At 35.1% G+C, this 72,089-nt stretch overlaps 1 protein-coding gene and 3 long non-coding RNA genes across 9 annotated transcripts in view; 2 read left to right on the top strand and 2 right to left on the bottom strand.

The window, feature by feature from the left end:
• Window positions 1-33,226: 33,226 nt before the first annotated feature.
• Window positions 33,227-49,184, top strand: LOC147389064 (uncharacterized). Its single transcript, XR_015170796.1, has 3 exons — window positions 33,227-33,409; window positions 35,074-35,159; window positions 48,896-49,184. It is a non-coding gene; the product is annotated as an uncharacterized LOC147389064 (long non-coding RNA).
• Window positions 49,185-51,111: 1,927 nt separating this feature from the next.
• LOC147389063 (uncharacterized) lies at window positions 51,112-55,992 on the bottom strand. Of its 6 annotated transcripts, XR_015170820.1 has the most exons (9): window positions 55,933-55,992; window positions 55,505-55,818; window positions 55,044-55,233; window positions 53,890-54,012; window positions 52,742-52,776; window positions 52,269-52,587; window positions 51,902-52,040; window positions 51,555-51,761; window positions 51,112-51,395 (listed from the first exon to the last, which is right to left on the bottom strand). It is a non-coding gene; the product is annotated as an uncharacterized LOC147389063 (long non-coding RNA). The 6 variants fall into 6 exon arrangements; XR_015170821.1 differs by lacking the exon at window positions 55,044-55,233 and having other exon boundaries at window positions 52,269-52,597; XR_015170817.1 differs by lacking the exon at window positions 55,044-55,233 and having other exon boundaries at window positions 52,265-52,587.
• A 688-nt stretch (window positions 55,993-56,680) lies between these two features.
• Window positions 56,681-58,694, bottom strand: LOC147389062 (uncharacterized). Its single transcript, XR_015170822.1, has 4 exons — window positions 58,411-58,694; window positions 58,021-58,045; window positions 56,874-56,964; window positions 56,681-56,772 (listed from the first exon to the last, which is right to left on the bottom strand). It is a non-coding gene; the product is annotated as an uncharacterized LOC147389062 (long non-coding RNA).
• Window positions 58,695-71,797: 13,103 nt separating this feature from the next.
• Window positions 71,798-72,089, top strand: part of LOC147389061 (putative inactive purple acid phosphatase 1) — a gene marked incomplete at its 3' end in the record, with an annotated part of 6,446 nt that continues 6,154 nt past the window's right edge. The window contains 1 exon segment of the mRNA XM_086419723.1: window positions 71,798-71,828. Within this exon segment, the coding sequence (XP_086275849.1) occupies window positions 71,798-71,828 (31 nt within the window).

The raw sequence follows: 72,089 nt of genomic DNA, 5'->3' as shown, positions 1-72,089 counted from the left end.
CAATGATTTGTTCACTCAGTATTAACGGGGAGCGTCCTTGTACGAGTTTCCTTGCTTTTCTTCCGTCATTGGATCCGCTTCTGATTTCCAAGATGAAGTACCTTATGCCTAAATCCGAGTGTTTACTAATTTTTTGATGGATTTCTGGGTGTTTTTGAAGGGTTCTTGGGTGTTTTTTGAGTAAAAGCTGATGTTTGGATGATAAGTAGGGAGTTAGGGCTTCAAAATTAGGGTTTGGAGAAGGCTAAAGAGACTTTTTGACCTACTTTTTCTAGGATTTATTTTGATCTGCGAGATTAATTTGTGGAGGCTCCTATTTATAGATTTTTTTGGAAAAATTAGGGTGTGACTAGGTCTACTTTTAGAGAAGGTGAATTAGGGTTTTGACTTAAGTCTTATTTGATTGACTAGGTTCCTTTAAATTAGGGTTTTGACTTAAGTCTTATGAGATTGACTTGATATTTTTAAATTAGGTTTTTTAATCTTGCGTACATATGAAAGAATATATTTTTAAGTTTTGTGGAGAACCCCTTAATTATATCTTTAATTATTTGGACCCCCAGATGGAAGGATCTTTTAATAAATATCAAGGGGGCTCTACTTAAATAAATGAGCAACTATCAACAATTTTGCCTGAGGGCTTAATTGATTAATTTTTTTAGTTTAGATTTTTAAATTAATTTTATTAAGATTTCAATTTACGTTAATTAATGTTTTATTTATTAATTTTGAAATTTAAAATTAAAAAATTATCATTTTGCCCCTGAAAAGAATTTTTGTGTTTCAAGTCGTTTTTCGATGTTCTGCGATGTTTTCGAATCAATTTTTCGAAAGGAATTCAATGGGATTATGGGTTTGTGTTATTTACGAATTTTTTGGCATGAAATGATTATGAATCCTATGAGGGGCATTTTCATAATTTTGTCAAATTTGGTGAAAGTTGATGAAATGATTTATTTGATTTCAATCTGTTATTTTATATGCTCGAAAGGGTTTACCTAAGTGTAATGTGAGCTCTGAGGATGTTTTGATGTTAGGGGTATTTTGATAATTTGGTCATTTTTAGTGATTTTTTTTGTAAAGCTTCTTCTTGTCTAAAAAATGATGATTTCCATGTTATGAGTCATATTTTCCTAGCGTAGCGTGGTTTCTAAAGTTTTGTTTGCTTGAGATACCTCATCTAAATTTCTGAAACATATCTAGTAACAAATAAAAAATATTGGAATATTCATCTATCATCGGGACCGTTGTAATCGAGTTGACGAGTTGATTAATCAAGCGAATGCAAAAATGGGGTGTCTACAGATGCCCAATTTTGACAGAGGGTTGAAGCAAACTAGATAGCAAATCTATTTTGGTAGATAGTGCGATATCCAAATGCAAAAGCTAGTGACAGTTCATTTTGTAGCCTGATTTAACAATTCGTCGAGGCATTCAGATCCTTGAAAGTAAAACTCTCCCGGAACTAAAAAATTGTCAGGTCCTCAAGCGCGAGCTCTCACTGACGGCGTCAAATCCTTGAATTTTAGAAAATTCTCTCTGACTAAAAATGTGCAAGTGTGAGTACTTGAAATCTGAGATAAATCAAATAGGGTTTAAGTGAAAACTGAGTAAAATCTGAGCATAATCTGAGCATAAACTGAGCATAATCTGAGCAAAAGTTGAATGTCTTACTCTACCTATCTTGGGTGAAAGAGTAATGAATAATTTTATTTTTTTTGGAATCCTACTCTACATACTCGGGGTGAAAGAGTAATGAACTATTTTTCTGGGAGTCCTACTCTACCTACTCAGGGTGAAAGAGTAATGGACTAATTTTCTAGGAGTTCTACTCTACATACTCGGAGTTAAAAATTAATGAAATATTTTTCTAGGTGTCCTACTCTACCTACTCAGGGTGAAAGAGTAATAGACTAATTTTCTGGGAGCGAAATCTGAGAAAAATTTTAATAGGGTCTGAGCATAATCCGAGAAAGCCCTCGACGGTATCTAGCTGAGCATAATCCAAGAAAACTCTCGGCGGTATCTGGTTGAGCATAATCCGAGAAAACCCTCGGTAGTATCTAGCTGAGTAAAATCTGAGAAAACCCTCGGCGGCATCTGACTGAGCAAAAATCTAAGTAAAATCCGAGAAAACCCATGGCGGCATCTGAGAAAAATCTGAGAAAACCCTTGGCGACATTTGAACAAAATCCGAGAAAACCCTTTGGCGATATCTGAGCAAAATCCAAGAAAAGCCTCGACGGTATCTGAGTCAAATCCGAGAAACCCTCAGCGGTATCTGAGAAAGAATAAATAAATCTGCGAAGGAATCAATGAATCTGGGAAAGAAAGAATGCCCTATCTCTTATTCTATGTGAAAGGGTAATGAGTTAATCTCTGGGCAAAACCAAATATGAGATAAAAAATGCTTATGTTTGAACCTCAAGATTTTTCAAAACATTTATGAATTTTTCAACTTTTTTGCACCTCGGGGTTTTCAAAAAATTGCTATTAAGAGGGTAATTTTAAATTCGGGGTTCCCATTATCATTGATCAAGCTTGATAACAAAATGCCCCTAGTTTGATAAGAAACACTGTACTGAAGATAATTGAATACAATTTGAAAAAAATGCCCCTAGTGTAAGGCGAAAAACTGTACAATATAAAACGAAGTGCCCCTTGTTCTGGAGGTTTGAAATATTTGATTACCACAAACGCAATAAAGATTCAATTTTTTAACTTTGACTTTCTAGATTGAAGATTTTGAGTCAGGCTCAAGAGAACAAAATATTTCCTTTTGAGATTCATTGTAGAATCCACCATTTTCCCTCTTAGTTTACTTAGGGAAGCAGAAAATTTTCAGATCAATCGTAGACGATATTCATGACTTCTGAGTCCTTGCTTGGTTTAAACTGGGTACTGAAACTTGGTCATTCGAACTTCTGATATTTCGGCTCGAATTGCCTTTTAGCTTTTCAACTCAATGTAGTTTTTTTTTGTTGCTCTAACTTTTGCCTAGATTTCCTTTTTAGGTTTTCAATCTAACGAGCGTGCTTTAACTTTTGCCTAGATTGCCTTTTCAGGTTTTCAATCTAGCGAGTTCACAATTTTTTTTTCTAATTGTTGTCAAAGCTGTCTTTTCGGATTTTCAACCTTGCGAGCTTGCCTTAATTTTTGCCTAAGTCGTCCTTTCAAGATTTCAACTAAGCAGACTTTTTTTGTTTGTTCTAATTATTGCCAAGGCCGTCCTATCAAATTTTCAACCTTGTGAGCTTGCCTTAATTTTTACCTAAGTTTTCCTTTCGAGTTTTCAACCTAGTAGGCTTTTTTCTTTTTATTTCCCTTTTGAACTTCTGGAGTTATTGTCTGATCATGCTTTGCTACCTTCCTTAACTTTTTCACACTGTACTTAAGAGGAATTTTATGGGTAAGTTTAGGACTAGGTATAAAAAGAAAGAAATTTTAAGGCTCAAAAACCCAAATGCCCCTTGTATGGCATTCTTTTAAATTATTTTTGTTTTTTGAATTTTCTTCCCCATTCTGACAATATTTCTTTTTTTTGTAAGGGAATCTATTTTTTTATTTTGATGTGGTCAGGCCTGAAGTAACTTCTCAGGCTGCCTACGTACCACAAAATTTTGGGATCAGACCAATACGTAGTTCGAATTTTCCCTCCCTTAAGTAGGGTGATCGAGTTAAAAAAGAAAAAGGCATATATATATATATATATTTTTTTTTTTGAAAAATGCTACAAAGGGCTTAGAAAGGAGATGTTGAACTGGGTAATGGGAAAATTGATTCAATCAAAGGTGGCCTCCTTAAATGTAATACCGCTTGATTTGGTCAGGGTTGGTTGGTTCTAGCAGTTCGATTCCATCATGGTCTTGAAGTCTGATAGTTTTTCTAGGTAGTATTTCTTTGATGATGAATGAACCTCCCCAATTAGGTTTGAACTTCCCTCCAGGGTCAAAAATAGGTACTCAATTCTCTTTGAAATCCAATGATTTTCCAAAGTAGTGTTTCCTTGCTGAGGGATGAATCTCTCCAATTAAGTTCAGACTTCCTCCTATAATCGAGGAGGAATGCTTAATTTTCTTTGAAGTCTAATGGTTAAATCATTGACTTGTAAGTGGCGAACTTTGACCTTCTTATCAAACGTGTGAGCAATTCTTTTTTGATAAGTTTGCACATGGTACAAAACTCTAAGTTTTTTTTCTTCAATCAAGTTTAGCTCTTCCTACCCAATGACGAGCCTAGTTTGTTTCTAGCAATTGACTTTCTATTAAGACCTTGAGATACGAGATTTTCCTTTCAACTGGTAAGACTATTTCTATACCCCCGTAGTGTGAATGGTAGCTTCTTTGACCAATCCCGGTGCGATTGACACATTTTCTTAATGATTGTTTTGAGACTCTTATTAGCTGCTTCAACCGTTCCATTTGTCTAAGGACGGTAAGAATATGATTTGTCATGCTGGATCTTGAACTTTGAACGCAGAGTGATATCCTAATGTGATCCATCATCAGAAACTAATTTCAAAGGTACCTTATTTTGACTTATAATATTTTCTTGGAAGAACTTTGCAACTCGAAAGGCAATGGGGACAGCATTGATACGTTTTGTAACATCTCTATCGATATTTTCATTTCATCAGATGAGTATCTATTCCGTATTGAACAACACCCAGGCTTACACCTAACGTATCCTCATAGGAACAAGTGAACAAGTCTTTTAAAATTTCTAAGTAAATTCATTATCCCCTCGTGTTCCTTTAGGGATAGGATGGTTTCTATTTGAATTTCTTGGGAATTTTTTTTTTGTTCTGAGGTCAATGACATTTACTTTCTCGATTAAAGGTTGAGCCTAACCATTATCTTCTTGTTCAGGAGAGAAATATATCATTGAAGTCAGATTATTAGTTAATCCATTAATATGCTCGAGATATTCAGAAATTTTCTTTATCTAATCAAATTCAGATGAGGCGACAAACACCTCTATAGACTCGTCAAACTAACTTGACTCAATAGGAAAAGAATAAAATCGATATAAAGAAGACATGACCTTGTTGAAGAAAAAAAAACTCGAGCTAACCCAAATGACTCATGAAAACTCAAGACAAGTATCCATAACGGGCTTGATTACGGACTGCGGACTCGAGATATTGCTTAAAATCGGTAGGACAGAGGCACTATGATCTTTAGGGAACAATTGGGCGATGTTGAGAAATTTTGAGGTCATTTCTGACTGTTGACTTGATATTGACGTTTGTTCTAACTGACCGGATTTACAGCCCTAACTAGACATTGGACGATTGAGCTTAGGTACAATGATAACCCTTAAACCTCATTGAAGATGAATTTAATCAATTTCAGTATTAACCCCTTGGTAACATTTTAAATAAACTCTAAGATTTTATTGAATTCTGTGCACCAATCCATTAAACAATTCATTCATGTAATGATTTTAAAAGGAAAAATGATTTTATTGAATTATTAAAAATCATTGACAAATAATATTTTCATTGAATAACAACTTTCAACAAATCTGATTTGAACTATTTTGTTTTTTTTGAAAAAATATATTTTAATAATTTTCCAAAGTCTGCAAAATATATTTTTATAAGTCATTTTTCTATGAAAGAATAAATCTTTTGTAAATCATTTTTCCTTCATTTTCTTTTCTTTTGAAAAATATTTTTTCTGGAAAATATTTTTGTTCTTTCAAAATGGTTTGAAACCCGATTTAGCAAAGAGTTTATATTCCATTTTAATTTGAATGGTTCGACCCATCATGATTGTTAGATCGAGATAAGTTGGGTCATTATGAACCATTACCACATTTAGAATGGATTCTTTATTGGGTTGGTGCACCCTGAAGTTTGATAACCTAGAATTAAATTAAACAAAAATTTGACCCTTGAGGACAAAATCGAAATTTCCTGATCTCAACAATTTGTAATGTCCATTTCTGGAAAGCAACCCGGGAACACCCACGATAAGTTCAAGTCATGACCTATAGGGAGGTTTCTAGACTCTAGGTTTACTACTTGCAATGCAATTTATCTAGTCACCATTGCCCAAGTGCACCTATATACCTCTCGAGCGTGCTCAATCAGACGGTACGTGGTGATTTTATTTGATATACCGTATAGATGATAATCTAAGACTCAACCCACTTCTCTAAAGTCAAAAGAAGCCAGTTTAACCCCCAGTTGAAAGGTAGCGCACGATGCTTGAGCAAAGGCACTCTTAAATCACATCTCTTCTAGAATAGACGTAGTCTAACCCCCTAGTACCGTAATACATCGAGGCAGGATCTCGCTTAGGCACTGATTTTAACCAAGAAGTGCAGTTGGTGAACTTATATTAACTTTGATATACGGTATAGGTACGAGTCTAAGGTTAGCGATCGAGACATGTGACTTTGCAGCTTACAATAAGACAAAGACTCAAGTCGCTCCAGCCTGGGTGCATCGATATACCTTTCAGTGTCACCTGATTGAACGGTATTGACGTCTCAGTTTTATATACTATAAAGGTATGTGATTGGAATTGTGATTTTCATGCATGACGTCGCATCTCACGAGGAGACCGGGCCATACACTAGTGCCACGTTGGCTATAAGGGACATACAAGCGTGCAATGCAACAATAAAAACATGCTAATGGCGTGTGCAAAATAGGGTGAGGTGTACATGGAGCAATTTTCAGATAAATGGGCCCATGGGCCAGACTAGATCACAAGAGTATGAATTCCAATTATTGATCAAGAAATATATACAATATTCATAACATCAAAATCGAATCAAGGCATGTACATCAAGAATATGTATATCAAGATCATAGCATGTTAGATGGGCAAAATTTATAGCACAAGAATAATCAATATGATCAAACATTAAAATAAGCAAGGAGGAAAATTTTATTTTTAATCCAAACAAAAGAAATTTTTTTTTATTATGGTCCAATCAAGGGTCCCTTTTGGCAAATCAGAAATAAATTGAGATTTTAATGAATATTGAATCGAGGATAGGATGATATTTGTAGGGATAGGGAGTTATGAATTTATTTTTATTTTTTTAAACAAATTGATATATTTTTTATTATTTTTTTATAGGAAAGGGAAATTCTCAATTTTTTTCAAAGACTCAGATTTCTTAATATTTTCTTCATTTTGATCATTGTTGACAAGATTAAGATTGAAGATTAAAATCCAAATCGAAATTCTTGAAATCACTATTGACGAGAATCAATAAACAGAGAGAGAGAGAGATGTTTATCTCTTTTTGTTGTTTTTTGTCATCTTCTTTCTCATTGGAGAAGAAGATAGAAATAAGAAAAAAAATATTTTCACTATTGGCACCCCACTCAAAATAAAATTTTTATTTATTTATTTATTTATTTATTTCTTGGAATCCTCTCTTCATCACAAACAATATTAAAAAAAAAGGTAATTTTTTTATTTCTTAGCGCATCACTCACAAATAATTTATTTGAGAAGAAGATGAAAATAAAAAAATATTTTCTGCTAACAGCACACCACGAATAAAAATACTTTTTTTTTTGCGATTTTTTTCTTAGAATTCTACCCTCATCTCAAACAACATTAAAAAAAGAAATTTTTTTTATTTCTTAGCACATCACTCACAAATAATTTATTTGAGAAGAAGATGAAAAATAAAAAATTATTTTCTACTAACGGCATACCACGCATAAAAATACTTTTTTCATTTACGATATTTTTATTGGAATTCTATCGTCATCCCAAACAACATTAAAAAAAGTTATTTTTTGATTTCTTAGCACACCACTCACAAATAATTTATTTTCACAACTTATCATCCAAGTATATTAACGTGCTAAAAAAATTAATCCAAGAATTTTAAAAAAAAATCCATAACTCTCATCCTAACCACTATCATTTCATCATCAATTCTTATGTCAATTTGAATATTTCATTGTTTAGGGTCATCCCAAATGACCCTAGATTAAATCATGGAAAGTGATAGTCCAAAATAACATGCTCAAAATTAATCCAACTAATGCGAAGAGAGGATAATACAACCCAAAAAATAAAAAAAACTAGATAAAAAAATGGGTCAACAATCATTATTTCATATCACCACCCTCTTGAAATCCTACATTATTTAGGGTCATTCCGAGTGACCTTAGATTGAATCAGAAAAAAAATATGCCAAAACAAAATATTCACCATTCAAACAAGTAATCAATAATTGAGCAAAAAATAATGATAAAAAATAAAAATAAACAAAGAAACGAACAAATAAAATAAAAAAAAACTAGGTTGTTATGGCAATGCTTCCCATACTTGGGGCTTTTCAAGTCTGCTCCTATATAATCCCTAGTGGAGTCGTCACTGTAAGCGCCCTCGATCTGCGGGGTGTGCAGATCTACTTTTGATTTTTGGGGTTTGAGAGTCACCACCTAGTTATTAAAGTCTAGGAACCGAGCAGTGACTCTGAATGGATAAAAATAACTAATCTACGAATAAAAAGAAACTATGGTCTACAGATCACGTTACGGGATTGGAAGGTGTTAAGCACTAATCCCGCTCGACAAACGCCGGTCTCTACTATTTCTCAAAAGAGGATTACATTACTAAAAGACTTACAAGAAATAAATTAAATAAATAAAAAGGTAAAAAAATATACCTAGATGATCGCAACGATTTGTTCCCTCAATATTAGCGGGGAGGGTCCTTGTATGAGTTTCATTGCTTTTCCTCCGTTACTGGATCCGCTTCTGATCTCCAAGATGAAGTATCTTCTACCTAAATCTGAGTGTTTCCTAAATTTTTGATAGATTTCTAGGTATTTTTGAAGGATATTTAGGTATATTTTGAGTATAAGCTGGGGTTTTGATGATAAGTAGGGAGTTAGGGCATCAAAATTAGGGTTTGGAGAAGGCTAGGAAAACTTTTTGACCTACTTTTTCTAGAGTTTATTTTTACCAACGAGATTAGGTTGTGGAGGCTCCTATTTATAGATTTTTTTGAAAAATTAAGATTTGACTAGGTCTACTTTTAGATAAGGTGAATTAGGGTTTTGACTTAAGTCTTATTTAATTGACTAGGTTTCTTTAAATTAGGATTTTAATTAGGTTTCGACTTAAGTCTTATGAGATTGACTTGGTCTTTTTAAATTAGATTTTTTAATCTTGCGTACAAATGAAAGAATATATTTTTAATTTTTATGGAGAATCCCTTAATTATATCTTTAATAATTTGGACCACTAGATGGAAGGGTCTTTTAATAAATATTAAGGGGGTTCCACTTAAATAAGTGGGCAAACATCAACAATTTTGCCTGAGGGCTTGATTGATTAATTTTCTTAGTTTATATTTTTAAATTTATTTTTTTAAGGTTTCACTTTACGTTAATTAATGTTTTATTTATTAATTTTAAAATTTAAAATTTTTAAAATTGAAAAATTATCGTTTTGCCTTTAAAGATAACTTTTGCGTTTCAAGTCGTTTTTCGATGTTCCAGGATATTTTGGAATTGGTTTTTCGTAAGGAATTCAATGGGATTATGGGTTTGTGTCATTTAGGAATTTTTTGACATGAAATGATTGTGAATCCTATGAGGGGTATTTTCGTAATTTTATCAAATTTGGTGAAAGTTGGCAAAATAATTTATTTGGTTTCAATCTGTTGTTTTATGTGCTCAAAAGGGTTTACCTAAGCGTAATGTGGGCTCTAAGGATGTTTTGATGTTAAGCGGATTTTGATAATTTGATCATTTTTTAGTGATTTTTATCGTAAAACTTCTTTTTGTCTAAAAAATGATGATTTCTATGTTGTGAGTCATATTTTCCTAGCGTAACGTGATTTCTAGAGTTTTGTTTGCTTGAGATACCTCATCTGAATTTATGAAACATATCTAGTAACAAATAAAAAATATTAGAATATTCATCCATCATCGGGAATAGTTGCAATCGAGTGGACGAGTTGATTAATTAGGCGAGTGCAAAAATGGGGTGTCTACACATCCTTTTTTCCTAGAAAGGCTTTCAGTTAGTTACAACGAACTTTGATTTTATATGTCAGGTGTTTCTATTATTTCCCAATTTTTATAGTTAATTTTTCTTATCTCCCAATATTAACTCTATTTATTAACACGATGGAGAGTATCTTTAATCTTCTTTATGTTTGCTTATATTTGTCTTAACTGTTCAACATTGATGTATTCTCATGTTTTCCCTTTTCATGGTTATCTTGCACTATGTGATTATATGTCCAAATCCTTTTTTTTCCATTTAAAAGAAACAAATAGTTACAAATTTAACGATTTACATTTTAAAATATCCAACAAAATAATATTGAGCTTGTCGTTGATATGGTGAGGCAATTCAAGAAAAAAATGCATGAGAAAGATCCAGAGAAGATTCAAAAAATGAAAGATGAGTAAGTTTCAATTCCCCTTAGTTACAGTTTCTTTGTTTTTATGTACACTTTCATACTCATGGGGATCGTGCACTACATGAAACTACAAAATGACAAAGGTGTTATGGGTCATGTTAAATGAGCCAAAAAAACTCCCAACTCTCTTTCTAGTTATGCCCTTTCTACCTTCCCTTTGTTTTGTTCCTATTACATGCAAATTGGTGACGATGATATTGGATTTTACTCTGAATGTAGTTTTATTTATATAGTGTTGCACGAGGACTTATAAATCACATACTTTTTGAAGGTGAGAAGTTGTCTGGGCGAAAATTTAGCTCCGAATCTTGATGGTTGGAATGACTGTCTTTTAGTCTTGTTTATTTACTTGGTGAATTTTAGCTTCTAGTGCCCTAATAAGCTCGAGTAACTTATGAAGCTGTCTTTTTTTTGTGGGTGTCTGAATATGAAGGTATGCATCTTTTTTTACTCCATGAACTTGAGCAAGTCTTGATGAAGCTGCAATGTAATCCACAATTAGAAAATAGTTGTCGAACTGATTGCTAACAGTTAAACATACTTGCATATCAAGAAAAAAATAAATGTTCACTCCACGTTCTTTTTATGAGTAAATCTTTTTTGATAACATATATTTTAAATTTAATATTTTTTTTCTTTGCCACATCAAGAAGCACATAGGTTAAGCAATAATTTACAAGAGTTACTATGAGCCTATTTGGTAACACTATTGTAACTGTTAGCTCTCAGAATTGTTAGAAAATGCATGGGGTAAAAATTGTGTTCGATACAATGATTGAAAACTATTATGTTGTTTAGTGTTTGATAAAAACAACGATAAATTCCCAAATAATTATAAAAGTTTTCAATATTTTTGAAATGTTGTTAATGTTGACAAAGTCATCATGTAATGTTGACAATTTGATAACATTTTGTCAACATTACATAGTAGTCGTGTCAACATTAGCGTTGTACTTGTGTCAACATTAGCAAAATTTTGGAAATATCGAAAACTTTGGTAATTATTTGGGAATTTACCCTAAAAATAACTCAAGTGAGATTTTTATAAATTGACCAGAATACCCTTATATGTAACTAAAAAATCATATGTTTATTTTTACCTGATGAGATAAATAAATAATATTAAATTATAATTAAATAAGTAAATTAAAAGGTAAAATATTAAAAAATTATCTAAATATAAACACATTATATTTAAACACACAATCAACAGTTCAGCAACATCTCCTTACAAATAATGATCATGAATTTTTTTACATATTTAACATCACCTATTTAATCCCAAAAAATAAATATCATCCATATCTATACATCCCACATATTGAATCCTTTGTAAAAAAAATACTCAAAGATAGTAAAGTAAACAACTTAAAATAACTATAATCAGTACAATATTATTAAAAATTGCAGCATATAAAAGAAAATGATCACGTTTCTTCTTCTTCATCATTTTATTCTTAGTCACCCTTAATTTCATTAGTCCAAATAAAACAACCTGCATGTTTCTGGAAAAAAAAGTTAACATTTAAAATAAGGATTAGTAATAAAAATATTATAACTTGCATTATCTCCCATGTTGGGCATGTATAAAATATCATTCAATTATTTTCTTTTGTGGTGGTTATGTATATCCTCATCACTCGATCATATGAACATAAGGCTTATAGCGTGCCATACTATTTTGTATCCCACTAATATACATTTGTTCAAGATTAACAAAGAATAATAATTATTAAAAAGAACATAATATATGTCTACATTCGGATATCAATAAAGTTAAACATAATTAGTCAAATCCATACAAATTTGTTACACCAATGTTAAATTCACAATAAAACATTATTTTAAAACTATGTCATTGTTTTCGTTTTGATTATTCATGATTGCATCTCTCTTTCTTTCTACACATTCGCAATTGTCTATGTATTGTTAGAGGGATATTACCATCATAATTACTATTTATCCGCATGAGTTCTTTGAGATCTATATCTATATAGTTCTCATCATTATATATTGTGAACTCTAGATCTTCCAATGCTTCTTTCTTGATGAAGTTGTGTATGTCATACATGCAACACTATTATCAAGTTGCATCTCAAACTTATAAGAAGTTATATTATTCAAGATTGACCACCTTTCCACTTATTCGTGCACTACTCCTATACTTTTGTAGATGGTAATAGACACCTCGATAAGGTGCAAAATACCCATCTATCAATGGTTAGTCAACATCCACCAAATAAAATTTTCTTAGTGAAATAAATTACCCTTCTAATTAACTATGAATAAAGAGTATTGATAATATGATGTCATTTTTGGCACACACCCTTGATGTGCCTTGACGTGTTTGCTCACAGCCCAATAATCGTTTGACATATGGCACGAATGACATCAACAATAGAGAGAACTTCTCTCTCTTGCACGTTGCCCACAAATTTATCCTTTAAGATTTCAAATCTTAAAAAAGGTCATTGAACCCACAGTGATTGTCATATTAACAATCCAACAACACAGCCTTTTAGATTTCATGAAACTATTCATGTTAAAAAAATATTTTTTTTTGAGCTTGATCCATGGTGTTGGAAATGGATGGCCACCTAGCTCCCAAATTTAAAAATAAAATTCAATGATGAAAAATAAGTATTTTTTTAAAGTTCATATAATTTTTTCATTTATAGCTCCACTGCACCGTATCGTGTTTTTAAATGTCACAAGGTGATCAGATAAGAACATTTTCTTTTTTTCACTATAAGCAAGAGAGATAAATGAGCGTCAGGAACATGCGCCAAAAATGACGTCATATTATCGAAATTCATAAATAAACTAAATTGTAAATAATTTTATAGGGGTTTTACCTAGAGGTGGATGTGGGAATTTAGACGAAAGGTCATTGATGACAGAGAGAAACAAACATGAATCATTTGCAGGTCTTTCCAAGCCAACACAAACATATACATAAATAGCATATCAAATGAGCAAGCCATGCAATTTTGAATTTTTTCTTCCTTACATCCTCTATAAGGCATTCGTAGATATGGATATTTTGTTGAAAACCCAATTTCTACTTGGATTTGGAGTCACTACCATTATTTTTTAGAATAGGGTATGAATGGGATCCCAAATTATTATTTTTTAAAAAGATTAGTTTTGTTGTGACTCTCATATGGATTTGGTAATAGCCTACCTGAGATTTAGGTAAATGATCAATTTAAGAAATAGGAAATGTGTTAGGTACCATATTTCCTCCACCTTAGGTGGTAATCTGTACATTGGTCATTTTTCATTTTTTTTTTGAAAAAATCTAATAAAGAAAATTGATAAAAATAAAACTTGTACACTCAATTTTTGAGGGATTTTAGGATCAATCCCCTACTATAGCTTCTATTGTCGCAGTTGAGTTTTATGTCGATGTCTATCCCGAGGATGGAATATACAAACAACAACCAAAAGGTAGAGGGAAACTCTCCTTTTAATGGTCATTCCAATTGTTAGAAATCCAGGTGGGTTAGTCGAGTGATCAGCAATCTCACCAGTAACAGATTGACCTCTATCCCTCGTGTTTCATGAAGTCTTTTTCGAGCCTAGATCATGGGGTCACCTTATTAAGAGAGGGACCCCATGGTGACTAGACCACAAGAACTTACATATTAAGGGAGGTGAATCTCCAAAAGTGAATGGAAAATAAAGGTTGAAGGGAAGATAAAAAATGGGGTTGGAGAAAGAAGAGAGATGGACTAATTTTTCTACACCCAACTTCAAGTTTTGAATCTCTTTATTGAATCTCTTTTTTATATCTTTTTCTTTGTATTCTTGAAGTGTTTCTTGGTATTAACTTCAATATAGAATTTCAAAGTTGAGATGTTTGTAGTATGAGGATTGAAGTTGATGGATTTTAGGTTGAGAGTTGAGTGGGTTAAGGTGGTGAGTTGAGAGGTTTTAGTGGGTTTGAGGGTTATGTAAGTTGAGAGGCCTTAGTGATTTTGAGAGTTAAGAGAGATGAGAGAGTTGGAAGGTGAAAGAGTTGAAGAATGAAATAGTTGAAACTTGAAATAGGAGGTTCAAGCATTGGTGGATTTGTGAGAAAATGGTCAATTTTTATAGATTTTTGAAGGACTTTTTAAGGATAAAATGGGGTAAAAATAGAAAATGAGGGTAAATGACTTTGGGTTTATGAATGAGGTATAGGAAAATTGTAGTTAGGTGATGGTAAACTTGGTAAAAAGGTGTTAAAATGGATTACTTGACCCATATGGGTTAGATCTCTCAATCCATATGGGTTGGATATTTCAATCCATATAGGTTGAGTGTTCTGTGAGATTAAAGGATTTCGGTATTGGCTGGAAAAATGATTAGGTAAATGGGGGTGGTATTTTGATTTTGGGAGGGTGAAGGATATGATGATACATGATAAAAAGGTATGGGGGTGTATGAGTTAGATGAGTTGATTAGGCAGAAAGGGCATGGGAATTTCTTGTGATGAAGGTTTGGAGAAAATAATGGGGGTAGGTTATGACATGGGGTGTGGGTTGAGGATGATTATTAGGTTGGGTAGATGGATTTAGGGAGGTGAGTTGTGGTGGTAACAAATGTCCATCTTGATGATCATTGATTCTTTTTGTGGTGATTGGTTGAAATCATGGATGTGGTTTTGATTTTGGACTTGAGTAGAGGTATAGAATGGGGTTTTGTGTATATTGGGCTAAGGTCTAGGTTGGAAATGGTTTAGGTTAGGGTTAGGTTTAGGATGGAGTTGGTTTAAAGTTGATTGGATGAGGTAACCCTGGGATCGGAATGAGTTACAGTTAAGGGTGTTCTTGGTGGGTTTGCAATGATCTTGATGGTGGGTTAGAGTGAGGGGCTTAGGGTTTGGACAGATTTTTTTATGAAAAGATTTTTGAAATGACTTTATAAGTTCATTGGAACCTTGGAGCCATTATTTGAATTGAAAAACTAATATCTTGGGGTTTTGAGCCCTTACGCCCTTTTTGAATTTAAAACACAATTTTGGGTCGTTTTGCACTGGGTCGGTTCAAACTGGGGTGTCTACAGCGTTTGATCATCTTTGTGATGATAACATGTATGTAAAATCCTGAATTTTTGATTCGTATCTCGAGAAAAAATAAATAATATAATTTTGAGAAAATCTTGAAAGTGGGACTTAGGGGTAAAACTTTAGGATGTTTTTTATTATTCTTAATGGAATCTGACCTCACCATTGGATTAAAAAATGATCGAGAACATATTTTAGCCTGTAAGCACGCTCAAATGCGAGTCCGAACATAAAAGTTGCAAAATCCTCGATTACCGAGTCGGATTAGGCTAAAATAGTAACCTTTTACTAGAGTAGGAATTATTAATATTCGATTACATCATTGGATTTGTAACAAAAAATTATTGAATATGGACTATTTATTTATCATTTTTGGAGCACAGAAAGTCGAATTATCATCAAAAACGAAAATAACGTCAATTTTAGGGGTCACCTCAGGTCAAAAATGTAAATTTTTGTTAGAGATAGAATTTGAAGAAATTAACTATACCATTAGATCCGGAACAAAAAATTAGAAGAAATAGAGTACTTATTCATCACTTTTGAAGTCCAGACGATCAAGTTATCGTCGATCGAAATAATAGGCAAAATATCGATTTCGTCCCAAGATATATAAATAAATTTTTTTAATTTTTTTTTCACTTTCACCTTCATTTTAAATGAACCAAAATCAGCCAATCTTTTTAAAAAAAATTCGTTTACCTCAGATTCATTGCGAATGACTCACTTTCAACGACCGAAACAAAAGGAAAAAAGGTCCGCAGCCTCGACATCTACAATACCCACCCAAGATCTCTTCATTTCATCTTCTCTTTCACCCCGTATTGTCAAAAATCAACCGTATATATATACGGGGGTTTCGAAACTTCGACCTCAGAGTTCGCCTGTTTTGGGGTCAAACGATGGCATCGAGATCTTCAAAATCACCAGGTTGGATTCAAAAATCAATCGCTTCAAAATCCGATCTATCTCGATTTTTATGCCGATCGCCTCAATTTTTCCGCACGCGCTTCAATCATCTCGCACAGAGATAGTAAGGAACTCTCAATTTCTATTAGTAATCGTAGATTGTGAAAATTGCATCATTCGGACCGCGTTTTGATTTAAGTTGTGTACTTTTTCAATGTTATTGATAAAAATGAATTTCATAGTTGCGAAAATGATTTAATATTCAATGAACTCATATTGATTTGATGAATATCATAAAGTGGATATTTTATTTGAAAGATTGAAAACTGTAAAAAAAATTGAAAAAAAGGGAAAAAGGGTATGAAACGGTAAAATGTCAGAGTCACACCCGAGGGGAGATGTCTGTATTTTGCATTGTTGTGTTGTGTTTAGGTTGGTGAACGGATATCCAGGGATAATGTTATTGGTTGCATGTTTATTTACTTTCTGTTAGCATGAGTCACTGTTTACTTTTTCGTTCTATTATTTATTTTAGGCTGGTGGCCATACTTGTATGGTAGGAAACTAGATATCCATTATCAAATGTTGTTAATTTCTCTTTTGTTTTCAAATGATAATAATATCTATAAAATATATATATATAGATGTAGCTATTTTGTGACCTGTTAAAGAGTCTGTAAATGCCTAAAGGGATAGTACGTCATATCATCTGGAGTGGTGTACTATCCTGGGATGTACGGTAGGGACCACCAAGCTCATACGTGGTATGGGACTCGTATGAAAGTGGTCACAACTAGAATCTGGGTTTATTCCTTTTTATCTTTACCAGTGAATTTGTATTATAAAGGTGGTCGTATACGAATGGTTTGTATATTTGGGAATCACATGTACTCCTGATAGGTATAAACGAAGATGATTAGTCAGTGATCACTAATAATCTATAATAATCGAACGTTCTGACACATCGAAAAGAGACTCATTGCTTACGGTCACTTCAGACGGCCAGTCTGAGCCGGATAAATGGACAACTAAACGTGGTAAATGCAGCGATCGACCACAAAATCAGGAACTAAAAGCCAGGGAGTAGACCACATCTTGCAATTTATAGGGGGTGACCCTAATTTCCACTATTTTGTAAGGGTCATACTAAATTACCCTTAAATTTATGTACAATAAATTAAGTCCATGCCATAAAAGGCTATTTTTATATACAGGACCAATTTAGGTGTAGGACCCATTTCTAGCTTTTAGGGACCTTTTTATATTTTATAAAGAATAAAAGGGTTATTTGTACTTTTGAAGGAAATTAGGGACAATGTAAAATTTTTATTCCTATAGCATTAGCAAATAATGTGTGACATCCGGAGATAAATAAGATACCTACAAAAAACGAAAAAAAATAGGAATACACAATAACATGTCAAAAAATAAGGAGTAAAGAGAATTCCAATATTGTTGGCTACATTCCTACCAAAAAGTTTAATTCACTTTTGTTAGATACTTACCGACTTCTACATTGCTCTTTCAATATTTAAATGCCAAAAATAATTCGTAACATTTCATGTTGTCATACTAAACCAATTTTCACATAAATCCTATGTTAAATTTGTTTCTGTATACGCCTACCAAATAAATGTCGAGGATTCAGTAAATACATAACAAACAAACTAGAAATTTTGGTGCAAACGATATTGATAAAATTAATTTTTTTTTACATTAATTATTTACAAAATAATACAATAATTAAAAAAATGGTGAAAAATAAATAAAATCATGATAAAAAAAATCACCTCCATTCATCAAACACTTAATTTAAACCAAATTATAGCAAAGAATGTTTTTCCAATATTTATTTACAAAATAATAAAACAATTAAAAAGAACCAATGAAAAAAAAACTCACCTTCATCTATCAAACACTTAATTTATACCAAATTATAGCAAATATTGATTTTCTGAGAATAAGGTATTGGTTGGAAGAATGGTTATGTAAATGGGGGAGGTATTTTGATTGTGGGAGGATGGAGGTGTATGAGTTAGATGAGTTGATTAGGGAGAAAGGGCGTGGGAATTACTTGGGATGAAGGTTTGGAGAAAATGATGGGGGTAGGTTATGACATGGGGTGTGAGTTGAGGATGATGATTAGGTTGGGTAAATTGATTTAGGGAGGTGAGTTGTGGTGGTAACAAGTGTTTATCTTGATGATCATTGATTTTTTTTATGGTGATTGGTTGAAATCAAGGATATGGTTTTGATTTTGGGCTTGAGTAGAGGTGTAGAATGGGGTTTTATGTATATTGGGCTTAGGTTTAGGTTGGAATTAACTTAGGCTAGGGTTAGGTTTAGGTTAGGGTTAGGTATAGGTTGGAGTTGGTTTAAAGTTTATTGGATGGGGTATCCCTGGGATCGAAGTGAGTTAAGGTTCAGGGTGTTCTTGGTGGGTTTGCAATGATCTTGATGGTGGGTGAGAGTGAGGGCTTAGGGTTTGGACATATTTTTTTATGAAAAGATTTTTTAAATGACTTTATAAGTTCATTGGAACCTTGGAGCCTTTATTTGAATTAAAAAACAAATATCTTGGGGTTTTGAGCCCTTAGACCCTTTTTGAATTTAAAACACAATTTTGGGTCGTTATGCACTGGGCCGTTCAAATTTGGGTGTCTACAGCATTTGATCATCTTTGTGATGATAGCATGTATGTGTATGCCGTCAATCATACTAATACAATCCTGTGCTATTTTAATTGGTTAGGCATTATAAAAATATTCTTACCTATTATAAGATTATAAAAAACTAATAATAACTTAAAATATGGGTATGTCATCACGTTAGTAATCCAAATTGTCTTAATATTCCACTGCTCTATTATCATTTTGTCACTGTGTTACCTATTTATACTAATATCATCTTTGAATAGTGTTATTTAGTGATTTTGATTCTAGCATAGAATCACGAGGATTCGTGTTAAAATTTGGAGACGCTACAATGAAAGTCTAAGGGGGAGGGGTAAGATCATATCTTTCATTTCAAGAGGGAATAACCCTAATTTCGTTTATTTCGCAAAGGGTGTTACTAAAATACAAGGGGAACTATAATGAATTACATTTTCATAAAAAAAAACAAGTAAAGTGGTCTTTTTGGTATTAAAAAATGATGACATCATCAAAATAAACATCGGTAACTATCAACAAAAGTCCAGGGAGTAGACCACATCTTGCAATTTATAGGGGGTGACTCTGATTTGGATTATTTTGTAAGGGTCTTACTAAATTACCTTTAAATTTATCTACAATAAATTTAGTCCATGCCATAAAAAGCTATTTTAATATACATGACCAATTTAGGTGTAAAGCCCATTTCTAACTTTTAAGGACCCTTTTTATATTTTTTAAAGAATAAAAGGGTTATTTGTACTTTTGAAGGAAATTAAGGACAATATAAATTTTTTATTCCTACAACATTAGCAAATAATGTGTGACATCCAGAGATAAATAAGATACCGACAAAAAAACTAAAAAAATAGGAATACACAATCACTAGTCAAAAAATAAGGAGCAAAGAGAATTCCAATATTGTTGGCTACATTCCTACCAAAAAGTTTAATTCACTTTTGTTAGGTACTTACCGACTTCTACATTGCTATTTCAATATTTAAATGCCAAAAATAATTCGTAATATTTCATGTTGTCATACTAAACCAATTTTCACATAAATCCCATGTTAAATTTGTTTCGGTATACGCCTACCGAATAAATGTTGAGAATTCAATAAAGACATACCAAACAAACTAGAAACTTTGGAAAAAAAATTTGGTCCAAACGATATTGATAAAATTGAAGTTTTTTATTTTTATTTTTTTACATTATTTATTTACAAAATAATAAAATAATTAAAATAAAAAAACAGTGAGAAAAATAAAAGCATGATAAAAAAAATCACCTCCATTCATCAAACACTTAATTTATACCAAATTATAGCAAATATCGATTTATACCAAATTATACCAAAGAATGTTTTTCCAAATTTTTTTTTACTAAATAATAAAACAATTAAAAAAGAACTGATGAAAAGAAAACTCACCTCCATCTATCAAACACTTAATTTATACCAAATTATAGCAAATATTGATTTTCTGAGAATAGTAGCCCCCCCCCCCCACACACACACATGGATATTTGAAGCTTTGTTGGATTTTTACGTAGGGTTTATCAACCTTCAAATTGGTAAGAGGGAAAGGTGGGTGTACAGAGTAAATTACTAAAGGGTAGTATCGTAATTACATATTTAACGCATCTCCATCTAGCATACACTTAATTTATAACCCTCCCAACCACTCATATACACAAATGAATCCCCCACAAATAGATTTGAACTTTTAAAGGATTTTTGGGTTGGATTTATCATGCTTCAAATTCGTAAGAGAGGAAGGTGAGTAAGGAGGTGGGTGAACTGAGTAAATTACTAAAGGGTAGTATCATAATTACATATTTAACTCACTTCCATTTATCATACACTTAATTTATACTCCCCCCCCCCTGAATCCCCCACAAACAGATTTGAACTTTTATAGGTTTGGGTGGTATTTATCATGCTTCAAATTCGTAAGAGAGGAAGGTGAGTAAGGAGGTGGGTGAACTGAGTAAATTACTAAAGGGTAGTATTATAGTTACATATTTAACTCACTTCCATTTATCATACACTTAATTTGTACTCCCTCCCCCCCCCCCACAAATGGATTTGAACTTTTGTAGGATTTTTGGTAGTGTTCCTACACGCACACAAATGGATGTCGACAAAAAATTTCTACGGATCTACCTCGAGATTCGTGAAATAAGATCGCAAATGATTTTATTGATTTTGATAAAAAGTAGGTACAGATCTCAATGTTTCCTCTGATTAACAGTCAAATACAAAATAGTGATGATGACGTATAAAGCTTTTCTTCTCTCTGAGCTTTGCGCTTTATCAGTTGAGAAGGATGCTTTGAAGATGTCTTTGCTTTGTGATTGATCTTCTGTAGAGACTTCTGTAGATCTTCTTCTTTTCGAGCTTCGTGCTTTATCGGTTGAGAATATTTTCTTGACTTTCGGAGAAGGGCTTTGTGCTTGATCTTCTCTTTAGTCAGAGTCCGGATCTCTGAAGAACCTTGCTTTGTCTCTAGAGGAGGGCATGAGAGCTTCTTCTTCTCTAGAGGGAGAGCTTCTATCTTGAGAAAAAATGATCCAGATCCCCTTTCAATGAGAGAGGCTCTTGTATTCATAGACTTAAAGGTAATTTAGCTTTCCAATTATACCCAACTTAAAGAGGTTTAATTGATTTATTTAAAAGGCTAAATTTGTCCAAATCCAATTTTAAGGATTCTATGGATCATTATTGGGTAAACCCTTTTTATTTGGCTGTAGGGCCCAATATTTAATATGGATCACTTGGATTTGTTGGATCATGGGTTTTATTTGCGAAACCCAAATCCAAACCATATGAGGCCCGTCCTGATTAACGGACACCCAATTTAGATTTGTGGGCCCAATTTTAATTTGGTAGGATTTTTAGTTAACTTAGAAGACTGTAGGGGCCCGTTTAAATTTTGATGCGTACAAATGCCCCCTCAAGGATATGTTATTGAAAACATAGTTGAAGATGATACATTCTTGATTATGTTGATAGTTAAAATTTGGAAAACATCCCAACCATGGGTCATTGAAATTTTGCTTTAGAACTACCGTATGTGTCTAGGATCTTGTGCGTCCTTGAATTTGGAGTTCTGTTGGGACAATTGTTTCAGAGTACTTTGATGAGATAAAGTGGGAGTGGTGTATTATTGATCCTCAAATATCTAGATTTAAAACTTAGTGTATCCGAGATATATAGACTAAAACCCCCCAAAATATCTAAAACTTGTGTGTTGGAATTGTATTGGATCAAGCCCTTCAATATATCAAAACTCACATTTTTGTTGTAGCTGAGATGCATAATCAAGACTTGACGCAACTAAGATGTATGGGATCGAACCCCATCTAACATTTTCTTTAACCAAGCAAAACTAGTTCCATTACAGTAGCTTTGAAGAAGAAATACCAAATTGCAAAACATCTCAACACTGAAGGTCTTCGAAATCTAGTCACCAAAATCAATCCACCCTTCCTTTTTATTTGTTTACTTCAAAGTATCATTCTCTTTAAGCTTAAAATCCCCCTTCTTTATTTCAGAATGATTTGGGAGGCTAGAAGATAATGGATGTTTGGGATCTTAAAGATCAAGTTTTGACCGGCGAACTCGAGGGTTGTGTTCACAAATCAAACGTTTGTGTTTAAGTCAACTTGCTAGAATTTTGGAATGATCTCAAGAGCCACTGTGAGTTGTATTTGAGCCACCTCCAATTTAGTTGGGCAGAGTTAAAGGGGTAGCAATGGATCCGATTTGTTGATTGTTGGCTAAAAGGAGTGGGTCATGCATTCAGATACCAAAAGGTGAGCTCAACAACTTTAGTAAGATTTGAATCTTACTAAGTTAGTAAGCTTAGCTTACTATCTTCTTCTCTTATCTTTTTTTACTGATTTTATTTTTTTTATTTTTTTGATGATTTTTGTAAACCCTTCGAGGTTTATCAATAAAAAAAACTGGGGTGCCTACATAAGGTTGGAGTTTAGGAAGTAAAAAGTTGGGGTGCCGATATAAGTTTTAACAAAACTAACAAATCCTCTTCTTTGATGCTGTAGACACCCCATTTTTGCATCCGCCTGATTAATCAAGTCGTCAACCCGATCGCAAAGGTTCCCAATGATGGATGTCTATTCCAATGCTTCATTTTGTTACCAGATATGTTTCAAAAATCCGGATGAGGTATCTCGAACTGACAAAACTTAAAAACCACGCTACGCTAGCTAAATACGACCCCAGAAACATAGAAATCATCATCTTGCAAACCAAAAAGAAGCTTCACGATAAAAATCACTAAAAATGACCAAATTACCAAAATACCCCTAACATCAAAACAACCCTAGAGCCTACATTACGCTTAGGAAAACCCAATGAAACACATAAAACAACAAATCGAAACCAAATAAATTATTTCACCAATTTTCACAAAATTTGACAAAATTACAAAAATACCCCTCATAAAATTCACGATCATTTCACACAAAAAATTTCATAAATGATAAAAATCAACTTTTTCATTGAATTCCTTACGAGAAACTGATTCCAAAACATCCTGGAACATTGAAAAACGACTTAAAACGTAAAAAAATCCTCTCCGAGGGCAAAACGGTAATTTCACAATTTAATAATTAAAAATTTCGAAATAAATAAATAAATCATTAAATAATGTAAAGTGAAACATTAATAAAATTAATTATTAAAATTTAAACTAAAAAATTTATCAATCAGGTTTTCAAGCAAAATTGTTGAGGGTTCGCAAGATATTTCTTTAAGGACCCCTCCATTTGGGGGTCCAAAGAATTAAAGATATAATAGAGAGGGGTTCTCCAAAAATTTAAAGTCAATCAAGAAAGACTAAAGTCAAGATATTAAAGTCAATCAAATAAGACTAGAGTCAAAATTAAAGTCAATTAAGTAAGACTAGAGTCAAGTATTAAAGTCAATCTCATAAGACTAAGGTCAAAACCCTAAATCAAAACCCTAATCTAAACTAATCAAGTCAATCTCATAAGACTAAAGTCAAAACCCTAAAACCCTAAAGACTAAGTCAAAACCCTAATTGAAACCCTAAAAGAAACCCTAATCAAACCCTAATGCTTCTAAAAACTTTATAAATAGGAGCCTCCACACCCTATTTTCGTATTAAAGAAAAAACCCTAGAAAAAGTAGGTGAAGAAGCCTCCACAACCTCCCCAAAACCCTAATTTTTGAGCCCCAACTCCTTCCCTAACACCCCTACTCCGATTTTAGCCTAAAAAACACCTAGAAACCTTTCAAAAACACCCCAAAAATCCACAACAAATTCAAAGCATCCAGATCCAAGAAGGAGATACCTTGCCTCGGAGATCAGAAATCAGATCCGGAGATAGAACAAAGTAAGGAGTACGGTACAAGGAGCCATTCTAACCAGATCCGAGGGAATAACACTTTTGCAGATCAAAGGTAAATTTTTTATTTTTTTTTTAATCTAGGTTTATCATTAGCAATGTAGATCTATTTGGGATAAGTAGAGACCGGCATTCGCCGGGCGGGGTTGGTGCCTAACACCTTCCAACCCCGTAACATGATCCCCGGATTCAGATTTCTATAGTAGATTAGTTCTTTTTATCCATTGTAGGGTCAATTTGGTTCCTAGACCGTAATAACTAGGTGGCGACTCCCAAACCTCAAGTGTCAAAAGCGGATCTGCGCACCCCGCGAATCGAGGGCGCTTTCAGTGGCGACTCCGCTGGGGACTATTGAGGATCAAACTTGAAAAACCCCAAGTATGGGAGTATTGCCAAGATGACCTAGTTTTTTTTATTATTTAGTTGGATTTATTTTATTTATTTTTTCTGTTTATTTATTTTTTATCTTGATTGTAGATGATTTTGGGTATTGCATTTTTTTTTCTCCAATTAAGGATCACTTTTTGATGACTCCTAAATAATGAAAGATTCAAATTGACCTATGAAAATGATGGAATGATGAAGGTTGGACAGAAATATTAAAATATTTTTAGAGAATATTCTAGAGAGAATTAAGTCTGGGAGCCTATTAATAAAATATAGATTTCGTCGAGTAGATTAATTTAGAATCTGAGTTCACTCAATTTCGTTATCGGAAGCCTTAGATATCATCGATGCAAGTTCAATCTGTAAATCTGGAATTATTTCTGAATGAAAGTTGGGACAGCAATGTTAAAACCTTTTTACAGAACATTCTAGTGAGAATTAAGTCTGGGAACCTATTAATAAAACGTAGATCTCATCGAGTAGATTAATTTAGAACTTGAGTTCACTCAATTTCGTTATCAGAAGCCTTAGATATCATCGATGCAAGTTTAATCTGTAAATCTGGAATTGTTTCTGAATGAAGGTTGGGACAGCAACGTTAAAACGTCTTTACAGAACATTCTGGTGAGAACTAAGTCTGGACACCTATTAATAAAATGTAGATCTCATCAAGTAGATTAATTTAGAACTTCAGTTCACTCAATTTCATTATCGGGAGCCTTAAATATCATCGATGCAAGTTCAGATTGTATTTTCCTAATTCACAGAAAATCTGAATTTATCTAATGTTGGCACAATTAATGTTCTTGAGAGTGAGCTCATCTCAACCATTGTCATTCTATCATCAATGTAACACCTATTGGAATCTCGATTTATTTTGGATCACCCAAAAGTGATCATTGATTGGACCTTAAAAATTATAAAAATTATGCCTATTGCAATGTTTGTTTGATCAATTATTATATGCCATGCTCATTAATTGATTTGCCATGATCTTAAAGATATATTTGTGATGGGTTTGATTTCATCTTAATTTCGATGTGATGGGTTTTGGATTATTTTCTTGATCAATATTCATTTGATATCCATATGTGATGACATAATCTAGCCCATGGGCCCACGTGTTTGAAAAAGGTCCCGGGCACACCCCACCCTATTTTGCACACACCACAAGCACGTTTACTGTTTTACCCACTTACACGTCCCATATAGCCAACGTGGCACTAGTGCGTGGCCCGGTCTCTTCGGAGATGCGACGTCATTCATGAAAATCACAACTCCAGTCACGTACCTTAGGGTATATCAAACTGGGGGCATCAATACCGTCTGATCAGGTGATTCTGAGAGGTATATTGATGCACCCAGGCTGGAGCGACCTGAGCCTTTGACCTATTGTGAGCCACACAGTCACATGTCCCGATTGCCAACGTAGTACTAATACGTGGTCGGTCCCCTCGTGGGATGCCAAACCATTTATGAAAGCTACAACCCTTGACTCGTACCCGTAGGTATAAAAGATAATCTAAGTGTATCAATTACACTTCTTGGTCAAAACCGGTGCCTAAGCAGATCTTGCCCCGCTGTACCCTACTGTACGAGGGGGATAGACTACGTCTATTCTAGACGAGAGGTATTTAAGTGGGCCCTTGCTCAGCATTGTGCGCCACCTCTCAACTGGAGATTAAACTGGTTATTTTTGGCTTTAGAGAAATGAATTGAGGTTTTAGATTATCACCTATAAGGTATATCAAACCAAGTCACCATGTATCGAAAGGTATATAGGTGTGCTTGGGCAAGGGTGGCTAGATAAAAATGCATTGCACGTAGTAAGCTTAGAGTCTAGAAACCTTCCCAGTAGGTCACAACTCGAACTTATCGTGGGTGTTCCTGGGTTATTTATTGAATGGAGTCCGTTGATTGATGAATGTATGTGAGTGATGTGAATGGTGAGATCAGAGTGTATGATTGTCCTCAAGGATCAAAAATATTGTTTTTGAAAATCAAAATGGGTGCACCAACCCCAGTCCATCCCGATCCAACAGTCCTAATGGACCGGGCCATTTAAATCGAAATAGAAATCAAATTTTTAAAGAAGAAAAATAGTTTACAAAGGCAAAATATTTCCCAAAAAAAAAAAATATTTTCCAAAAGAAGTGTTTTCCAGAAAAAGTGTTATTCTCTAGAAAAAATATTTTCTAAGAAAAAACGTTTTCCAAAAAATATTTTTCATAAGAACAAGATTTGCCAAGAGAAAATGATTTCCAAATAAAAAATTATTTTTCAGAGAAAAATATTTTTTAGAAGAAAATATTTTCCAAAAGGAAAGAAAATGATTTACAAAAGATCTATGTTTGCATGAAATTTTTTTGAAATATGTTTTTTACCAAAAATCTATTTTTTGCATGGACCTTATAAAATTATCAAAATATGTTTTTCTAAAAAGAAAATGATTGCAAAAAATAATCAGTATTGTGAAAATTGTTATTCAATAAAAACATTATTTTCAAGAGTGCAATAAAATTATTTTTCTTCTGAATAATCATTGAATGGATGAATTGTTTAACGGATTGGTGTACAAAATTCTATAAAATCTCAGGGTTCATTTAAAATGTTATCAAGGGAGTGACACTGAAATTGGTTAAATTCACCTTCAAAGAGGTTTTAAGGGTTATCATTGTATCTAAGCTCAATCGTCTATCGTCTGGCTAGGGTTGTAAATCCGGTCAGTTAGAGTAAACGTCAATATCAAGTCAACAGTTAGAAATGACCTCAAAATTTCTCAACATCGTTCAGTTATTCTTTGAAGATTATAGTGCTTCAATCCTACCGGTTGTAAGTAATATCTCAGTCCTCAGTCCTAATCAAACTCGTGTTGGTACTTGTCTTGAGTTTTCATGAGTCATTTGGGTTAGCTCGAGTCTTTTTTTCCAGCAAGGTCATGTCTTCCTTAGATTGAGTCTACTCTTTCCTATTAAGTCAGGTTAGTTCATCGAGTCTATAGGTGTCTGTTGCCCCATCTGAAATTGATCGGATAAAGAAAATTTTTGAATACCTCCGGCGCATTAACGAATTAACTAATAATTTAATAGATTTCATTTCTGAACAAGAAGATAAGAGTCGGGCTCAACCTTTAATCGAGAAAGGAAGGTCTTTGACCTCGAAACAAAAAATAATTCCTAAAGAGATTCAAATAGAAACCATCTTATCCCTAAAGGAACACGAGGGGATAATGAATTTACTCAGAAATTTCAAAAGACTTGTTCGTGTGATCATATGAGGGTATGTTAGGTACAAGCTTAGGTGTTGTTCAACACGGAATAGATACTCGTCTATATCGATGGAATCAAATAAGATGTTATAAAATGTATCAGCACTATCCTTACTACATCTCGAGTTTCAAATCACATATTATCAGTCGATATAGGGGTACCTTTTGAACTGATCTCTGATAATGGGTCGTACTTCAAAGCATAAATCATTACTCTATGTTTAAAGTTGAAGATCCGGAAGCACAAATCATCCCCCTACCATCCTCAGATCAATGGAACGGTTGAAGCAGTTATTAAGAGTCTCAAGACTATCATCAGGAAAATATGTCAATCACATCGAGATTGGTTAGAAAAATTATCATTCGCGCTATGGACATATCGAACTTCAATTCGATCCTTTACTGGAGCTACTCCCTACTCCTTAGTGTATGGCATGGAAGTAGTCTTGCCAATTGAAATGGAAATTTCGTCTCTCAGGGTCTTGTTGGAAAATCATTTGTTAGAAACAGATTGGGTTCGACAGCAGTATGAAGAATTAAACTTGATCGAAGAAAACGAGTTAAAGCCCTGTACCATGTGCAAGCTTATCTAAGAAGAGTCACCCGTGCATTTGACAAAAAGGTCAAAGCTCATCATTTACAAGTCAAGGATTTAACTATCAGACTTCAAAGAAAATTGAACACTCCTCCTCGACTATAGGAGAAAGTCTTAACCCAATTGGAGAAATTCATTCATTAAGGAAATACTGTCAGAAAAAGCTGTCAGACTTCAATATCATGATGGAATCGAGTTACCAGAACCAACTACCCTTGACCAAATCAAACGGTACTACATTTAAGGAGGTCATTTTTGGCCGAATCAATTTTCCTATTACCTAGTTCTTTATTCTCCTTTCTCAACCCCTTTTGCAGGCTGTTCAAAAAGAGAAAAATTGTGCATTTTATTTCTTAGCCCGATCACCTAACCTAGGGGAGGGAATATCCGAACTACGTTTTGGTCTGATCCCAAAAATTTGGGGTACGTAGGCAACCTGAGAAGTTACTTCAGGCCCGACCACATCAAAATAAAAAAATATATATAGATTCCCCAACAAAGGAAAAATCTAAAAAGAAAAAAATTCAAAAGAAAAAGAAATATCATCCAAAATGGGGAAGAAAGTTCAAGAAAAAAAATTTAAATGAAATGCCACACAAGGGGCATTTGGGTTTTTGAGCCTCAAAATTCCTTTCTTTTTATGTCTAGTCCCAAGCCTACCTATAAAAGTCCTCCTAAGTACCGTGTGAAAAAGTCAAGGAGGGTAGCGAAGCATGATCAGACAGTAATTCTAGAACTTCAGAAGAGAAGAAAAAGATAAAAAAAAATGATGAAGCCTGCTAAGTTGAAAACCCAAAAAGGGCGACTTAGGCAAAAATTAAGGCAAGCTCGCAAAGTTGAAAATCTAAAAGGACAACTTTGGCAACAATCAGAGCCAAGAAAAAAGAAAAAGCTCGCTAGATCGAAAACCTGAAAAGACGATCTAGGCAAAAGTTAGAGCAAGCTCGATAGATTGAAAACCTGGAAAGGCGATCTAGGCAAAAGTTAGAGCAATAAAAAAAAATAGAAGAAAATCCCAAGCTAAGAGCAGTTCGAACTGAAACATCAGAAATCCGAATAATCAAGTTCAATACTCAGCTTAAACCAGGCATAGATTCAGAAGTCACAAGTATCTTGTCTACGATCGATCTGAAAATTCTTACTTCTCCAAGTGAACCAATGGAGAGAATGGTGAATTCTATGATGAGTCTCAAAAGGAAATATTTTGTTCTCTTGAGCCTGACTCAAAATCTTTAATAAAATTAATCAAAATTAAAAGTTGGATCTTTATTGCGCTTGTGGTAATCAAATATTTCAAACCTTCATACAAGGGGCATTTTTTCTTTTTCCTCTAGATATATAATTTCCCCCCTTATACAAGGGGCATTTTTTAATGATGTGTTCAATTATTTTTGAGCAATGTTAATCCTAAAAAAATAATGAGAACTTCAAATTTAAGGTTACCCTCTTGATAGCAGTTTTTCGAAAAAACTCTTGAGATTCAAACTCAGGTTTTAAATTCATAAAACTTTTGGATAAATCCTTGAGGTTCAAACAAAAGCACTTCGGATCTTACATTTGACTGTGCCCAGAGATCAACTAATATGGTATTTTTTTTCATTCCTAGATCCAATCATTCTTGGATTCGATCATTTCTCTTCAAGATTCAGTATCTTCCAGATTTATTCAATTCACTCTGATCAGTCTTTTCCAAATTCATTCATTCTTTCCCAAAAGTCCTTCATTCCTTCGCCAATTTTGCTCAAATGCCGCCAAGGGTTATCATGGATTTTGCTCAGATACCGCCAAAGGTCCTTTTGGATTTTGCTCAGATGCCGCCAAGGGTTATCTTGGATTTTGCTCAGTTTCCGCCAAGGGTTATCTTAGATTTTGCTCAGATGCCGCCAAGGGTTATCTTGGATTTTGCTCAGTTGCCGCCAAGGGTTATCTTGGATTTCGCTCAATTGCCGCCAAGGGTTTTCTTGGAATTATGCTCAGATACCGCCGAGGGTTTTCTCGGAACTATGCTCAAATGCCGCCAAGGGTTTTCTTGGAACTATGCTCAGATGCCGCCAAGGGTTTTCTTGGAATTATGCTCAGATACCGCCGAGGGTTTTCTTGGAACTATGCTCAGATGCCGCCAAGGGTTTTCTTGGAATTATGCTCAGATACCGCCGAGGGTTTTCTCAGAACTATGCTCAGATGCCGCCAAGGGTTTTCTTGGAACTATGCTCAGATACCGCCGAGGATTTTCTTGGAACTATGCTTAGATGCCGCCAAGGGTTTTCTTGGAATTATGCTTAGATGCCGCCAAGGGTTTTCTTGGAATTATGTTCAGATGCCGCCGAGGGTTTTCTCGGAACTATGCTCAGATGCCGCCAAGGGTTTTCTTGGAATTATGCTTAGATGCCGCCAAGGGTTTTCTTGGAACTATGCTCAGATGCCGTCAAGGGTTTTCTTGGAATTATGCTCAGATGCCGCCGAGGGTTTTCTCGGAACTATGCTTAGTTACCGCCGAGGGTTTTCTTGGAATTATGCTCAGTTTATGCTCAATTTATATTACTTCATGCTCAGATTTGACTCATTTCCAACTCAAACTCTTTGAAATCTATCTCAGATTTTGAGCCCACACGCTTGCACAGTTGTTACATCAATCAAGGAGAATTTTCTAAAATTCAAGGATCTGACACTGCCAGTGAGGGCTCGCGTTCAAGGACCTGACATTTTTCTAGTTCGGGGAGAGTTTTACGCTCAAGGATCCGAACACCCCGATGAATTGCTAAATCAGGCTGCAAAATGAACTGTCACTAGCTTTGGCATTCGGATATCGTACTATCTACCAAAATAGATTTGCTATCTAGTTTGCTTCAACCCTCTGCCAAAGAGGGCATCTGTAGACACCCCATTTTTGCATCCGCCTGATTAATCAAGTCGTCAACCCGATCGCAAAGGTTCCCAATGATGGATGTCTATTCCAATGCTTCATTTTGTTACCAGATATGTTTCAAAAATCCGGATGAGGTATCTCGAACTGACAAAACTTAAAAACCACGCTACGCTAGCTAAATACGACCCCAGAAACATAGAAATCATCATCTTGCAAACCAAAAAGAAGCTTCACGATAAAAATCACTAAAAATGACCAAATTACCAAAATACCCCTAACATCAAAACAACCCTAGAGCCTACATTACGCTTAGGAAAACCCATTGAAACACATAAAACAACAAATCGAAACCAAATAAATTATTTCACCAATTTTCACAAAATTCGATAAAATTACAAAAATACCCCTCATAAAATTCACGATCATTTCACACAAAAAATTTCATAAATGATAAAAATCAACTTTTTCATTGAATTTCTTACGAGAAACTGATTCCAAAACATCCTGGAACATTGAAAAACGACTTAAAACGTAAAAAATCCTCTCCGAGGGCAAAACGGTAATTTCACAATATTAATAATTAAAAATTTCGAAATAAATAAATAAATCATTAAATAATGTAAAGTGAAACATTAATAAAATTAATTATTAAAATTTAAACTAAAAAATTTATCAATCAGGTTTTCAAGCAAAATTGTTGAGGGTTCGCAAGATATTTCTTTAAGGACCCCTCCATTTGGGGGTTCCAAAGAATTAAAGATATAATAGAGAGGGGTTCTCCAAAAATTTAAAGTCAATCAAGCAAGACTAAAGTCAAGATATTAAAGTCAATCAAATAAGACTAGAGTCAAAATTAAAGTCAATTAAGTAAGACTAGAGTCAAGTATTAAAGTCAATCTCATAAGACTAAGGTCAAAACCCTAAATCAAAACCCTAATCTAAACTAATCAAGTCAATCTCATAAGACTAAAGTCAAAACCCTAAAACCCTAAAGACTAAGTCAAAACCCTAATTGAAACCCTAGAAGAAACCCTAATCAAATCCTAATGCTTCTAAAAACTTTATAAATAGGAGCCTCCACACCCTATTTTCGTATCAAAGAAAAAACCCTAGAAAAAGTAGGTGAAGAAGCCTCCACAACCTCCCCAAAACCCTAATTTTTGAGCCCCAACTCCTTCCCTAACACCCCTACTCCGATTTTAGCCTAAAAAACACCTAGAAACCTTTCAAAAACACCCCAAAAATCCACAACAAATTCAAAGCATCCAGATCCAAGAAGGAGATACCTTGCCTCGGAGATCAGAAATCAGATCCGGAGATAGAACAAAGTAAGGAGTACGGTACAAGGAGCCATTCTAACCAGATCTGAGGGAATAACACTTTTGCAGATCAAAGGTAAATTTTTTATTTTTTTTTTAATCTAGGTTTATCATTAGCAATGTAGATCTATTTGGGATAAGTAGAGACCGGCATTCGCCGGGCGGGGTTGGTGCCTAACACCTTCCAACCCCGTAACATGATCCCCGGATTCAGATTTCTATAGTAGATTAGTTCTTTTTATCCATTGTAGGGTCAATTTGGTTCCTAGACCGTAATAACTAGGTGGCGACTCCCAAACCTCAAGGGTCAAAAGCGGATCCGCGCACCCCGCGGATCGAGGGCACTTTCAGATGCAGAACGTTCTTGAGAGCTTGATAGGAGCTTCTCTCTCTCAGATCTCAGACATGATTTCAGCCATGGAAGGGAGAGTTTCGTAGGTTTTGAAACACAAAATCAGTTTTGATCCATTCTTCCTTGCATGCTATTTTTCGTTGGAGCAATCTTCACCACGGCGCATCCACTCACGTTCTAATTGCAGCCACTTATAGGTATTCTTCTCTCTCTCTCTCTCTTGCTTTTCGATGAAACCTTGAAGCATTTCTATGAGCTCTCTCATCATCTCCACGGCTTTCGGCGACTCTCGGCCGTTCATTATTCAAGCTTTTTTTTTTCTTGATTCAAGATTTTGTTTAAATCCGAAATTGAAGAAACGTTTGATGGAATGTTTTTTTATTATTTTTTCGATCATTCTTGTTTGAGTTTGACTGATTCAGCTTTTGGGGCTGATCTTGAGAAGCTCCCAAGATCTTGGGACTGATTCAAATTTTGGGGCTGATCTTGATTGACTCACCTCAATGTTAATCGGGTCCAGTTGAGCGGACTCACAATGGGCCGTAAATCATTATTATTATTATTTTTTTGAAACTTCATCTGATCAGGAGATTTATTCCATTAGAAATCTTTAAGATCGATTCCTAATTTAGATAAATCTTCTTGGATTTGAAATTCTTCATCGATCTGGAATCGGAATCTTCGATTAGACTTTTCTTTCGATTAAAACTCTAACTTTTGTAAAATTTGGTTCGTAGCTCTTTTCCATTTTTTTATTTTTATTTTTATTTTTACTCTAAACAAAGTTTTAGTTTCATACAAACTCGACAACGAGTTTGATAGAGATTTGGACTTCAATTTCCTTATTGATACAACGCACCAACGAAAGTTTTTTTTTATTTCGAAAGATTTAATTCAACATATCACATCTCATTGAGTAGAGTTCTTTTTTCTTATAAATAGAATACAAGTTGCTGTAGAAGGTTTGTCTTCTCTTATTTCTATTTTTTTTTTAGCACACAGATCTATCCTTTCTTAGAGAATCATGTAGTGGAGGCTGCCCATAGACCCTTTCACCAACATATTTTGGATGCGATCTTTTGCAGTAGCACTCCTTAAAGATGTGGTTGATATTGTCATTAATATGAAAGTAGCACAATTCACTATTCTTCTAAGTTGTGTACAAGGCAATTTCTTTATTCTGTAATTTCCCATCTTTGGATAGATTTATAATGACATTCACAATGTTGTTCACATACATTGTTTCTTCAATTACAATCTCTACCGCAGTTAATACCCTTCGATAATTAGGATAATACCGGACAAGTTTTACTTGTTCCAAAAATCAATAGTTAGAAGATCCAACTTCAGAATGGAATTCTACACTTAGTTTGTTAATCCAAACTACTAGCTCACATGGTTCAGAGATCTAACTTCATTCACCAACCGATGAATAGACAATCTTCCCAAAACATCATAGAATGGCTTGAAAATCTATCCTCACCAACGCCATATGAAGTTGGTGTTTCAGATGAGCTGTTGGTATTACAACCAGCACTACCTCTATCCCGGCTAAGTACATTGACCTTTCCTTTTCTCCCAAGAAAAAAAAATTTCAATGAAAATAAAATTTGACCTCCATGACACAGTGATTTCCACCAAAGTATAATTAAATCCATTTCCTCTTTTTTTTAGAACAACTTGTTGGAGGATATGAATAGAGTTCTTTGAGCATATAAAATAATCTTCTTGAATTGATTGTAATTTGAACTCCTTTTTTTATTACTTTGTTATACTTTATCTCTTCTCCTTATTGGGCCTTCCCCCTTTTTTCTCAAAACTTGTGAATGAATTTCATTGGAGCTTCTTTTTTTTCTTATAGATCCAGGATTATCAATAATATTGATATAAAGATCTGATTCTTTTGGGTCGATTGCAGCTCGACTACAGCTTCGAAACCACAAGAAGGTATGGATCTTAGTCATTCTTCCCATATATTTTCTTTGAACTTTGTCATCCTCGCATTTCTTTTCTTATGAATTGTAACCAAAATTACAAATTGAGAACTTATAACCCTTATCAGTCAACTTTTAGAACATTTATATGTTAGTCTGCTTAGCGGTGGCCAATGTTGAACTGTTAAAAGTATTGCGTGATAAACGATGTACACGTAGAAGAACCATGCAACGAACCATTTGTCCAGCCAGTTGGCCATTAAAGCAACTATTTATCAATAATGCTTAAGAGTGGACAACGTCAATTGGCTGACAAACGTCAACTGGCTAGCAGAATCACAGGATGCAAGATTTATACACGTAGAAGATCTATGCGACGAACTATTTGTCCAGCTAGTTGGCTAACCTCTAAAGTAACTGTTTATCAGTAATGCTTAGAAGTGGATGACATCAACTGGCTGACAAACGTCAACTAACTAAAAGAATCACAGGATGCAAGATTTATACATGTAGAAAATCCATGCGACGAACTATTTGTCCAACTAGTTGGCTAACCTCTAAAGCAACTGTTTATCAATAATACTTAGGAGTGGATGACGTCAACTGGCTAAAAGAATCGTGGTACACAAGCTTTATGCACGTAGAAGATCCATGCGACGAACTATTTGTCCAACTGATTGGCTAACCTCTAAAGCAACTGTTTATCAGTAGTACTTAGGAGTGGATGATGTCAATTGACTGACAAACGTCAACTGACTAAAAGAATCGCGATACGCAAGTTTTATGTACGTAGAAGATCCATGCGACGAACTATTTGTCCAGCTAGTTGGCTAACCTCTAAAGCAACTGTTTATCAGTAATGCTTAGGAGTGGATGACGACTATTAGCTAACAAACGTCAACTGGCTAAAAGAATCGCGGTACGCAAGCTTTATGCACGCAGAAGATCCATACGATGAACTATTTGTCTAGCTACTTGGCTAACCTCTAAAATAACTGTTTATCAGTAATGCTTAGGAGTGGATGACGTCAACTAGTTAAAAGAATCACGGTACGCAAGCTTTATGTACGTAGAAGATCCATGCGACGAACTATTTGTCTAGTTGGTTGGCTAACCTCTAAAACAATTGTTTATCAGTAATGCTTAGGAGTGGATGACGTCAACTAGCTGACAAACGTCAACTGGCTAAAAGAATCGCGGTACGCAAGCTTTATGCACGTAGAAGATCCATACGATGAACCATTTGTCCAACTGGTTGGCTAACCTCTAAAGCAAACTGTTTATCAGTAGTGCTTAGGAATGGATGATGTCAACTGACTGACAAACGTCAACTAACTAAAAGAATCGTGGTACGCAAGCTTTATGTATGTAGAAGATCCATGTGACGAACTATTTGTCCAGCTAGTTGGCTAACCTCTAAAGGAATTGTTTATCAGTAATGCTCAGGAGTAGATGACATCAATTGGCTGACAAATGTTAACTGGCTAGTAGTATCACACCGTCAACTGGCTAAAAAAAACTATACGACGAACTATTTGTCCAGCTAATTGACTAATCTCTAAAGTAATTGTTTATCAGTAGTGCTTAAGAGTGCACAACGTCAATTGGTTGACAAACGTCAACTGGATACAAGAACCATACGACGAATTATTTGTACAGTCAGGTGGCCAAACTCTAGCGCTAGAGTATTATTGAGTATGATGATTTTTTTAATTCATACTCTTCTATATCTCTAATCAATGTGACCCTAGTACTCAATGAGACATGTTACTTTTTTTTTAATAAGTGTATTTGGTCTACTTTTTTTTTCACAGAGATGGCTAGAGACATTCTTTCCAAAGGTTTAAAGAATAAGAACCGTTCCGAACGGAACTTACCGCGTGAATGTTGGGTAGATGATCCTATAGATCCTTCTCAAAAAGGAAAATGGCTTTGCTTTCCCCATGTTATGATAGTCGATCGTTCAAGAAGAGGGAATATTTCATCTGTGGAGTTGAAGTTTGTTGTGCACACACCGATGACCGATCCTTTTAAGGTGCGAGATACAGAAAGGGACACATCACTTGATATGACAGCTTTAAGTGAATATCCTCCAACAGTTGACTTACTCCCTGGAGATGAGATTGATACGAAGCATCAGCCAACTTTATGTCATCCTCCGCATCATAACCAAACTCGCAATTGTCCACAGGCTATTTTGGCCCAGAAAATCATGCAACATTTTACACGATGGGGTTCAGATATTGAACCTCGAGGCGACATTCTATATCTCAGTGGTTTTTGGGATTGGAGTTTGGATGTGAACCATAAACTACAGAGAAAAAAAGTCGATAGCTTCCCTTGGTGAAGCTATATTTGCTGCTAGTAAGGAGTACAGTCATCCCAACGGCATGTATCGGGTTTTATGAGAGTTTTGGTGTCCCGAGACTAACAATTTTATGACGGGTCGTGGGGAAGTTGGCATTTCTTTATGGAAAATACAGAAGATTTCTGGACTTTCTATCACGAGTGAGTATTATGAAGAAGTGGTGCCTAGTTTTGATCAACTCATGGGTTGCAATGGTATTCTAGGTCTTCCTCTTTCTTGCCAGTATCTGTTCAAGGTGTATGCTTTACTAATTTTTGAAAAAAGGGAGCGACTGTGTTAGCCATAGTGAATGGGTTCATTTCTGGTACACCAAAGCTGAACGGATTTCTAATCCTCGTTTGACGGTAGAGTATAAGGAAAGGGCAAAATCGTTTTACTTTGATCGTAATGGCCGTCAACATCCTAGAACAAAATTACGAAGACCTTTTTCTTCTCGAGTTACTTTGACAAAGGGGGGTCGAAAAGAGGAAGAAAATCCATTTATCAGGCTCGGTTTTCCTGGAAATCAGAATGTTGAGGATGAAGTTATGATAGCTGCATACCTCTCATTGTGGTTGTGTCATTTTGTTCTCCCTTGTGAGAATGGTGATGTTATTCATCCAGGTACTTTTAAGGTAGCTGCATTGATGGCTCGAGGTACTCCACTTCTGTATTGTTTGTACAAAGGTCTAACTCAGACCTATTGGGGTATGAAAACAAAGAAAGTTGTAGGTGCTTCCACGAGTTATTGTCCCCTTCATTACTTGTTTGGGTGGGTTGGACTTCATTTTCCTCGGGGAGTATTTGGTAGCATTGATGCTGACTTTGGACTTTCGTATTTGGTTCTTACAGCTGGTGTTTCCAATTCATATTTTTAAAGGGAAGATAGTGCTAAAGATGCGAGGGATCTGATTATCACCATGGATTCTAGTGATTTTAAATGGCATCCTGAGGAGATTTGGCCACCAAAAGGTCATAGAAGGATACGGACTGATGATGGTGATGATCCTTCTGAAGTTCAAGCTTTCATGATAAGCTGTCGTCCTTGATTTGTTATGTTTCGATATTGTAATGTTTGTGAGGTGAAAATGTATAGCTCTCACAGGTTTGCTCGTCAACAAGGCTTTCGTCAATGTATCCTTGAAACTCCGATTCCTTTCACAAAATCCGTGGATGGAATAGAGTTATATAATTTATAGTTGTCTTTGACTCAGACCAAAAGTCGAGTCAACTTTTTTATTCCTCCTAAAGTGTTAGACATGAACCGGCAATTTGATAAGAGTTATAGGGATTGGTGGGTTCAAGACATAGTACCTCACTTGGATGCCCTTGATTTTCGCCTTCTTGAGGATAGCGTCTCTGTTCCGAACTTCAATTTTGATGAAAGAAAAGGAGTTGAAGATCGTGAGGCGCATCGTACTTTGCTTGCCACGCAAAAACTTTCTTGAAAAAGAAGAATATAACACACACGCATTGATAATATGCAAAATGTCATTACGGAGCCTAGATTGAAATTGCGTTTGAAAAAAATACTGTCGGTTCCAACGACTACTCAGACCGAGCAGGCCAACATTGTTGGGGTAGATGCAGAACAAGTTGTTCATAGATCAAGTCCCGTGGATTCTTTGAAGCCTGTTGCTCAGATTGAGCTTAAAGATACCAGTGTGACTCCAGATGGACAGGAAGCTGAAGCTGAGAATGATGTATTTCCTAGGAAAGGTAATTTTACACATTTTTTTTCTTTCTTAGAAATTTCACATTTTTTTATGTATATATATACATAATCCTTTGTGATTTAATTGTTCTTGTAAAATCATCAATCAATATACACTCCATTGCCTATTTGTTCGCCTCAGAAGATTTTGTAGCCCTCCCTGCCTTCTCAGGTATGGGAGATGTTTGGAATGTCAGTCATCTTAGTAGAGGGCTTTCGAAATTGGTTGATACTGAAGACCCTTCAAAGAGTGATGGGGACGAGATTTCTTCATGTCTTCGTCAAAATTCTCGTGGTACTCCATCTACTTCAACTACACATACGGCTTCTATCGCATTGGCGTTACCTACTTCTAATAAGTTGGTTGATTCATTTGTGATTGCTCTGAAGTCGCGGAATGCTTACTGTTTCTACCCAAACTCAACAAGCTTCTTTGCATGATAGTGACATCGACTTATGCGTTCAACAAGCATTACATAGAGCTCGTGATGAATTCCTTCAATCTAGAGTTGAGTTGATGCTCAATATTGGCTTTTCCAACCTAAGAGAATGGCAATCACTTCATATGCCTGCCATTATCTCTTCTCTCAAGGATGCTTTCAAAACTGATCCTATGCTTTTTGCTAACTTCTTTGAATTGCTTATAACTGGAGTAGAAGCGTATCTTTCAAGATGAGAGAAGGCTTTATCATCTTTGTCAGCAGATGATAGGGATCTTCAGCTATCTGTCTTAGATCAGGAAGCTCAACAAAAACGTCAATCAGTGGATAGTTTACGTACACAACTGACTGAAGCTAAGGAGAGAATGGTTGTGCTGACTAAGCGAGAAGCCGAGCTAGAAATGGAGTTGACTCAAATCAGATAAATGCTACCACAAGTCACTGCTACTGAAAAGTTTCTTAGTACTCAAATTCAGGAAGAGAGTGAGGCTCTATTTACTGTTGAAGCGGAGTGTACTAGTCTATCTAACGCTCCAATTATTGATGATGATGAAGTAACTGCTAGCGAAGCCAAGAGAGATTTTTTGAAGAAAAAGTTTTGGAACCTTACTTCTTTCTATTAAGCTTATTTTTTTTTCATTTATTTTTTTATTTTTTTTACTGTATATGACTTATGCAATTATAACATTGTTTATTTCGTTCGAAATTAATAAAATTCCCTTCTTTCCTTATATGAGTATCATATTATTATTTTTTTTTGTTGATGTGGTTGAACCTGAAGTAACTTTACAGGCTGCCTATGTACCCAAAAATGGGATCAAACCATAACGTAGTTCATATGGATAATGTTCTAAGTTTAGCCTAGACCGCCCTCTTGGGTTTTCAATCTAGCGAGCTCAATTCTTTTTTTTTCCGGACCGTTCACAGTTTTAACTCATGCGGGTCAGGAGTATCATGTAGTTTAAGCCCGTACGATAATGAGCATTGCTAAATAGTTTAGGCTCGTGCCGATGAGCATTGTCAAACAGTTTAGGCTCGTGCTGGGGAACAACATTCTTTTAAGCATAGTATCTTTTGAGGAATTTGCCGTTGATTGGACCAAGACGTAATCCTTCTAGTATTATAAGAAGGTATGCACCATTAGTGTATACTTCTTTCACTACATGAGGTCCATCCCATTTTGGATCAAACTTCTTTCCAGAACGGTGTGAGAGGATGATTGGTCATTGTACAGCGAGAACTAAATCTCCAACTTGAAAAGAATGTGGTCAAATTTTCTTATTGAATGCACGTGACAGACAGGCTTGGTAACATTCTAGCCGTTGTTGTGTTTTCAATCTCTTTTCGTCCAATGCTTCAAGTTCAGCTAGACGTAATTTGGCATTCTCTTCGTAAGTAAGTCGGATTGTGTGCAATAACATGTAGTGCCGAAGTTTCTTTGTGGCAAAGATGAGCATTAAACATGTCTTCTCGATTGGTGAATAGTTTACTTCTGCTCCAACAAGAGTTCGACTCAAGTAGTAGAGTGTACCTTCTTTTTCTTCGTCATTTTCTTGAGCCAATAATGCTCCTAGTTACATTTCTTGTGCACTAATATAGAGAATCAATGGCTTTTTAGGAATTTGTACAGAAAGAACAAGAGGCTTGAGAAAATACTCAATGCTTTTCAGAGTATTCTTACAAGTTTTATCCCATTCAAATGATGTATCTTTCTTCATCAATCGACTGAAGGGATGACAACGCCCAGTTAAGTTTGAAATGAACTTACGAATGTAAGCAAGTTGACCTCGTAGACTTTTGAGTTCATGAATGTTCTTTGGTGCCGGCATATTTTGAATGGCTTCAATCTTGTTTCGATCGATTTCAATACCGCGATGCCGAACCACGAATCCCAAAAATTTACCCAAGGTAACTCCAAAAATGCATTTTAATGGATTCATCTTGAGCTGGTACCGTCGTAATTTGTCGAAGGTATCACGTAGATGTTGTAAGTAATCTTCTTTTTTCTTGGATTTTACTACTAAGTCATCAACGTAACATTCCACCTTGTCATGTAGCATGTCATCAAAGATTTTCTGCATAGCTCGCTGGTAAGTGGCACCAACATTCTTAAGTCTAAAAGACATAACTTTGTAACAATAAATACCTTTTAGGGTACGAAAGGCTATAAGCTCCTCGTCTTTTGGCGATATTCGAATTTGATTGTAACCAGAAGATCCATCCATGAAAGACAAGGCTTCATGTCTTATAGTCGCATCAACCATAAGTTCTATGATTGGGAGAGGAAAATCATTTTTTGGAGATGCATTATTCAAGTCGCGAAAATCGACACATACTCGAATCTGTCCATTCTTCTTTTTTACCGGAATTATGTTGGAAATCCATGTTGGATACTTTACTTCTCGAATGAAGCTAGCTTCTATCAACTTGTTGACCTCTATCTCAATCTGTGGTATCAACTCTGGCCAAAAACGACATTGTGCCTGTTTTATTTAGCGAACTCTGTGTTTAATTGCGAGTTGATGAACAACGATCTTCGGGTCAAGTCCTGACATTTCTTTGTAAGTCCAAGCAAATACATCTTTCTATTCTTGTAGCAACTTGAGGTACTCGGATTCTTCATGTTATTTTAGAAGAGTGCTGACGAACGTGGGTCGCGACTTTTCAATTGTCCAAAGATTTATTTCTTTCAAGTCGTCAACAGTGGCTTGTCCGCTTTCTTCAAAGATCGATAGAGCATTTTCGAGTTCTTCATCTGACGACGTAGAATCTTCTTCAGGGAATTCCTCAATGGTAATATGATTTATTGAAATGACATATTCAGAATTGTCTGTTCCAAGAGTTGAAGCTCGACTGTTGCTCATTTAGTTTGTGAGGATGATGGTGCATCGCTTCACAACCAATGCATTCGATATCGAGACCTCTAAAGCTGCTTGTCGTTTCATACGAGACAGAATAGTGCTATGCAAGCCACTACTATCTTTATGCTCCACATATTTATTTCTTTGCTTAGGTCGACATCGCGATTCTCTTCATACTTTTACTCCAACATTTTGACCAAGTCTAGATAGAGCAGACGCACGAGGTTTATGAATTTGTACATCATGATGATCATCTAAAGTACCCAATCGATCAAATACCGACGTGGTCGAGATGTGGCCACCAATTCGATCAAAGACCGATGTTCGTGGTACTGGTGTTTCTTTTACAGACTCATCAATGACTTCTACTATAGTATGTTGTGAAGACGTCATCTTCATCTTAGAAATTTTGATTGGAGCCTCTGGTGTATATCTTAGTCCTACTCGTGTCAATAAAACTCTTTCTCCAACTCGAATGAGTTTAACTTGTATTGCAGTTAAACCATGAATTTGATCAGTTTGTGATAGTTCACCCAATCGCATAGGTTCACATTTTCCATAATCGACAATCTTGAATAACTTTGAAGTTTTAGGATCGAACCAACTTTTGGACTCTACTTTTGCGAGGTTGTTTTCATGATCCTTCGCAATTGACGTAGTTGGGACAATATTTTTCACGGGTGTCCTTGCTATGTAAGATTTTTGGAGAGGTGTAACCGAAAAGGTTAACTTTTCTTTCAGTATCTCCAATTCGACTTTAGAGATAGAAGGCTTGATTTCTGAAGAAATCTATTTGAAAGGTGATTGTCCTGGCTTCCGTCGCGATTACGACACATAACAAAGCATTGGAGTTGGCAACACAACTGTGGATGCCGTGTCCTCCATTGATTGACTCACCCTGGTCCGTTGAGTTTCTGGTTCTTGTTTCTTTACTTGTTCTTTCTGAAGTTGAGGACTAGGAGAAATCTTCTCTACATCATTCAAAGTATGCTTTCTTTTGTCAGATTTTTGCTTACTAGATGGAGGTACCAAAATTGGAAGTACTTCTTGAATGATGTCACCTCCAAAATAGAATTTTGCATCAGCAAAATGTGTTTCTGCCTTGTCAAATGGTTGATTTTCGACTATTACACATTTCTGCACACCATCTTGGTAATACTTAAAATATTGATGTAATGTGGATGGTACTACTCCAGTTTCATGCAGCCACGGTCGATCGAGAAGCAAGTGATATGAAGTTTTACAATCAATCACGTGGAAGAGCGCTGTTGACTCCAAATCTACAATAGAGAGCTTGACTTTTATCATGCTGATCGCTCTTTGACCTCCTAAGTTGAAACCCTGAATCATCAACTTATTGCGAGCAAGTTGATCCGATAAGATGCCAACTTGTTTCATAGTACGAATTGACATGATGTTGACTGCAGAACCACAATCTAGGAGGATTCTTTGAATTTTAGTTTCCTTCACATAACCTGTAGCATAAAGAGGCCTATTTTGAGGTCGAGACCCCAATTGGAGATCCTCGTCAGTGAAGGTGACTGTGGCCATGCACAGACCGTCCTCTTGTGGATCTATGTTGGGTTGAACTTCCTTCTTTGATTCAGTTGAGTTTTGCTTTGAAGCATACTGAACCTTTTGGAGTTTATTGGAGAAATCCAAGTCAACCTGCAAATCTTTCATTTTAGAGGTGATATTATCTTTCTCAAATTTCTAATCTCCATCATTGGAAGTAGTAGGATGTTTTTCTGACCTACTATCGATATCATCTTCTAACACCTCCGCTTCCACTTGGTGACATGAAATCGTGCAGGCTTCTTTCAAGAGCTTCCTTGGTAAGAATTCTAAAAGAGTAACCGGCACACGGGGAGGTTGTTGAAGGATGTCTTCAGGGTCTGTGGGCGAAACTCGGAAAGCCTTCTTTTTTGTTGCTCTCTTTGGTTTCTTTGACCTTGTACTTGATTTTGACTTTCTTCTCTTTCTCTTTGGCTTTGAAATAGAAGGAGTTGGCATATATGTAGGGCATCTTTTTCGACGAGTAACAACTGTCCACCCTTCGTCATCAATTGAAGCAGACTCTGAGATTGTGATCCTTGTTGAAGTGAAGATGAAAATGTGAGGAATTTTCTTTGATTTGGACTTGCCCCCAGTGTGGGATAGGCCTTTTCAACATCGGAATGTACAGATATGAGTTGTGATGGTTTAGGTAAAACTTGGATGATTTGAGGAGATGGAATCTGTGTAGCATACTGACTTGCCAAGAGTATTGGAGCAAAAGATCCAAAAGTGACAGAGGTCATGTTGGACGTAGCAACATTTTTGACACAGTCAAACTCAATTTTTCCTTAACGTGCCAAATCTATAATCTTCTCTTGAAGATGAAGCATTTTTCAATTGGGTGACTAATCACCCTATGATAGCGACAATATTTCGGATCATTGTCGCGACCTGCTTCCTTGGGTTGTTTAGGCACTGGGAATTCAATGAGCTTTAATTTCAGCAACTCTTCGAACATGCCCAAGACATTAGCATCAGGAAAAAGGTACTTTTTTGCCTCAAGCTCTTTGAGAGTTTTCCAATCTTTTCCTTTTTCTTGTGTTGAATCAGCTCGTAGCTAATCTTCTCTTCTTTTACCTGTGATTTTGACAGGTTTGTTGGTGGTGGTAGATAAGACTTCTTTAGTTTTGAAGGACTTGCCATCCTTATTTTCTTACTTTCAAGACTCGCTTGGTCATGAAGTCTGATGCACAGCTATGCTCTGCTCCATGTCATGGGCTCGAGTGGCTAGCTCTTCGAAAGTGTGTGGCTTGATTCCTTTCAAGATGTAAAGGAGTTGTCAGTACATCCCTTGAACACACATCTCGATAGCAGAAGATTGAGAAAGTCGATCCATACAGTTGAGGGAAAGATTTCTCCATCGCTCGATGTACTCGATAATCGGTTCATCCTTCCTTTGTTTGACGGCGGCGAGTTCCACCATACTCACTGTTCTTCTAGTGCTGTAGACGCGGCTGAGGAACACTTTTTCAAGTTGATCCCAACTATCTATTGAGTTGGGTTCCAAGTCAGTGTACCAATCGAATGCATTGTCAGAGGGAACGAACAAATTGTTTCATCATGAAATCACCGAATGTACCGGCGTTGTTGCAAGTTTCGATGAAGTGGGCAATATACTACTTTGGATTACCTTTTCCTTCAAACTATTGGAATTTTGGTGGTTGATATCCTGTTGGAAAACTCATTTGTTCGATGCGTTGAGTGTAGGGTTTGGAGTAGACCAATGAGGACTATGGCATGCCCCCATACTGAGCACTAATGGTGTTAATAATCATTGCTTGCAGTTGTTGAACAAAAAGCGAAGCAACAGACCCCTATGGTGGATCTCGAGTAGCATTTCGTGAACCAGAATAATATGCTCGTTGTTCTTCTTTGTGGGGAACCGCGTATGCTTCAGGGGTGAATCCTGGAGGATGTGAGTGTTTAGCACTCGATTCATTCTTTTTGTCTTTATGCTCCAAACGGCTGACGAGGGTTGCAATTTGGATATCTTTATCTTCTATTGCTTTTGTTAATTTGTTGATGGTGTCTGCCATCTGAGCAACTTGTTCCTCCATCGTTAACGCTCTAGCTGTCATCACTACTCTGATAGAGGTGTGAGTTTGCAACGGAGAAGTGATCGATAGAGATCTAGATGATCCCTCACTTAACTTCGAATCAAATCCAGAATCTGATGAGTCATCTTCTACCAGGTTCGCCTACGATTCCTTCGTGGTAAGTGCCGTTTTTGTGGCACGTTTCTTGGAGTGATGCTGAAGAGGCTCCACTAGTTTCGATATGAAAGTACCCTCGATCCACGGGGTGCACGGATCCGCTTGTGACCTTTGAGGTTTGGGAGTCGCCATCTAGTTATTACGGTCTAGGAATCGAATACTGACTCTAAACAGATAAAAACAAATAATCTACTAAAGAAAAAAACTGAGTCCGGGGATCACATTACGGGGTTGGAAGGTGTTAGGTACCAACCCCGCCCGGCCAATGCCGGTCTCTACTTATCCCAAATAAAACTACATTGCGAACAATAAAACCTAGATAAAATAAAAAATAAAATAAATTTTACCTTCAAACGCAACAATTTTATTCCCTCAGATCTGATAAAATCGCTCCTTGTACCGTACTCCTTGCTTCGTTCTATCTCCGGATCTAATTTCTGATCTCCGAGGCAAGGTATCTCTTTCTTAGATCTGGATTCTTCGAATATTTTTATGGATTTTGAAGTGTTTTTAAAGGGTTTCTAGGTGTTTTTCAAGTTAAAATCGAAGTATTGGTGTTAGGTAAGGAGTTGGGCTTCAAAATTAGGGTTTATGGGAGGCTAGGGAAGCTTTTTGACCTACTTCTCTTAGGGTTTTTTATTTGATACGAAAATAGGGTGTGAGGACCCCTATTTATAGATTTTTTTAAGGGTTTATTTAGATAGAATTAGTGTTTAATTATAATTATTTTAATTAGAGTTATATTTTAAGTAGAATTGTTTTAGGTAGAGTTGTATTTTAATTAGAATTGTTTTTGGTAGAGTTATATTTTAATTAGAATTGTTTTTGGTAGAGTTATATTTTAATTAGAATTATTTTAGGTAGAGTAATATTTTAGTTAGAATTCTATTAAATAGAGTTATTATTTAATTAGAACTCTATTAGGGTTTTGACTTTTGGTCTTATTTGATTGACTTTAAGATTTTAGTCTTACTTGATTGACTTTAATATCTTGACTTTGGTCTTATTTGATTGACTTTAAGATTTTAGTCTTACTTGATTGACTTTAATACCTTGAATTTAGTCTTACTTGATTGACTTTAATTTTTTGAAGAAACCCCCTCTATTATATCTTTAATTCTTTGGACCCTCAAATGGAGGGGTCCTTGAATAAATATCTTGGCAACCATCAACAATTTTGCATGAAAGCCTAATTGATTGATTTTTTTAGTTCAAATTTTTAAATTAATTTTATTAATGTTTCACTTTAATTATTTAATATTTTATTTATTAATTTCAAAATTTTTAATTATAAAAATTATAAAATTATCATTTTACCCTCGAAGAGGACTTTTCACGTTTTAAGTCATTTTTCAATGTTCCAAGAATTTTTGGAATCGGTTTTCATAAGGAAATCAATATAAATGTTGATTTTTATCATTTATGAAGTTTTTTATGCGAAATGGTCGTGAACTTTATGAGGGGTATTTTCGTAATTTTGTCGAATTCTGTGAAAATTAGCGAAATGATTTATTTGATTTTGATTTGTTGTTTTATGTGTTCAAAAAGATTTTCCTAAGCATAATGTAGGCTCTAAGGTTATTTTGATGTTAGGGGTATTTTGATAATTTGATCATTTTTTAGTGATTTTTATCGTAAAGTTTATTTTTGTCTGCAAAATGATGATTCCTATGTTTTTGGGATTATATTTTCCTAGCGTAGCATAGTTTCTATAATTTTGTCAGTTCGAGATACTTCATCCGGATTTCTGAAACATATCTAGTAACAAAATAAAGCATTGGAATAAACATCCATCATTGGGAACCGTTACGATCGGGTTGACGAGTTGATTAATCAGGCAGATACAAAAATGGGGTGTCTACAGATGCCCCTCTTTGACAGAGGGTTGAATCAAACTAGATAGCAAATCTATTTTGGTAGATAGTGCGATATCCGAATGCTAAAGCTAGTGATAGTTTATTTTGCAGCCTGATTTAGCAATTCATCAGGGTATTCAGATCCTTGAGGGTTAAATTCTCCTCGAACTAAAAAATGTCAGGTCCTTGAGCGGGAACTCTCACTGACGGTGTTAGATCCTTGAATTTTAAAGAATTCTCCTTGACTAATGTAACAACTGTGCAAGTGTGTGCACTTAAAATCTAAGATAAATTTCAAAGAGTTTGAGTAAAATCTGAGCACAAAGTGAATATAAATTGAGCATAATTTGAGCATAAACTGAACATAATCTGAGCATAGGCTGAGTATAAACTGAGCATAATTCTGAGAAAACCCTCGACGGTAACTGAGCATTCATTTAAGTAGATTTGCAATTTCTTCTTCTTTTTCCTTGTATGGTAATTATAACAACCAAGTTCGGATTTGACAGTTATGCAATGGGGTTAAGTTCAGTTTAATTTGGACAAATCAAGAAAAAAAATTCACAAAAATTTTGGGGATTGTACAAAGCCTCATAAGATCTTTGGCACATGTTCCAACTTGTGCCAAAGATCATGGAAAATCTTGCCTATAACATGTAATAACATATGTATTGCACTTAGATTCATTTGTGAACTATTTCACATTATTTTGAGAGTCAATAGGATACTCACACTGTTTGTAATTGAGGGGAACTGAACAGGTGATGCGGTACTTCTCCTAGAAGTTGAGTGTCTTCCATGTCCCTGCATGACAAGATTTGTAATTTCAGGAAAACAAATTGAAACATTCTTTTTTGTAAGAGATCTTGTGAGATGTAGAGGGAGAGAGATACAATGTGGTCAAGGACTCTAAGGTTGAAAACAATGGGGGAACATCTGATGTATCAAAACTATTATTGCTCATGTCCCTGCAAGGCACAAATTATGTTCAGTTGGTGATGAAGAACAACATTACTTAGATGATATTAGATAAAAACTTATGAAAGCTGTAGCCCCTCATGTTTAAAAGAATACATATTTGATAGGTTCATGTTTAACAGAATATTAAACCAATTATAAGTATAATACTTCAAAACAAAATATTAAACTAATATAAAATACTTCAAATGGGCTTACATGAGTCCGATAATTCAGTTTTATCTGTAAATACCATTTTGATGACACCTTGACCATGTCTCTGATTACCCAAATAACATGTAAGTTATTATGACACCATGAACAGTCCCCCATTAAGCTATTAGCTCAATCCCATCAAAAGCCATAGAAGAGATATTAAGTCAATTTTGTAGACAAGGAGCACTTCATCTAAGAAGTAATCGATACCAACTTAAGCGTGCAAATCTTTCGAAAACCTAGTGGGGAGTCGGTACTTGTGGAAAAGCTTGTATTAACATGGAAAAGCAAGCAAAGATAAGTAAATACACTTACCCACAAATTCCCATATTATTTATCATCCCACCTTTGAAATAATTGAAGAACTATCTTGTAAAAGGAACTTTTATACGGCATTTATTCACCCTAAATTTAGAGGATTCCCATATCTTTCAGCACAAGGAATGGATATGAACTTTTAAAGATCAACATAAACATAGAGTCCAAGTAATTGCTACGAAAATGCAAGGAATTCTAAAAATGAAGGGAAAAGCACACAAACATTTGTAGGATATAGCAATAGTTACAAGTACTGCAAATCTGTAAGTGAACCAAGTTGTGCAGTCAGTTGACCAGACAAACCCGCATTTCCAAGATCACTAAAACAAGACATGTGAAGATAATCACATTCACCATCATGTATGCTATACCAATCATAAGCATTTAATCTTGCAAAAGTTATGGACAATTTTTTACGTACATCCTTATAACTTTGTTGTCAAGGCTGCATGTAATATGAAACCATGTGCAGGGATTCGCAAATGTAGTATCCCAACTTTGTAAGACGTTTGTAGTATCGATTAAGTTGGCTTTTAAGCTACCCAATGCATCACCTATTGAAAAATTCAAGCATCATAATGCCACTCACAAATCTTCAGGGATAAAAATGTAAATAATCTCAAAATCAAGATACTATTAACAGAGCTTGTAAGGCTGCGGCTTTTGTATTGTTCTGTGCTTTTGCTTTTCTTAAGGCATATCCATACAACCTCCTTTATTTCCTTTAATCTGATTAGCAAATTTTATATCTATCAAAAAAGAAAAAGAAAAAAGAACTTTAAAAGGGATGCCACACTCATGTTAGACACCACACTATTTTAACTATGCATGCTTGGTCCATTATGTGTCCTATTTCATCTAATAATTAGCACTTTTAAGACATAATTCATGCATGCCAACATCTCCTCAAGTGGAAAAATTCAAGTTTCTTGTAAATCATCATTCAAGAAAGCAGTGATATTAGATGGAAAAAGGATGGTAGCATAAAAGAGGATACATCAAATGGTATTATTAATCACAATTGGTGAAGAGATCTATATTTTGTGAAGTTCTTCACCATATCCTTGGATTCAGCCATTCAAATGTTTCATAAAAAATGAACACTACAACAAATATGGCCATTAGGAACGGTTTATAACCGTTCCTAATATAGTCTGAAACGGTTTCCAGACCGTCTTCAATCGAGCCGTCGTTAATGAGTTTAAACGGTTGGAAGCCGTTCTATATTTCAGGATTTGGAACGGTTAAAAACCGTTCCAGATATCGAAATTTGGAACAACTTTAAAACCCTTCCAAATCTACGTTTTCATGTGAACCCAAAAAGATTTGAGACGTCGGATTTTATAGAACTGATGTCCTACGTCTGAGATTTTAGACATCGATTATAAACCGATATCTAAAATTGTCATAAATTGATATCTAAAATTTAATTTTTTTTATTTTTTCCTACTTGCCTATTACCCACAGTCAAAATAGACCCAAATAGAGAACATCGAGATTCTCTATCACATTAATTTATACACAAAAAGAGTTGCAATGAGTCAAAACTTACAAATTCAAAATTACAATGCATCGATAAACCATTTACAATCGTTACACAAACACAAGTGCTTACAAGGAAGCAATGCCATCATTCCCGTCCCTCCCTATCTTCTTTAATATCCCCACAATGCCCGTAATTACCAATAAAAGAATTCTTTCGTGTCACCACATTGCATACTCTTACGATGAACTTCCGCACCTTCAAAAGAGTGTTTGAAGCAAGTTTTCCTGATCAACCAAGGAACTAAGGATTATAAGAAGAGTGGTTAGTGGGTTGGCAACTAACCGGTGAGAAAGGGTACCATTTAGTGAAACAAATTTAAAATTCAGAAATATTGATTATGCATAGGTTGGCATTGCTGAAAAAATATCAGAGTAGATTAGTACCTTGCCGACATCACTTTCCCAAAATCGGATGAGCCACTCCCACTCCATCTGCTTGACATCCAATGGATAGTTTCTCTTAGCCACATTCAGGTTATCTTCAAAGGGAATATAATGCTTCCTCTTCAACTTAGACTTGTAGTCCTTCCATTTTACGTTGAAGCATTCAAGTATCCAATCCTTCAAGGTGATGTCCACTTCAAATACATCCTACATCACATTTATAAAGAATAGGAATGAAGATTCTAATATAAAGAATAAACCTTAATAATTATAATACTTCAAGCAAGTTATTTTTATGCTACCCAGACAATCTCATACATCAAGCTAAAGAACCGTGGTTAACGTACCATGGTGACCAAGAATTGGCCTAACTCACAGGCCACGTCACCAATAAGCTTACATCAACTCTTATCTTTGGGGTCTGTCGATCTATGTTCCACAAAGACTCGAGGTGTGTATGTCCTCGTTTACATTTTTAATGGAACCCTGTAAAATAATGCATAAGAGATGAACTAAAGTCTCTGTTATGTAACATGCATGAACATAAATAATAAAATGCTTTTAGATGTTTAATGTTATTCCAAATGCTACCAGTATTTCCTTAATATATTGCCATTATCAAAAATATATATATATATATATATATTGCCATTATGATGGCGCATATTTCCCACCAACAAAAACAAAAATGAGAACATAAAGAAAATGACCTACTGGATGAGTAACCTGATGCCTGATGATGATGTGGTTGTTGCTGTAATTTAGAAATGCTGCTACTTTGTGAGCCCAACTTCTGTTGATGGAAATCTGGAATACTATTTCGCAAATTAAGTTGTTGTCTTATATCTTGGACACTATTTTGTCCCAATAGCGACTGTTGCTGCTTAACTATTGGTGTTTGCTGTTGGTGCAAAGATTATTGAGACTGTTGATGTCTGGCAAATGGTGTCAATTGTTGAACGGAAGGCTGTTGGGTCTGTTGAGAAGTACGAGATCTAACATGTCTCGTAATATTCCACATTCTTCACCAAACCTATATGATGCTTGAAAGGGGAAAATAATTTTATCATATGAAAGATACAATAACAACAATAATAACCATAAAACAAATGTAATTATTCATATTAACACGGAAGTTAATATAAATCACAAAGAAAAAAAAAAAGTGATGTCAAGATGATACGAACCAATACTGATTTCATTAAGCCCAGGGAACCAAATCCTGTATCCACCAACAGACATTGAGGAAATATAAGTTGAAGATATGAAAAAGTAAAGAAAAGACAAAACTCTATATTGTGAAGTGGAAATACTGTAGACCAAATAAATTCTGCACTTTGTGTTTGAGAAGATTTATAGTTATGTGCAAAGTGGAGAGAAGAAGAGGCTCTTTCAAGCCGTGTTTGAGAAGCCCAAAATGCCAATACTTTTCATACACATGCATAATAATATGATATTTTAACCTATAAAAAAATGATACAATAATTTTTTAAATAAGATAAGGAAGAAACATATGAAAAGTAAACACCCTAACTTAGTAAAAGTATATTTCTAATAAAAAGTCATTGCTCTGTATAACAACTCAATAAATTACCATATGGAAGATGGATAGTGCCAACCCTCTTTCAAGGACAAAGAAGTGCCACAAACAGGTTGAGTGAAACCACATCACCATATTTTGAGGTCGAAACCATCCACAATTTGACCAAAACAGAATCAAACTCAAAAGCCATTACGAACACCTCTATCAATCGAAACAAACAAAATAGGATGATTCAATTTTCCTGTAATGCGAACTCTACATTTTCGATAGTCCATCCTAGATACTTCTATACAAAATCTACAACATTCCAGATAAAAATCAAAGTTTTTTCTCTTAGTGGTACATGTTTGAGTGGGAATCATAGTATTGTTTTTCTATTCCTACTAATCAATCAAAACTTCTATGAAGTTTCAAGAATGTTAGCCCCAACTGGTTGCAATCATAAAGTATAGAAACTGTCCAATCACAATGCATGATACCAACTGAATAGCTAACCAACCAACCAATTGACGAATCAGTAATCAGAGACATGGGCAACATACATCGGTGAGGAAAAATATATATATAAAGCTCAATTGGTAACAAGAAACAAAGCTCAAACATCATCTAAAATATGATCTACCCATATTTTTTTGCAAGTGACACTTCCAAAACAACACTTGATGTCTATGAGTCAGCAACATGATTCAACCCTTAAATATGATGGGCTCTACTTTAGCTCTACTTCAACATGTTTAAAAAATAGACTTTTTAGATGGCTTTGCAAGATTATAGTAGTATAAGGTCTTATACCTGATTTCAATTTTATAGTAGACTGTCAATGGTGATTTGTCACTAGATCAACCATCTTCCAAATAAGATCCTCCAAGAGAAAGCACATGCCTCAAAGTAGACCTTAATCTCCTTGCTTATCACCTACAGAAGAAGGTGATGATGTTAAGAAATTTCGACTTGTACATGAGATTAGCAAAGAAAACATGAAAACATATATATATACGAAGAGAAGAGCCATGATATAAAAATTTTCTTGAGTAAGCAATTCATTCAGAATAATGTGTAGGATGAGCAGATTGCACATTGTCACATTGCTCAGAGTATCTAAGCTACTTCTTTAATAAATGGAAGCACTACCACATGGTGCAGTCCGACAACCTGTAGCAAATATAGTGAGATCAAATTCCTTGCTTCCATTCAAGTTCTGCTTTTAGGCGCACTCTCAACGTGTGCCTCTAGGCCTACTGTGCCATGCCTATACCCACTTGCCCAATTGAGGGCTGAGTAAGAGAAAGAGAAAATAAAAATAAAAAAAAAATGAATTGAGATAGTGAAAGACACTAAGAACCCCACGTGAATCATTATAAATTGTATTGCCACAACGTGGCTCATGTGTCCATCAATCAAAGAGTTCAAGACTTTTGACACGGCTTGGGTACACACAATGGACACTGAATTTACTCCAATGTCAGATGATCCACATTTAGATTGAAGGACCATCTCATAACAGTGAAATATATTTCACGTCTTAATGAACAAAAAGTATTAGAATATGAAGGAAAAAAATTACAAAAAAAATAAAGAGGATTGAAGCTCTCCACGGATTCCCTAGAAAACATATCTCTAGAAAAAAAAAAAGGTTCACTACTATCTAGATGATTAGTACAGATCCCTAGGAAATCTGTTTTGATGGAAGGCCTCTCTACTGTGGGATGATCTGAAAAGTCCAACTAAAATGATGGGACATTTCATAGAATCTTACATAAAACTGATTATATGAACTAACCCTACAAAGGGAATGTCAAGAAAATTTTCTAAAGTAGAATCAGAGACTTAAAAAGGCTAAAAAGTTTTTTTTTTTTTTAAATAATAATAATAATGAAGAAAAAAAAATAACAAAACAAAGATAGAAGAAGAGATAAAGAGAGAATTAAAGGGTATGACATTTCTACCTTGAAAAACTTAGATTCTTCAATGTATCCTAATGTATTTAGCTTGCAAAGATCATTTGGCAGAGAGAAGAGTATTTAGCTTGCAATGATTCACGTGGGGTTCCAAGAGTTATAAATCCCCAAATCCAAGAGGACTGCATGCCCTCTAGGCCTACTATGCCATGCCACCCAAATCTATTGAGCTGGAATTCTGTGTTGGAAAACCAATTGATAGGGTTGGTTTTCTGAGTTGCTAAGCAAGCAAGAGATTAGCAAAAACCCTAAGTAAAGAAACAAAAAATATTCTTAAAAGATCAAACAAGACATTAAACCCTACATCGATCGGAATTCCACCTCAGAAATGCAACGATCTCAACCGAAAACTAGCAAATCAAATCAGATCTAACTAAGAATCGATAATAGTTCCAAAATCATAAAAAATGATAGATCGAAAAGAAAATTAAAAGAAAGCAAGATCTCACCTGAGAGACGAGGAGATTTTGACGATCCAAACCTTAGGTTTCGTAGATCTTAGACGAAGAACCGATCGACATTGAGAGACGAATGGATTTTCGCAGATCACCTCCCCTTTCCTCTCGATCTAGCTCCCTCGATCAACTATTTCTGTCTTCCATCTTTCGTTCTCGTTAAAACGAGAGAATGGGGACGATTTCAGGATTTCTTCAGTCTGGTTCGGGTTAAAACCAACGGGTGGTGATTTCAAAATGGCTCCTCAAACAGAAAAACGGTTTAAAACCATTTCTTATTAGAAACGGCCAAAATCCGTTTCATCCTCCTGTTCCAAAATAGCCATTTTTTTGTAGTGGAAATATGAATGGATCAGGAATACATCATATTTTGATTAATTGTTCATATTCAAATCTTTAAGTTTAACGTAATCGAACTATACCTGAAGGTGATTGGTGATTCCAAGACATGATCGAAGTAGAAACCCGTAGTAGTAGCACCTGTTGAAGAAAAAAAGTCTTATTGTCTCAGTCTACCCCATACCATACACAACATACATGGTCACAAAAATTACAACCAAATGCACATAAGCAGCTTTGGTGAGATCAAAGAATAAAATAATGTGTTCTTTGCGATAACTTCGATTAATCAAATGTGTAGAAAATCAAAGAGAGTGGAAACAATGAATAAGGAAACTTTGAAAAAAGGGGTTAGAGCCACAAAATTCTCTCTTTGCAAAAAGGCATGGATATGCCAACTTTGAAATATTTTTAGATCTGATTTTGGAAAGATCCAATGAATAAAGAATAAAGAAGTACCTTTTCATTGATGCACTGAGCAATAGATGTTAAAACAGATTTATTCAGTAAGTGCATTTAGGTAATTCTACTTTTTGATGGGTATCTTAAGAAAGTGGGTACAATTAGCCATCTTGATTCCTAAAACGGACTAACAACAACATTTACTTGGAAACCAAATGTTACAAACTAGAATAGCTTTCCTTACTATTCCAAATGTTAATAAACCAACATTTATTTGAAACATATAAATAAGAAACAATATGCAATGAATTAGATTTTCCTCTAATAATAATATATACATACTCAAAGGGAGAACTTGCTTTTGTTAAAAATGTCTCTCCATTTGTTTGAATGAATAGTGCATAAACTTGTTTGTTGTATTATTATTAGCTTCTTTGTATCAATCAGTTAAAGCACTCCCTTTTTACACAGCATCTGCGAGTCTTTTTTGTATCAATTCTAGACAAGACATCTTATTGATGCTGCAAAATGCACCCACACAAAGTAAACATTTAACACTGCTTCAAACTACAATAATCACTTATATTCAACAACCAAGTTAACAACTTTTTACCCAACTTACCAAACCAGAAGATCCCTGCTAGATGCCACTTTCTCCCAAATCCAATCTGGTACTAGTTCTTGCAATAAATTTAGTTGTTCTTCTACTTCATCTGCAAATCCAAATGCAAGTCATTTAGCTAACTTACATTAAGCATTATTAAATTATACAGGAAATTGTTTCTTCTCATAATCTGATAAGAATCAATAGTCTTACTTCTATCAACTATATCACAATGGCCCACTATTAACTTTAGCTATTCTTTTATCAACAATTTTATTTTAGCAACAAGGCAGATCCACAATAATATAGATTGGCATTCTATGAAACGGTTAAATGATGGAAAAAAATTGAATATGTTGATATTTTCAAATTAGAATGGTCACACAAACACTGTATAAGAGATAGTCTATTAATCCAAAATTACCCAAGCATATAAAACAGAAACCAAAGAGGAAGGTAGGGAGTAACCAATGAAGGATCAAAGTTTATTCAGTCCATACTTGAAGGTTCTATTTAGGTACAATACTCATTCAATCTAGAGAAATACTCATTCCTTTGCAAAATAGATTATTGTTCCATGCACAAAGAGGTCTTTACTTTATTTGATTCCCTCATGGATAAGTTTTGAAACCAAACAATGCTTAAGGAGAATCACTAACAAACATATTCTAAGAACAATGGTTTCTACATATCACTCCAAACAGATCCCAAAAGTACTGATTTATAAATAATTTAACATATATAGTATAACAGAATCAATGCACACAGTGAGTCAATTCGATTTTGACTCTAATCAAAACTGGTTCAAACAAGTCTAGTTTTTTTTATTGTGATTCTGTTCCAAAAAATAAACGAAATTTAGTTAAAAAACAAGTCTTATTGGCCGAGGTCAACAAGAGAGAAGGTTTTTTATCACACATGTAACGAGCCAGGTTTAATGTATCCTACAAATTTTACCAAATCACTTCTTCGTAGAAAAAAAATATTCCTTTTAGTACGATAAGATCCTACCGAACTCAAACTACATATTATTCAACTAAAATTGAGAAATTCATGCACCCCAGAAACATTTTTGACAATTTAATAGATCTATCAAACAGTAATGAGGAACACTCAGCAGTAATAAAGAACAATTAAAGTGACACGTACTTAAAAGATCACTAACCTTGTAACTGGTCTGAATTTTTTTACTGAAACAGAGAACAAAGAATGAAATTAGTACTTACATTAAAATCAGATCCAGTTAAACAATGAAAAAGGTCTTAAACAAACGCAGTCATCAAATAGTAGAACAAATCCCTAAAAAAATTTGTTGAATCGGTACGAGAAAAAGAAAGAGGTTGAGTGAACAAGGAAGATAATTCAAAGAGAGGAATTACAGAGAAAAAACATCACCTCTCGGGATTTGAAGGTGTGAGGTAGCCATAGATGGGGGAGAAGAGATCGAGAGCTCTTTTTAAGGATTTGAAGTTCAACTTCTTTAGGGATTGTGGTTCCACTGGTTTCATTTAATCAAATGAGCATATACATGCACAGAGAGAGAGAGAGAAGATACCTTTTCAACAAATTTTCGCTATTAGAGGAGAAAATGCAGAGAGATTTTCACCATTAGAGGAGAAGAAGCAAAGCAAGACGTTCGTTTTCGACGAAGATGCAGAGAGAGCAGAGAGAGACGATCGTCTTCAACTAATTTTCGCCATTATAGGAGAAGATAGAGAGAGCAGAGAGAGACATTCGAATCCGAATCAAATTGGTAATTTTTACGTGAAGGGTTTCGAGAATTTTTCTAAAAATGATTTGGTAGGTAGGGAGTAGGATGGTTAAGTGAAAAACAGTAGCTTTAGTGACTGGAATTATGGCCATGGCTAAAATTTTGCCGCTAAATACCCAAAATTTTGTAGTGATAGAACGGTGTCCCGTCCCAATAGATAGGAACGGTGTCTAAGTGGCATGGTTCGATTGGAAAATAAACATGTTGTGTTGTATGCACAGTTTGATTAGGAGCCGGTGGTGTTTTAAACAACAATTAAAAAAATGTGAGGATGAAGTTGTAAATATGATTTCTTGTAAAAAGGATGAAGTGTAATCTAAACATGAACAAAGATTTGTTAGTTTAGAAATTTATGTGCTAAGCTATTGATCCAATGGCTTGATGCCACATGTATTTAAAAAAGTAAGATTGATTGGGTAGAGGAGAGAAAATTTTTGAGAATTTAATTATCGATTTTTTTTCAATACACATGGCGTCATGCCATTGCTTCATCAGCTCAACACATAATTTTAGAGAGCTACTATTGCCACATCAACTTTTACTAATGCCACACCAATTCTTATGTGAGAATGAAAGCGCCCTCGATCCGCGGGGTGCGCGGATCCGCTTTTGACCCTTGAGGTTTGGGAGTCGCCACCTAGTTATTACGGTCTAGGAACCGAACAATGACTCTAAACGGATAAAAACTAATCTAAAACCAAGAAAACTGAATTCGGGGATCATGTTACGGGATTGGAAGGTGTTAGGCACCAATCCCGCCCGGCCAAAGTCGGTCTCTACTAAATTCCCAAGTAGATTACATTGCTAAAACCTAGATAAAAATAGAAAATAAAAATAAAAATTTACCTTTCCGATGGCAAGGATTTGGTTCCCTCAGATCTGACAAAAAGAACTCCTTGTACCGTGCTCCCTTGCTTCGTTCTATTTTCCAGATTTGACTTCGGATCTCCGAGGCAAGGTATCTCCTTGTTTTTGAATCTGAACTCTTCAAGTTCGTTGAGGATTTGGGGGTGTTTTTAGAAGGCTTTTGGGTGTTTTCTGGACTAAAATTGAAGGAGGGATGTTAGCTAAGGAGTTGGGGCTCCAAAACTAGGGTTTATGGGGGGCTAGGGGAGCTTCTAGACCTACTTTTCTTAGGGTTTATAATTTGATACGAAAATAGGGTGTGAGCACCTCTATTTATAGATGTTTTTTTAGGGGTTGATTTGGATAGAGTTAATATTTAATTAGAGATCTTTTAATTAGAGTTGTGTTTTAATTTGACTTGTTTTAGGTAGAATTATGTTTTAATTAGAATTGTTTTAGGTAGAATTATTTTTAAGTTAGAACTCTATTAGATAGAGTTATTAATCAATTATAATTCTATTATGACTTTTGGTCTTATTTGATTGACTTTTAATGTTTTGACTTTAGTCTTAATTGATTGACTTTTAATATTTTGACTTCAGTCTTGCTTAATTGACTTTAATTTTGACTTCAGTCTCACTTGATTGACTTTAATACCTTGACTTCAGTCTTGCTTGATTTACTTTTAATTTTGGGAGAACCCCCCTCTAAAATATCTTTAATTCTTTGGACCCCGAAATGGAGGGGTCCTTAAAGAAATATCCCACGAACCCTCAACAATTTTACCCGAAAGTCCGATTGATCGATTTTTTAGATTTAAAATTTTAAATTAATTTCATTAATGTTTAAATTTAATAATTTAATGTTTTATTTATTAATTTCGGAATTTTTTATCATGAAAATTGTGAAATTACCGTTTTACCCCCGGAGAGGACTTTTCACATTTTAAGTCGGTTTTTAATGTTCGAGGATGTTTTAGAATCGGTTTTTCGTAAGGAATTCAATGGAAATATTAGTTTTTGTTATTTATGAAATTTTTTGTGTGAAATGGTTGTGAACTTTATGAGGGGCATTTTCGTAATTTTGTCAAATTTTGTTAAAATTGGTGAAATGATTTATTTAGTTCCGATTTGTTATTTTATGGGTTCGAGAGAGTTTTCCTAAGCGTAATGTAGGCTCTAGGGTTGTTTTGAGGTTAGGGATATTTTGGTAATTTTGTAATTTTTAGTGATTTTTATCATGAAGTTTCTTTCTGGTCTGCAAGATGATGATTTCTATGTTTCTGGGGTCGTACTTTTCCTAGCGTAGCGTGGTTTCTAAGGTTTTGTCAATTCGAGATACCTCATCTGGATTTCTGAAACAAATCTGGTAACAAAGTAAAGCAATGGAATACACATCCATCATTGGGAATCCTTGCGATCGGGTTGACGAGTTGATTAATCAGGCGGATGCAAAAATGGGGTGTCTACAGATGCCCCTCTTTGACAGAGGGTTGAAGCAAACTAGATAGCAAATCTATTTTGGTAGATAGTGCGATATCTGAATGCCAAAGCTAGTGACGGTTCATTTTGCAGCCTGATTTAGCAATTCGTCAAGGTGTTCGGATCCTTGAGGGTAAAGCTCCCCCCGAATTAAAAAGTTGTCAGGTCCTTGAGCGCAAACTCTCACTGACGGTGTCAGATCCTTGAATTTTAGAGAATTCTCCCTGACTAAAAAATGCAAATGTGCAAGTGTGTGCACTGTGTGAAACTGAGTAAAACCTGAGCATAAATTGAGTATAGACTGAGCATAAACTGGGCATAATTTGAGTAAAATTTCGAGAAAACCCTCGACGATAACTGAGCAAAATCCAAGATAACCCTTGGCGGCATCTGAGCAAAATCCAAGATAACCTTTGGCGAAAACTGAGCAAAATCCAAAATAACCCTTGGCGGCAACTGAGCAAAATCCAAGATAACCCTTGGCGGAGACTGAGCAAAATCAAAGATAACCCTTGGCGGTAACTGAGCAAAATCCAAGATAACCCTTGGCGGAGACTGAGCAAAACCCAAGATAACCCTTGGCGGCAACTGAGCAAAATCCAAGATAACCCTTGGCGGAGACTGAGCAAAATCCAAGATAACCCTTGGCGGCAACTTAGCAAAATCCAAGATAACCCTTGGCGGCAACTGAGCAAAATCCAAGATAACCCTTGGCGGAGACTGAGCAAAATCCAAGATAACCCTTGGCGGCAACTGAGCAAAATCCAAGATAACCCTTGGCAGAGACTGAGCAAAATCCAAGATAACCCTTGGCGGAAACTGAGCAAAATCCAAGATAACCCTTGGCGGAGACTGAGCAAAATCCAAGATAACCCTTGGCGGAGACTGAGCAAAATCCAAGATAACCCTTGGCGACAACTGAGCAAAATCCAAGATAACCCTTGGCGGAGACTGAGCAAAATCCAAGATAACCCTTGGCGGCAACTGAGCCAAATCCAAGATAACTCTTGGCGGAGACTGAACAAAATCCAAGATAACCCTTGGCGGCAACTGAGCAAAATCCAAGATAACCCTTGGCGGAGACTGAGCAAAATCCAAGATAACCCTTGGCGGCAACTGAGCAAAATCCAAGATAACCCTTGGCGGCAACTGAGCAAAATTGGCAAAAGAACGAAGGACTTTTGGGAAAGAATGAATGAATTTGGAAAAGACTGATCAGAGTGAATTGAATAAATTTGGAAGATACTGAATTTGGAAGAGAAATGATCGATTCCAAGAATGATTGGATCTGGAAAAAGAACCTGGAGAACGAAAGAATGCCATATCTCCTATGTGAGATCCAAAATGCTTTTGTTTGAACCTCAAGGATGTATCAAAAAGTTTTATGAATTTAAAACATGAGTTTTTATTTCTTTTGACCCTCAAAAGTTTTTCGAAAAAACTGTTATCAAGAGGGTAACCTTAGGTTTGGGGTTCCTATTATTTTTTAGGATTAACATTGCTCGAAGACAAAATGCCTCTAGTTTGACAATGTACGTGGCATTGAAGATAATTGAACACATCATGCAAAAATTAAAAAAAATGCCCCTAGTATAAAGGGGAAAAGTTACATTAAAGAAGAAAGAAAATGCCCCTTGTATGAAGGTTTGAAATAATTGATTACCACAAGCGCAATAAAGACTCAACTCTTAATTTTGATTAATTTTATTAAAGATTTTGAGTCAGGCTCAAGAGTACAAAATTATTTCCTTTCGAAATTCATCATAGAAGTCACCCTTATCTCCCTTGGTTCACTTGGGGGAGTAAACATTTTCAGATCGATCGTAGACAAGATACTTGTGGCTTCTGAGTCTATGCCTGGTTTAAGCTAAGTATTGAACTTGATTATTCGGACTTCTGATGTTTCAGCTCGGACCGCTCTCAGCTTGGGATTTTCTTCTATTTTTCTTTATTGCTCTAACTTTTGCCTAGATCGCCTTTTCAAGTTTTCAATCTAGCGAGCTTGCTCTAGCTTTTGCCTAGATCGCCTTTTCAGGTTTTCAATCTAGCGAGCTCTTTTTTTTCTTTGCTCTGATTGTTGCCAAAGTTGTCATTTCAGATTTTCAACATTGCGAGCTTGCCTTAATTTTTGCCTAAGTCGCCCTTTCCGGGTTTTCAACTTAGCAGGCTTCATCATTTTTTATCTTCTTCTTCTCTTCTCAACTTATGGAGTTGCTGTCTAATCATGCTTTGCTATCTTCCTTGACTTCTCGCACGGTACTTAGGAGGACTTTCATGGGTAAGCTTAGGACTGGGTATAAAAAGAAAAGGATTTTGAGGCTCAAAAACCCAAATGCCCCTTGTGTGGCATTTCCTTTTAAGTTATTTCTTTTTCTTTAAATTTTCTTTCCCACTTTGAATTTCTTTTTCTTTTGAATTTTCTTTGATTTTTTGATTTTTTGTGTGGGGAAATAGATTTTTTTATTTATTTTGATGTGGTCGGGCCTGAAATGACTTCTCAGGTTGCCTACGTACCCCAAAATTTTGGGATCAGACCAAAACGTAGTTCGAAATTCCCTCCCCTAGGTTAGGTGATCGGGCTGAGAAAGAAAAGGGCATCATTTTTTTTTAAAAGGCTGCAAAGTGCTGAGAAAGGAGATAATGAACTGGGTAGTAAGAAAATTGATTCGGCCAAAGATGGCCTCCTTAAATGTAGTACCATTTGATTCGATCAAGGTTAGTTGACTCTGGTAGTTCACTTCCATCATGATCTTGAAGTCTGACGACTTTTCCAGACAATATTTCCTTAATGAATGAATTTCTCCAATTAGGTTCAGACTTTCTCCTATAGTCGAGGAGGAGTGTTCAATTTTCTTTGAAGTCTAACAGTTAAATCCTTGACTTGTAAATGATGAGCTTTGACCTTTTTGTCAAATGCACAGGTGACTCTTCTTAGATAAACTTGCACATGGTATAGGACTTTAACTCGTTTTCTTCGATCAAATTTAACTTTTCATACCGTTGGCGAACTCAGTCTGCTTCTGACAACTGACTTTCCATCAAGACCTTGAAATACAGGATTTCCAATTTAACTAGCAAAACTGCTTCCATATCATATACTAGAGAGTAGGGAATATCTCCAATAGAGGACTGCATTGAAGTATAATGTGCCCCTAGTGTGAATGGTAATTTTTCTAACTAATCCCAGTGTGATTAACACATTTTCTTGATGATTATCTTGAAACTCTTAATAACTGCTTCAACCGTTCCATTGATCTGAGGATGGTAGGGGGATGATTTGTGCTTCCGGATCTTCAACTTTAAACATAGAGTAATGATTTATGCTTTGAAGTACGACCCATTATCAGATATCAGTTCAAAAGGTACCCTTATATCGACTGATAATATGTGATTTGAAACTCAAGATGTAGTGCTGATACATTTTATAACATCTTCTTTGATTCCATCGATATAGACGAGTATCTATTCCGTGTTAAACAACACCCAAGCTTGTACCTAACATACCCTCATATGATCACACGAACAAGTCTTTTGAAATTTCTAAGTAAATTCATTATCTCCTCGTGTTCCTTTAGGGATAAGATGGTTTCTATTTGAATCTCTTTAGGAATTATTTTTTGTTTCAAGGTCAAAGACCTTTCCTTTCTTGATTAAAGGTTGAGCCCGACTCTTATCTTCTTGTTCAGAAATGAAATCTATCAAATTATTAGTTAATTCGTTAATGCGCTCGAGGTATTCAAAATTTCCTTTATCCGATTAATTTCAGATGGGACAACAGACACCTCTATAGACTCGACGAACTAACTTGACTCAATAAGAAAGAGTAGACTCAATCTAAGGAAGACATGATCTTACTAGAAAAAAGGACTCGAGCTAACCCAAATGACTCATGAAAACTCAAGACTACCCAAAACGGGCCTGATGAGAACTGAGACATTGCTTACAACCGGTAGGATTGAAGCACTATGATTTTCAAAGAATAACTGGATGATGTTGAGAAATTTTGAGGTCATTTCTGACTGTTGACTTGATATTGACGTTTATTCTAACTAACCGGATTTACAACCTTATCTTGACGATGGACGATTGAGCTTAGATACAATGATAACCCTTAAACCTCTTTGAAGGTGAATTTACCAATTTCAGTGTCACCCCCTTGATAACATTTTAAATGAACCTTGAGATTTTATTGAATTTTGTGCACCAATCCATTAAAAAGTTCATTCATTTAATGATTATTCAAAAGAAAAATATTGACAAATAATGTTTTCATTGAATAATAACTTCAAACATATTTCAATAATTTTTCATGCAAATATATATCTTTTGTAAATCATTTTTCCTTCATTTTCTTTTCTTTTGGAAAACATTTTCTTCTGGAAAACATTTTTTCCTTTGAAAAATAATTTTTATTTGGAAAATATTTTCTCTTGGAAAATATTTCTAAAAAACATTTTTTTCTTAGAAAACATTTTTTTCTAGAGAATAACACTTTTTCTGGAAAACACTTCTTTTGGGAAACATTTTGTCCTAGAAAATACTTTCTTTTTCTTCTTTGAAAATTCGATTTCCATTTAACTGGCCCGGTCCATCATGATTGTTGGATCGGGATGGACTGGGTCATTATTGTAAAAGAATGGATTTTTTTTATTGGATCGGTGCACCCATTTTACTTTTCAAAAGCAACATTTTTATCCTTGAGATCAATTATGCACTCAGATTTCATCATTCACATCATTCACATGCATTCATTAATCACATGCATTCATTCAATAAACAATCCGGGAACACCCACGATAAGTTCGAGTCGTGACCTACTGGGAAGGTTTCTAGACTCTAGGCTTACTACGTGCAATGCATTTTTATCTGGCCACTCTTGCCCAAGCACACCTATATACCTTTCGATACGTGGTGACTTGGTTTGATATACCATATAGGTGATAATCTAAAACCTCAATTCACTTCTCTGAAGTCAAAAACAGCCAGTTTGATCTCCAGTTGAGAGGTGGCGCACAATGCTGAGCAAGGGCCCACTTAAATACCTCTCGTCTAGAATAGACATAGTCTATCCCCCTCGTATAGTAGGGTACAGCGGGGCAAGATCTTGCTTAGGCACCGGTTTTGACCAAGAAGTGCAATTGATATACTTAGATTACCTTTTATACCTACGGGTACGAGTCAAGAGTTGTAGCTTTCATAAATGGTTTGGCATCCCACGAGGGGACCGACCACGTACTAGTACTACGTTGGCAATCGGGACATGTGACTGTGTGGCTTACAATAGGACAAAAGCTCAGGTCACCCCAGCATGGGTGCATCAATATGTCTCTCAGAATCACCTGATCAGACGGTGTTGATGCCCCAGTTCGATATACCCTAAGGTACGTGACTAGAGTTGTGGGTTTCATGAATGACGTCGCATCTCCGAAGAGACCGGGCCACGCACTAGTGCCACGTTGGCTAAATGGGACGTGTAAGTGAGTAAAGCGGTAAACGTGCATGTGGTGTGTGCAAAGTAGGGTGGGGTGTGCCCGGGGCCTTTTCAAACAAATGGGCCCATGACCTAATCAAACCAATCATTATAACATGAATTATATGGATATAAGCACCATTCCAATCACATAAACATTTAATCATGATCAACATTATGACCAACATCAAACATGCATTCCCAATGATATTATGGCATATTAAATAGGCAATTATCATGAATTAATAATATGGTCCGCTTCACGATTTAAACATGCACATATATGGTATGTGGCAATCAATTAGACCCGATCATCGCAATGATTTGATAAATTTTATAGTCCAATCAAGATTATTTTGGGGCGACCAAAAATAATTCAAAATTTCTAAGAATTTCGAATTAAGGGTATAATAATGATCAATGAAATAAAGAGGATGGCTTTGTTCATCATTTTTTTTTATTTTTTTTATTTTTTTTAAATAAGTTGAGCCCAATCAAGGAAATTCAAGAAACAAACCAACCTGAGCATATGTTGCCATTAGCAACATTAAAAAAATTTGATTTCATTATTTTTTAAACTTCCCTTTTTTTTAAAAAAACTTTCTACTCTTTATTTTTTTTATTTTGATTTTCCCCCTTTTTTAGAAAACAAATTGATCTTAAAAAAAACCCAAGACAATTTTGTGAGACAGATTATATGCCGCGGCCAATAATCGAACTCATCCGGCACATGTCGAGATCGGCCTTGCTGTTTTAAAACAGTAGGATAACGTCGAGCTCAACAGCAGCTCAACGTCGAGCTCAACGTCGAGATCACCAGCTTAACGTCGAGATCAGCAGGTTAAATCGTCGAGATCAGCAGGTGAAATCATCGAGATCAGCCTATAACAGCAGGCTAGTCGTCGAGATCAGCTTAGAACAGCAGGCTAATCGTCGAGATCAGCCTATAACAGCATACCAGCGTCGAGATCAGCATGCAACATGGGATTTTTCGACGGATTATTCGCCATTTCAGCGCTGTGATGAGAGAGATCTCTTCATGAAATTCTCTAATGACGATTATGTGGAAATCGGAGTCGAAAACTCGCGTTCGAAATCGGAGTCAAAACCGCTTGGTAATGAAAAGAATGATCGGAGAAAACTCCACAACTACTTGGAAAACGATGTTCGACTGAAACAAAACGCATGGGGAAGATCAACATTGAGTGATCTCTGATTTCCATCGAGCATCTCATCTCACGCAGCAGATCGTATTCCCTGCTTGATCTTCAATCCATCGTTCTCGTTCGATCAAGTGGTGAAGGGTTCAACAAACTCGATCGTCCGTTCGAGTTTCACGGAAACAACGATCGGTTTTGGAATTCTCGAAGAGCAGAGTTCTTCAGTCTGCTGAGAACGACAGAACTAAATGGGGACGAAGAGATATATTCGGTTCTCTTAAAATACTGAAAAAAACAAAAACCAACGAACTTCACTATCGGCACCCCATTGAAAATCATTAGATTTTAAATAGTTCAAAATGACTTATACTAAAGCCACACCATCTCAAGTTGCTATTGACAGAAATTGAAATATATATTTTTTTTTTTTTTAATTTTTTCCTTTGAAATTCTGTATACTGCCAAAGGGCAGCATATATTGCCTATAAAAACATCTTAAAAGAAATTAAAAAATAACTAAAAAAAAGTTAAATATCGAACATGCTTCCTTTTTTCCCCTTTAAAAAAAAATCCTTTGTTTTCCAAACACAGATCGACATTCCTTAAAATAATAAATAAAAAAAATCCTTTTCGTTTCATTGTTCCATCCTCAATAATTATCCCTTGAAATTTTGTATTATTATTTAAAGTCACCCTAAGTGACTCTTGACTGAACTATATAAGAATAATAACATGCCAGATTAACATGACCACAACCGTACCGAAATTAATGATTGGACCCCCCCCCCCCAATATAAAAACTAGAATAACGTATTCAAAGTTGAACCGAAATTAATGGTTAAACCCACCAACATACGAAAAAAAAAATCAGATAAACGAACACTAAGAATTAACCAACTAGCAATTAAATAGAATCAACTAAAACTAAAAAAAAAACTAGGTCATTGGCAATGTTCCCATACTTGGGGTTTTTCAAGTCTGATCCTCAATGTCCCCAGTGGAGTCGCCACTGAAAGCGCCCTCGATCCGCGGATCCGCTTTTGACCCTTGAGGTTTGGGAGTCGCCACCTAGTTATTACGGTCTAGGAACCGAACAATGACTCTAAACGGATAAAAACTAATCTAAAACCAAGAAAACTGAATTCGGGGATCATGTTACGGGATTGGAAGGTGTTAGGCACCAATCCCGCCCGGCCAAAGCCGGTCTCTACTAAATTCCCAAGTAGATTACATTGCTAAAACCTAGATAAAAATAGAAAATAAAAATAAAAATTTACCTTTCCGATGGCAAGGATTTGGTTCCCTCAGATCTGACAAAAAGAACTCCTTGTACCGTGCTCCCTTGCTTCGTTCTATTTTCCGGATTTGACTTCGGATCTCCGAGGCAAGGTATCTCCTTGTTTTTGAATCTGAACTCTTCAAGTTCGTTGAGGATTTGGGGGTGTTTTTAGAAGGCTTTTGGGTGTTTTCTGGACTAAAATTGAAGGAGGGATGTTAGCTAAGGAGTTGGGGCTCCAAAACTAGGGTTTATGGGGGGCTAGGGGAGCTTCTAGACCTACTTTTCTTAGGGTTTATAATTTGATACGAAAATAGGGTGTGAGCACCTCTATTTATAGATGTTTTTTTAGGGGTTGATTTGGATAGAGTTAATATTTAATTAGAGATCTTTTAATTAGAGTTGTGTTTTAATTTGACTTGTTTTAGGTAGAATTATGTTTTAATTAGAATTGTTTTAGGTAGAATTATTTTTAAGTTAGAACTCTATTAGATAGAGTTATTAATCAATTATAATTCTATTATGACTTTTGGTCTTATTTGATTGACTTTTAATGTTTTGACTTTAGTCTTAATTGATTGACTTTTAATATTTTGACTTCAGTCTTGCTTAATTGACTTTAATTTTGACTTCAGTCTCACTTGATTGACTTTAATACCTTGACTTCAGTCTTGCTTGATTTACTTTTAATTTTGGGAGAACCCCCCTCTAAAATATCTTTAATTCTTTGGACCCCCAAATGGAGGGGTCCTTAAAGAAATATCCCACGAACCCTCAATAATTTTACCCGAAAGTCCGATTGATCGATTTTTTAGATTCAAAATTTTAAATTAATTTCATTAATGTTTAAATTTAATAATTTAATGTTTTATTTATTAATTTCGGAATTTTTTATCATGAAAATTGTGAAATTACCGTTTTGCCCCCGGAGAGGACTTTTCACATTTTAAGTCGGTTTTTAATGTTCGAGGATGTTTTAGAATCGGTTTTTCGTAAGGAATTCAATGGAAATATTAGTTTTTGTTATTTATGAAATTTTTTGTGTGAAATGGTTGTGAACTTTATGAGGGGCATTTTCGTAATTTTGTCAAATTTTGTTAAAATTGGTGAAATGATTTATTTGGTTCCGATTTGTTATTTTATGGGTTCGAGAGAGTTTTCCTAAGCGTAATGTAGGCTCTAGGGTTGTTTTGAGGTTAGGGATATTTTGGTAATTTTGTAATTTTTAGTGATTTTTATCGTGAAGTTTCTTTCTGGTCTGCAAGATGATGATTTCTATGTTTCTGGGGTCGTACTTTTCCTAGCGTAGTGTGGTTTCTAAGGTTTTGTCAATTCGAGATACCTCATCTGGATTTCTGAAACAAATCTGGTAACAAAGTAAAGCAATGGAATACACATCCATCATTGGGAATCCTTGCGATCGGGTTGACGAGTTGATTAATCAGGCGGATGCAAAAATGGGGTGTCTACAGAGAATATACACACATCTGGTGTGGCGTTGGTAAAAGTTGGTGTGGCGATAGTAACTCTCATTTTAAAACAACAAAAATCTCAGTTCTCAAAATTCCAGTCTTTTTACTTCTCGAAAAACCCTATATTTGATCTTAGGGTTTGAAGGTTAAAGTAAATAATCTCTTAAGGTTGATTATGAGGATAACAATTTTGCTCAAAAAGTTAGAAGATGACTAGTTTTGTGAAGAAAATAAAGACTGGATAGCTGAAAGTAATGATGAAGTATTTAGATTGATTATTTTAATTAATCTTTAAGGAAAGATCGAATTCAAGGAGGGCAAGTTATTGGTTTGAAAAAGTAACAGGATCTCTCAAATATTCACCAAAACGTTGACGGGGGTATATCTAAATCTCCCAAAGATGAGACTATCCTTCTCTCCAAATGCTATCATGGTTAGAGCCAAGCCTCCCTAACTATTTGAATGGAGCAACTATTCTTCAAAATTTTACAGGGCGACTGAAGATGGTGGTGAGGCTGCGTGACAAGGGTAGGATGATCATGAGTGGTTGGCTCCACAAGAATTTTTAACACTTACAAGATTTATATGCTATTATCCATCTCTATTTCTCCCAACAAGAAGTTTTATATTTTTAAGTGTCTTGGCTGCCCCCAAGTAAACAAAATCCTACTCCGCCCGTGTATACGATCTCGTCAAATCAAAAACTTTACCTGTACTTCTCTCACTTTATTTTTGTCATCATCATCATTTTCAAAAATAGAGCCTTCTAAAAGTTGTAGCCTTAGTAATCTAAGCTTAGATCAGTGGGAAGAGGTGCAATAATGGGATTGGAAAATGGAAGAGTTTGAAACTCAAAAATATCTTTGACCATAAAGCAATAAGAGAAACATTTTCTTTACTACGATAGTAAGAAAGATTTTAAGCCTTACTATGGATCATTTTGCTCAAATAGATTACCACATCAGCAATCCAACATCACAGTTCACTAAGTTTCTTCGAAAAACTCATATATAAAAAATATAATTTCTTTTAAACTCGATCCAAGGTTTTGGAAATGGACGGCTACCTAAACTTCCCCATAACTCCCAATTCTATTGAAATGAATAACTTCTTTTAGAGTTTTTTCTTCTTTTTTATTTATTTTTAAATAGTTTATAGAATTGTTTCCTCTAGAAGCATCAGATCATATTTTTGGATGCCACAAGGTGAGTCCAAGGACCCTTAATGAGAGTGAAACCCTTACTAACTTAGTAAGACTAATTGGACTAAAGCAATACTGGCTGCAAGGGTACCTTACAACCATTATTGCTATCCTAACCTGATCTCCGCCTAACTACATTAAAAAGTGTTTATCAATATCATTATTTATTACTAATTTTGGGTGCAATTCAATTTTATTTAATCTAGACTGGTTACCTAGAATCTCAATGTATAAATCAAACCCGATATCCAATAATAATGTTAAAATGAACCCAAGTGAGTCCAATTATCCTCAAGGTGTGTATAGGAAATTCAAAATTCATAAAATAAAACAACTTGAGCTAATTATGGTAACAAAATATCTATGTCGATTCTATTAAACTTGAGATTCTTAAAATCAAATAAATCAACTTGTTCGGGATCATACTTGATCTTGCATATCCAATTTTGACTCTTTAAGTCTTGAGCTTGAAAACTCCTCTTTATTTGAGCTTGAAGATAACCAGCTCTCAAATCTGAAGACTACTCGTTTTGATTTCAATAGATTCTTAAGCTTCA

The sequence above is a fragment of the Akebia trifoliata genome, chromosome 12 (genome assembly GCF_017979445.1).
Source record: "Akebia trifoliata isolate Shusen 1 chromosome 12, ASM1797944v1, whole genome shotgun sequence".
NCBI lineage: Eukaryota > Viridiplantae > Streptophyta > Magnoliopsida > Ranunculales > Lardizabalaceae > Akebia > Akebia trifoliata.
The sequence above is the reverse complement of the archived record's forward strand: the minus strand, read 5'-3'. Positions and strand labels throughout refer to the sequence as shown.